The sequence below is a fragment of the Apium graveolens genome, chromosome 5, assembly GCF_009905375.1.
Source record: "Apium graveolens cultivar Ventura chromosome 5, ASM990537v1, whole genome shotgun sequence".
NCBI classification, from domain to species: Eukaryota; Viridiplantae; Streptophyta; class Magnoliopsida; order Apiales; family Apiaceae; genus Apium; species Apium graveolens.
This window is the reverse complement of record NC_133651.1, coordinates 212,338,533-212,410,621: the sequence shown is the minus strand read 5'-3', so window position 1 is coordinate 212,410,621 and position 72,089 is coordinate 212,338,533. Positions and strand designations below refer to the sequence as shown.

Here is a 72,089-nt window from a genome sequence, read left to right as displayed (position 1 = left end):
TCCCTGGTCCTCAGATCCAGGGTTCGCTCTAGTTCCAATCTTTCTTGGCGGCATGATACTGATAAAAAAAAATTATTGGGAAATTCAATGTTAGGTCACAATCATACTCAACATTGTGCCTTGCACAACTCTATAATGGGGAGAATGTATCTCGCAATTCTAATGTTTTATGACAGTTCTAATAAGAAGTGCAGTAATAATAATGATAAAAATAGTGATCTCGTCACTAAGGAACTGAACTGAAAGGAAACAAATATATACATAATGCGAGAAATACATAGTTTGATCTGGTTAAAAGTACAACAGTGCTACAGCCATCTGTCCCAAAAGTGATACACACTAGTCTATCCGTCTAGTCAGAAAAGGGATGCTATATACAAGTCAACTATCCCAGAAAATTGGCTCTTACTAAGGCCTCGACTAACTAGACAACTAGACTATCTCATCATCAGTCCTAAATCACACACCGGAGCGGGTCAGCTCCCATACCCTTTCCATCGCACGACGGAAGATATAGTCGGCCTGCCGCCTGGAGATCCTACCATGCCTGTCCCCCTGGAGCGATCTGAGTCTCGCTCGGGACGTGAGCTCTATCCCCGTCAGCTCCCTCCTCAAGGATCGGGGTATAGCTGCCCTAGTCTCATAAGCTCGGGTACGCCTACCCGCCCTCTCCGCATCCAACTCCCTCCTGGCCTCATCCAACCGGGCCTCAGCAACAGCCATTCGGGTCCTCAGCACATCCTGAGCATAGCCGTGGGCTAACAAAGACTGCCTATGGGCAGGGTCGAGAGGTGGTGAATCCGGAGCCGCTGGGGGTGCCTCCTCGGTCTGCCTAGGCTCGGAAGTATGGGTCTTTGAGCTGTCATCATAGGGGATCCAAGATAGGGGTGGAGGGGTAGGAGCTCTTACCACCGGGAGTGTGGGTAAAGGGGTACCAGTGTATACTACCATAGGTCCGACACGCTCCTCAGCTACTGGGACCTCATCCGGGTCCTCCTCATCTGAAATAGCAATGACCTCTGTCTCTGACTCCTCTGAGGGGTCCTCCTCGTCCTCCTCCATCTCAGGCTCCTCCTGATCCTCGACATCTAGCAATGCCTCATCATGCTCACGCTCGAACATCTCAGGGTCCTCTATCTCATGCGCCTACACATTAAACGAGCTAAGTTATTATCATGATACTTATAAGGGTTCCCGTAAGAGTTTTAACTGTCAGCGCTACTTTAAGTAGTCCGACCATGAACTTGGCAAGAGTTCTTATTATCTTTGTGAGTTTATTATTATATCGTCGCATCATCTCTGAGGTTTATAACGCTTAGCTCTGATACCATTTCTGTAACACCCCCAGATCCGGGGTCAGGGATCCGGGTCGTCACGGTCTTTCTTTCCACAATATCACTTCACTTAATTAACAATAAATAACCTCATGCTGTGACCCCACACTAACACACACCACAACCCGTTATAGTCTCAGAGATGAAATTGAAATAAGTACAAGTCTTTGAATCCACAATTTAAAAGTTATTACAACCCAAAAATGATTACTTGATAAGTTTACAATTAATTGCCATTATCTGTCACAAGTTATAATTATACATAATTGATTCCCAAAAGTAGAAGGTCTGATCTACAAATAGATCTACCTCTGCAGCTATAGCAGCTATGATCTCAACGGGAAGGCGCAGGGCGCTTCCCACGCTCTTGCGCTGGGTCTGCTTGAGTCTGGCCATCTTTCCTAACTGTTGTTGTGTGATGAAGAAATAAAGCAAGAGTGAGCATTACAGCTCGCAAGATAATATATAGTGTAAACAATAACGCAAGCATCTAAATGGATAACTTGCCGAAAACCTTTATCAGGTGAAAGATAATTACTTACTGGATATAAGCAAAAACAAGGGATGAAGTTATCAAATACTTCACTATACTTATATCATTTATAAAGCTACTTGAACTACCACTGTTCAAAGTATTATAGGTTTAAAAAGGTCATCCCATAGATCAGACCACAAGTTAAGACTTGAATAGATTCAATCTTTGAAATATTATTGAATGAAATAAAGTTACGAGATACTTTATTTAGTCCGATATATATATCCACATATATATCTCTTAAACATTTCCTGGAACCTCTGTTATATAAAGTATGAACAGAGTTTGTAACATCCAATGAATTTTGGAAAGGAAAAGAATTTTGGCATAAACCCGATATCTTGCTGATCAGGCAAAGATACCAATAAGTAACCTTTTCTACTAGTAGATGGATGAATCCCCCACCGGTCATCACCCTGGCCACATAAGGACCTTGTGCTGGACCGCCACCCGGCCTCTTACGCGTTGATGGACTGCCACCCAGCCACTTACACTTTGATAGACCGTACCCCGGCCTGTCGCTTATGCCGACTCAATTAGATGGACTTACTTCCCAAACGTTGGGCAAGTAATCAAATTGTTTTCTCAAAACAGCAACCACGTTGCGAATGTAAAATACACCACAGAGCCGGATCCCCCAGGTTTTGAGCGAGTATTTAAATCCCCTTTGAAAGGAAGATCTTAAATATAAAAATGAGTTTTGGGATCCGCCCTAACTTTTAGAAATCATTTTGAAGACTCGAAAACATTTTTAAGAATGTTTGGAGTACTGCTGATTTATTAAAATAAATCTGTTTCGATATATTAGAAATATCTGAATATTATTATTTAAATAATATTCTCATAAAGATAATCCTTATAAAAATAATCGAAGTAGAAGTTTTAAAACTCATACTTGAAATGGATATTAAATAACCAAAGATATACTTATATAAAAGTACTATCTTTATTTGAATAATCGAAAATAAGTTTGATTATCGAAACATTATTCTTTAATAAAATAAAGAATATTATTAAATATAAGCGGAGCCATAATACCTCGAATGAATATTATAAATAATATTCATTAAATAAAATAAACGGAGTCATACATCCTCAAATGAATATCCAATTAATAATCATTAAATAGAATAAACAGAGTCATAAGTCCTCGAATGAATATTCAAATAATATTCATTAAATAAAATAAAGTTATCGAATAAACCTTATTCGATCAATAGTTTTGAAAACTACATCCATATATATATAAATATATAAATATATATATATATATATAATATACTCGGGAACATCGACTCCCGGTTTAGAAATATGTTCACCTTTTGATCCCCTATACTAAGGGTAAACTCAAATACCGCTTATCTCTAGCATAGGTATTATGCAACTGAATCAACAGATATATGTATCAAGATTATGAACCAAGTATGCATATATACCATATCACATGCTACAATATATCGCAAGAATTTGCTAATAACAAATATGCATTTATCACAAGACAATGCATATACATATATACATCAGAACAACAGTATAGCGGGTAGAAAACTTGCCTGAGCGACTGAGGGTTATAAATGGCTTGGGACGAGTCTGGTAACCTATAAACAACATATAAGTTGGAATTAAACCAAAGTCACTTGTAAATCTATACTTTAACCAATTTAGACTCTAACGCTCGCTTTGCGCTTACTGATTCTCTTAAGTCACTCGAGTACCCTCGGCTCCACCATTTTTAATAATTTAACCATTACGAGTTTTAAGGCGATTCTTTCGCGAGTGTCTTACCAACTGCCTAACACACTTTACATAAATGTTTCATACTCCAATTAGCCCTTTTAGGTCTTTAACCTATGTTTCAAAGTAAGGCGAGGGGTAATGATTCGTTCGCGAAATGTCGTTACTTAAAACGGCCGTTTCTCCTAAACCGTACATCGGAATCAAACGAACTACATATCAAAACGAAGCTCGTAACATGAAATATCTAAACATGGCAATGGTCAAAACCTAGCAGGGAGTTCTCGGGTCCTAATGTTATAAAAAAAGCAGTCTAAAGTAAATCGGACATTATGACGGCTATGTTTACGCGATTTCCCAATTTTATACCATTCCAATTCAACCACCAATAAATCCCAATTCATTCATAAAACCAACATCTATCCACACTACATCATAACAGCCCCAATTAACTCAACATTAACAATTTATACTTATTCTTAAACTTGAATTTAAACTATACTTAAGTCCTTTAACCAATCCATAAGATTTCAACATTCAATTCACTACCATTCCAACCCAAACTCTAAACCAACAAGCATCAAGCTACTCGTTTACCATAACAATCAAAATCATCCTAATATACAAAGTAAAGCTAGTGTTTGGAGATGTTATACCTTCCTTGAAGTGATGTGAGTAGCTAGGAAGCCTTAAGAAGCCTTGAGATGTCTTAGGGATGCTTGGATCTTAAAGGAAAAACAAGAAAAATCAAGTTAAAAATCTTGAAATCACTATTCATTATCTTCTTCATTGATTTCTTGGAGAAGATTGTGAATGATTTGGAGGCTTAAACTTATAGGATAGCCATATCTATGCATAAGGAGTACTAGATAATTATCATACCAATTAAGGAAGCTTGGAACTTGAATTTTAAAATTTCTTCTTCTTGAAATGAAGAAAAGCCGAGAGCAAATGTTTGAAGAAGTGAAATGATTTTTGTGTTTCGCTTTGATTTGTTTTGGTTGGTTGTTTTTTATTAGATTTTGGTTAATTACCTTATTAACCTTGGACTTTGTGTGGTTTTAAATCAACTACACCTCCTTCCCCTTATGTCATGCTTATATCACTTTGTGATGTCATCCTCCCTCACTTGCCCTCTTCTTATTGGTTGGATGACCTCATCATCCCTAACCTCCTTGATTAACTTCCTAATTGTTTGCCTAATGACCGCTGATCTGTTATACGGTTCGCTTAACTTTCGTTCTCGTTTCTCGTTTGAGGGATCATACCCGGGATCTTATTACTTGGGTTTCCTTAACCTTTCTCAATACATTATAATCCTTTTATGATCCTCTCTTTATAATCCTTTAATTTAAATCCTTTTTATCCTGTTACCTTATACTCAATTCTTTCCGTATCTAGTGGATTTCCGGGAAAAATCAAAGTGTTCGGAATTGGATTCTGACGATCTTTACATACACTTATATACCATATAGAGTACTAATAAAATCTCAGAATATCAATAACAGAACCCCTACATAGTGTAGCATGAAAAGTTTTCTCATTCAGCAAAAACACTATTCATAAGGGTTACAAAAAGTTCAAAATTTTTGGGGTTATTACATTAAGTTATCAGTACTTAAGGTTCAGGAGATATTTATCAGAAGATAATATCAGGACTTAAAGGAAACGTTCAGATAAGGAAGGCGGCTGATTGAAAGGAAAAGAAGATCAAGACAAACGTAAAAACTGATATGCATGAAGAAGGAATTCTATGAAGAATAGAATACTTGGAAGAAAATATATCTGATTGATATATTTTAGGAAGCAGAATTATATTCCATATCAATTAGTGATTATCTTGTAACTGTGTAGTATATAAACACAGACATAGGGTTTACACTATAAGTGTTATCGTTATCGAGAATATTATTTATTGTAACCCTAGCAGCTCTCGTGATATTTGTTCATCACTGAGAGAGGACAGTTCCATACTGTAACAGAGTTTATTGCTTTGAATAAAGTTTGTTTTCTGTTACTTGTGTTATTAGAATTTGATTTGATTGTGCTATACACTGTATTCACCCCCCTCTACAGTGTGTGTGACCTAACATTCCATCTTCACTTCCTTCTCCTTTTCCAACTTAGCAACTAGTGCAATGGATCCTCCTTTCTTCTTTCCTCTCTCCATCCTTTCATCTTGCTCTATTTCAAGCTCATAGGTTTTCAGGATGCCATACAGTCTCTCCAAAGTAAACTCCTTATAGTCTTGTGAGTTTCTTAATGAGACTGTCATTGGTTTCCATTCCTTTGGAAGAGATCTAAGGAATTTCAGATTGGAATCTTTAGTTTGATAGACCCTTCCGTGCAACTTTAGAGCATTTAGTAGTTTCTGAAACCTACTAAAGATGTCAGTGAGAGGCTCACTTTCTTCATTATGGAAATGCTCATATTGCTGAATCAGGAGCTGCATCTTGTTTTCTCTAACTTGCTCAGTGCCATCACAGATGATCTGTATTATATCTCAAACTTTCTTGGCAGTTTTGCAGTTGATAATGTTGTCAAACATATCTCCATCAACTCCATTAAACAGGATATTCATGGCCTTTTTATCCTTCCTGACTTGTTCAATGTCAGGATCAGACCATTCATGCCTTGGCTTCGGGACTGATGGCTCGTTTCCTGTTGCAGCTCTCATTGGAACATGAGGGCCTCTTTCTATGCAGTCTACATAGGCCTCATCTTGAGAAAGCATATGAAGATGCATCTTTACCTTCTAAAGGTGGTAATTATCTTTATCCAGAAAAGGAATCTTGACTCCAACATCCTTCTTGTTCATCTTGCTGTATTGTTTTGATCTTTAAACTCTTTGTAAGTTAAGAGCTTGCTCCGATACCAATTGTTTGTCCTTTAACAATATGACAGGAATTACAGAAGGGGGTTGAATGGAATTCTTGAAACTTTTTCTTGAAATAAAATGTTCTAACTCAAATATAAATATAAGTGTATTGATTAGCACAATGCGAAATAAAACTTAAGTGAATCAAAACACAAGTAATTAAAAACAAGAGTCTTTAAAAACTTTCTGGTGGATTTGAATGATTCCACCAGAGATATGTATTATATATCGAGAGAACCCTGTGTGCAAAAATGCTCACAGCTGCTTACAAATATTGAACTGCTGAGAATACAGAGAAATGCTAAGAATTCTGCTTACAAATGTTTCTCTTGTTGTTTCTCAGATACTTGTTTCTATTTGCTACTTCTTGGTTTATATATCACCAAGATTACAAAGTAATAAGAGAAGATAATAAAAACAAAAACTATCTAATCTATTACAATGCTACTTCATTACTCTATTCCAGCATCTTTGAATATCTTCATAATAGCATGGAAATGGCAATGCTTCTTTGTTCTCGAAAACCCAGTTGAATAGGCTACCACATTCCATTTGCATCCACTCGACGCATGTGACTGTGTTGTCACTGTCAATTGATATTTGAATTCTTTATCCGTCGGGTTCATGATCATCCGTCGAGATATTGATCATCCATCGGGTTGTCTATTTGATCATCCGTCGACTTTATTGTAGGTTATCCGTCGGGTAGCAAACTGGCACTTGACTTCATTTCACTTATGCAGAATTACAAGACATCATCTATGTACAATTAATCAACCTATTCTGCATATCTAATTAAAGTCAACATGACTTGAATACTACTTACAGAATTTATACAATGGTGAATGCAGAAATGTGCTACAGACTTATTATTACATAAGCTACTCACTCGATGGATAAATAAGTCATTATCCGTCGGGACTATATTGAGTCATCCGTCGGGATTATAATTCTTATCCGTCGAGTGCTGCATTATTTCACTAAGTAAAATCTACTAAGGTGTTTTGTTCATGAAATCATCAAGTACACAACATATGCACAATAACCAAGATTTAATCAAGAGAATACAAAGTGTACCTTTGATGGGAAGATAGGTATCTTCCCATTCACTTACCAAGAACCAGCTAGGAGAGCATCCAAGTACACAGCAAAGGGGACAGTGGTCACAAAGGTTGTTGAATCAGTGGGGAAAAAGGAAACAAGGAGCATGTTAATCAACGACATTATACCAGCTATCATGTAGAAATGGCCAGTAAGTGAAGGACATAAATCAATATACATGCAGCAAGATAATGCAAGAACACACATAATCCAAGATGACCCAGAGTGGAAACAAGTACATAAACAAGGGGACTTCACTTTCTATTTGGTGCAACAACCACCAAATAGCCCAGATTTGAATATTATGGACTTAGGTTTTTTCAGAAGTATTCAATCTTTGATGCACAAAAAAGATGCCAAAAGATGTGGATGACATGTTGAATGCAGTGCATCGGGCCTTTTATGAACTAGATCCAAGGACACTAGCAAATGTATGGCTGCCATATCAATAGGTTATGAATGAAGTGCTCAAGGTAAAAGGCTCAAATGACTACCTAGTGCCTCATGTAAATAAAAAAACTAGCAGCTGAAGGTAGGCTACCAATTCAAGTGACAGCACCAATGTGGGCAGTACATGAACCATGGGATTACATTAGGGGACCTAACAGAGCATCAACTTCAACTATAATCCAAGGAATACAAGGAATTACAATAGTTATAACAACTAAATCACATAGGATACATGGAATTACACAAAGAACACTATAATCCACCACTTAATGACATAATCCACCACTGAATTACACAATCCAGCAGTCAATTACACAAAAACCAATAAGAAATAACCACAATCGGATACACAGTCATAATCAGTGCAAAACAAGCGAATCCACAAGGAATTAAAATTAATAAACAGAATTGAATACATGGTTAAGCACAACAAGTCAATCATGGTAAATATAAGCACCAAAACCAGTAGTTTATGATGAATATACGCACAAAATAACCAAAAAAATGAAAGAATGATTCCTTACAAAGTCGATTAAGACCTAGAGCATGCATCTTCAGACTCGCCCGCCGCCTCCAAGTCGTCGCTCGACGGATTAGGAGCAACAACGGTGGCCACAGTCTTCGCATCTGAAGAAATAGGGGAAGGAGGCGCATCATCTTCATCAAAGGGAACTTCGATCTCACTTGCATGCAACCCCAATTTAGGGGTTTCATCCACCGTTTCCTCTGATTTAGCCACCGATTCCTTAAACAGAGTTCGACCACAACCCATTCGGACCTTTTCCCTACTATAAGTGTGGTTCCCTTCACACCAATCACCTTTATCACAGTGATTGGGATCGGAGCACTCGTACAGGTTGGTGGATTCATCATCGGAATCAGAAAACCCGTAATGACCACTCATTTGTGTGAATAAAAATTAGGGTTTTGGTGGCGGAGAGGAAGGAGAAGGGAGTGATGAAGTGAAAGAGACGGGGAGGAGGAATGATTAGGTAAAAAAATAAAACTTGTGACCCTGGCCCATTAAGCCCAGTAGTGGGTTTTAATATTAGTATAATTTTCGGTTTTTGTGCTAAAAAAAGAAAGTGGGAAAAGTATATTGATTTACCTAAAAAGGAAAGTGGGAAAAGTTTTTAGGGACGGAGGGAGTAACAATTAACCATACAAGGAAATCTAGTTAAACCTTAAGCTATCTTGTTGGCCTGTTTTCGAACATATTTAATACTAACATCTGCCCACCTGCCAACCTGTGGAGCATTGCTTTAAATTAAATATGTAGTCCACTTCTTATTGGGTTTCGGGCCATAAAAGTATAGCGGAAACAAAAATTAAAACCGTAAAAATTGAATAAAACCGAATTCCACCGCATGATTTATGTGAAAACAATATTTAATTCGTAAATGAGATGTTTATTTTACAAAATTTTACGAGCATGATTGTCTAATAGAGGTCATTGTTTAAAACGAACACCACGTATCCTACCAAGCGATCTACGCCGTATATGTATCCACACGAAAATTTGAGCGGAGGAGGTGTGTACAAGTGTGACATCCGGGAAATATCGTGTAATTATTTTTATCAGTAAATAATTATTATGTGAGTATTATGTGATTTTTGATGAATTATCTGATGGTATTTGGATGTTTGTATATGATAAAATGTGAGCATGTTAATTCTAATATGTCCAGAATAAAATATAAATAGTTAAAGTATTTTTCTGGTAATTTTTGGAGTGTTATATGATTTTATAGTGATTTATGAATCTATTAATTATATTCTGAATAATTACAAAAATGTTTTATAAAGCCGGGAATCGTCCAACTTCAACCATTTTACGTTTTTACCACCCGAAACTCTTCCGAAAACTCTTTACTAACCTAATTTGGTAATTCCAGACATTTTTCGTGTTTTGACTTTTTCGATCCGGATTACGGTTTGACTCATGCGCGGCCCGACGCAAAATTTTCGATACAATAATCATTTTGATAAATCAACAAAACCCGTATTCTCAAAAGACGGGATATTATTATATTATTTTTGTATAAAGTGTTTTATTAGAAGCCCAGTTTGGATAATTATCCAATACGGGTATCAAATCGGATCATTTTTGCAGTTACTTAGCGGCTAAGTAACTAATTTATCGATCCAATATGATCCAAAATGAGCCAATATTCCATAAATATAAATAGCCTAATTGTTATTTCATTTTATTCATATAATCATAATCAATTAGTAAAAATATAGAATTTACGGGAAAAAAAACCTAAAAATACCGCGTTCTTGAAAATCAAACGCACAAACGAAGGCGTTATCGAACTCCGATTCAAGCGTGCAATATATCAAATCGAAGCTCTCGAAAAGTACTTTCTGAATCAATCAACCATTTTTGTGCAGAAATTAAGATACACATAGTACGAGGCATTCAAATCCAGACAGAGATAGTAAAATTAAAGCCTGATTACGTATAGTAATGAAACGAGTGGATTTAGAATAGAGGTAAACCTGAAATGGTGATTGACAAGAAAAGTCAAGTAGCCTGTCCATGGAAAGGCAAATACATCAGGACTGAGTGATATGGCAGATAGTTAAATATCAGAGGTTTATCAATTGAGGCAAGTATTCCTAACCTTTCGCCTAAACTACAGTAAATATTTCTTCGTTCCTATTCTAAGTTCAGAATATTTAAATGTTTTTATATTTCGCTGCGATTACTCTTATTTACGCAAGTACCTTTCTGATCTTGTTCCTTGATTATCGATTGATCTCTTGAGCAAGTACCCATTCTTTCGGGTTATTTATGAACCCTGAATCAGGATATTTTGAAATCAAAATGATTTGACATCAATATACTCCACGGAATGGATGGTTACGATGAGGGCCAGTGATGAGCTGGACCTTAAGGGCCAGAGATGGCTGGTCCCTTAATTATTAGGCCATAGTTGCCTGGGTACCCAATATGTTGGTTGGGTCTATGCAGTTGGGTATAGATCCACACTATATCCTGACTAATCAACAAGTTATAATACATTTGTTGGTTTCTAGTGTCCAGTCTAATTTATTGTTGATCGCCATTAACGGCATTCCTTCTTGAATAGTTCATATTTACAAAATCAAACAAAGATTTGATTAAAAGGGATGAAACATTGAAACGTTCACTTTTCTTTTACAGAAAAATGTGATTTATGATTAAAGGCCAATGAGGGCCGACGTTTTGTTCGCTCAACTGTTTTAAATATATAAAGAATTTTTGAAATCATTCAACAATCATTTCTAGGAGTTTCTTTGATCTGATACCTAGAGACTATTTATGATACTTGCTGGGCATTTTAGCTCACTATTGCTTTGTGAACTCTTATTTCTTATCAAATGAGGACAAATGTGAATAACTCTTAATAGACAACAAAAGTGGAGAGACTCCAGCTGAAGAAATTTGGAGGTATCAGAGTGATCAATACCAGGAAATTAGTAATGAGGTAATGAAATTGTATTTAGACATTATAATTTTAGAAGGTTAGATTCTTCTTTCATACCATAACCTGTAAGCGATCCAGAATAATGAGGGGTTGTCTGTATATTTGTCTTAATATACAGGTTTATATTGTTTAAAATTGTGTAGTGACACCCAATCCTGACCCCGGATTTGGGGGTGTCACAGTTGGTATTAGAGCTACAGGTTATTGGTCATTGAAATAAGAATAAGTAGAAGTAAGATTGGATTGACAAGTTGTATAAGATAAGAAAGATCCTAGGTATACTTATTTTGAGTTCGAGTTGAGTGTGCATTAAGAATAGCAGATCCGATATGGATTAGTAAGACATGACATTGTTAAGAGAAGTAAAAGGTGAATATATTAACGCTATAGATATATTGAGTTCCTAGGTCCTATAGTTGTGAGGAATCGACAGCTCGACGGAGATTGGGTAAGTTACCCTGCTTTTCATATGATCTTAAAGGAAGATGCGATTGAATTCTGTGAGAATTTTGGGGAGACAGGAAAGTTCTAGTAAGAGCCAACGTTGCAAGTTTAAAGGCACCACTATGGCGAGGAGCTTTTTAGCACTATTCGGGCTCCGCGTAAGGAACGATATCTACCCTATGGGATATACTGAAGATTAACAAGAAGATACGACCTTATGTACGGACATAGCGTCGAATTGCATCAATCGATGGTAACTACGACATCAAGGACGATGATGAAAATATCAAAGATAGTATCGGATGTCAGCATCGGAATTAGAGTTAAGAATAAAATGGTATGCAACGATAAATGAAGTTTTCGGTGGCTAGTGAAGGCGAACTGGATTCAATAAAAAGCAGAAGAGATATTGGAGTGGATGAACCTTAGGTGGTCGTTCCTCGATTAGGTACCTTGTTGTGGTTGAAGAGAACAACAACCAACTCATATAGTAAGGACAACCAGATGTGCGATTTTCAAAATTCTAAAACAAGTTTCTGGAAAAAGACTTTCTTAACAGAATTTCTAAAAGTTCTTTAAACCAAATAAGTTTTTTTTTTAATTTGGTTGTCGAATTACTACTTTAGTTCTTGTTTTTATAAGTAATAGATTACCCGGAAGAAATTTGATTGAACTTAGTGTTGTTAGTACAGAGGGCCAAGTAGACCTGTAAATACAAAGAAGTTTAAAATTTCTTCAGAAGAAGAGTACAAACCTTGTCGAATAGTATCAATAATCGAATCAACAGGCGGAAACGTTATTTATCCAATTCATGGAATTATTAAAGTTTAAAATAGGTTCTTTGACCCAAAAGAAGCTCGAGGATGATTGAAGAAAATAGAGGAATCTTCCAGATGATTGAAGAAGAATAATATTCCTATCGACAGAGTCGAGGTGCTGCAGAATCAACGGTTACGTTACGCGACATAGAAGAAATTAGAAATTATAATTATAAATTCCAAAAGAACGCGATTATAATTAGAAATTTAGAATAAAGGTAAACCTGAAATGGTGATTGATAAAAAAAGTCAAGTACCCTGTCAATGGAAAGGTAAATTTATCAGGACTGAGTGATATGGCAAATAGTTAAAGATCAGAGGTTTATCAATTGAGGCAAGTATTCCTAACATTTCTCCTAAAATACTGCAAATATTTCTTCGTTCCTATTCTAAGTTTAGAATAGTTAAATGTTTTTATATTTTGTTGCAATTACTCTTGTTTATGCAAGTACCTTTTTGATCTTGTTCCTTGCTTATCGATTGATCTCTTGAGAAAGTACCCATTCTTTCGGGTTATTTGCGAACCCTGAATAAGGATGTTTTGAAATCAAAATGATTTGACATCAAAATACTCCACGGACTGGATGGTTACGATGAGGACCAGTGATGAGCTGGACCCTAAGGGCCAGATATGGCTGTTCCCTCAATTATTAGGCCATAGTTTCCTGGGTACCCCATATGTTGGTTGGGTCTATGCAGTTGGGTATAGATCCGCACTATATCCTGACTGATCAGCAGGTTATAATGCATATGTTGGTTTCTAGTGTCCAGTCTAATTTATTGTTGATCGCCACTAACGGCATTCCTTCTTGAATAGTTCATATTTACAAAATCAAACAAAGATTTGATTAAAAGGGATGAAACATTGAAACATTCACTTTTCTTTTACAGAAAATGTTATTTATGATTAAAGGCCAATGAGGGCTGACGTTTTGTTCGCTCAACTGTTTTAAATATATAAAGATGTTTTGAAATCATTCAACAATCGTTTACAGGAGTTACTTTGATCTGATACCTGGAGACCATTTATGATACTTGCTGGGCATTTTTGGCTCACTCTTACTTTGTGAACTCTTATTTCTTTCAGTATCAAATGAGGACAAAAGTGAATAGCTCTTAATAGATAGCAAAAGTGGAGAGATTCCAGCTGAAGAAATTTGGAGGTGTCAGAGTGATCAATACGAGGAAATTAGTAATGAGGTAATGAAATTGTATTTAGACATTGTAATTTTAGAAGGTTAGATTCTTGTTTTATACCATAACCTATAAGCGATCCTGAATAATGAGGGATTGTCTGTATATTTGTCTTAATATATAGGCTTATATTGTTTAATGTTGTGTAGTGACACCTAATCCTGACCCCGGAGTTGGGGGTGTCACAACAAGCACCGAAAATCTGAACTTGTTCTTCTTCTTCTTCTTATCTCTCTAACTGCTAGGGTTTTATATTTGTATCTAATAAAAATGTATTACACTAATTCAGCCCTGAAATAGATTATATATGAGAGACAAAAGTGAGTTCTAACTCTAATCCATCATTAGAGTTATATTAAATCTGAAATTCCAGTTTATTGTCTAATTAAATATCACTTAATCATCCAACAACTGACTTTCTAATTAAATAATAATAAATTCGAATTTCATTTGATCTCTTAATTAAGTTCAACTTAATTAATAATAAATAATTCAAACTTCATATTTAATTTAAATTTGAATTTAAATTAAATATTTCTCCAAGTTTTCTTTGTGCGACCCTGTAGGTTATTATTACGTTGACAATAATTTAAATATCTCATATTAAAATTATAAATGATGAGCGACATCTAATAATACATCATTAAAAACCCAAGTAATAATAATTAAATCGGTGATCGATTAAATTTTTCGTGAATAATGTACAATGTACTATAATCCCTTTCACCATAATTATAAATTAAACTCGAGACATGTTATGTGTCATCCTCTTCATGATTTAATCTATGTTTTATTAATTAATGAGTAGACTATCATTTTAAATCAACATTTGAGCGCGATGCCACATATTTCATAGTCTAGCTCACACAAGAGGCTAATAATATCACTCCAAAATAGTAGGGTTAAATCATTTTTAGATCATTCATATTTCTCATGCGATTCATAATTTACCCGAAGTCCACTTTTATCATTATCCGGTCAAAGGCAACTTTTAATAAAATCAAAGTATACTAATCAAAGTATATTAATCATCATATAGAAATATAATGATTTTAAGTCTAAGGACCATTACATCATTATCACTGTGAGAATTACTTATGACATAATAGACATGTAAAATCTCACATTTGGTATATCCAGTACCATGAATATTTACATATGCCTGTATTTTCGACTTTAGTATCACTATACCTATGATCAATGAGATGTGATCATCAGTCAGCAAGCACATTAGTCTTAATATATTATTTTTGTCCCATAATAATAATACTCCACTAGGAATATTTAGGAATATCGATACTATTTCATAATCTCATTTCTAATTCACGTACTTAGAGATATAGAATTTATATCATATTCCAAGGAAACTTATTAATCTAATATTTATATCACAGTGAATTAACGATATAATAAATTATAAAAGAATAATCGATATAACATTAACATAATAACCCAAATATCATAAACAAAACATAGTAGTGTTGTTTCTAGGACACAAACAATAATACTTCTAACACATAATCACGACAATCATTTATCACATCAATTGTTAACTTTGAGTCCGACTCCACTATTACATTCTTTTCTACTCGAGACTGTGCCCATGACAACACTTCTTTGACTCCAATACTCTCAACTTCAAGTACTATTCTTGGATTGGAAAGAGATAGAATTCTTACTTCAATAAACTGTCTTGTGTGATTTCTAAGGACCATACCAATAGAAAAAGAGTTTGCTCCTTTAAACACAAGGCATCCACGTTGATTTTGATCGACCCATTATCTAGTGGATCCCATTTCCTTGAGCCATCATTAATCTCGAGCTGCTATTGTAATGTGTTTTCTTTTAGTAAACCTCTCTAGCCTCCCTCTATTCTTTAACATATCGAAAGCTGTTATCCATAGTTATATTAGCTGTCAAAATTTTGTTATTCCAAACTTTGTTGTTCCTCCCAATCCAAATGCCATATAGAACACTGCTTAGTTTGATCACCACTTCTATTTGTGAATCCTCCAACACGTTTAAGAGCCAGTCAGACACTGAATTCACTTCACTCGTGTTTGTTTGATATCTTGCATACTTCCATCAACTCTGAGCAAAATGACAATAAAAGAAAAGGTGCACGGGATGTTCGATGTTGTCATTGCACATATGACAAGTGACTGGGAGTACCACCCCTTTAGTTTTCAGTTTGGTTCTCAGAGACAGATTGTTATGACATAAACGTGTAAAGCATTATGTAACTTAATATTTAACCGAGTGAATATAACTCAATATAAAAAAGAAATAGATAAATAATATTAAATGTGAAGTACATGAATCTAGAAGATGAAGATTGGATAAATATGAAGAATTAAAATGGAATTAAAGCTTCAAGTCCACAACAGGGTCATGGAAAAAAGTTCATTAATGTAATATCTGGGATATATCATGTAATTATTTTTGCTAATAAATAAATATTATGCATGTTCAGTATTTATTCTGTGAATTATGTGTTAAGTGGTAAATGTGTTTAAATGTTTAAATTGATATAATTTGAGTATTTAAATTTTTATATGTCCAAAATAAAATATAAATAATTTTCATATCTTCCTAATTATTTTTATGTTGATTTGTGATTTTATAAGAAATTTATGGATTTAATAAATTCTTTTTCCGAGTATTTATAAATTATTTTATACAATCGGGAACCAGCCGACTTCACCCGTTTTTACATTTTTTTAACCTGAAACTCTTCCGAGAATTCCTTCCTAACCTAATTACAATATTCCGAGCATTTTTTATGTTTTGACTTTTTTAATCCGGCGTACGGTTTGTCCTGTGCGGGTCCCGACATAATATTTTCGATACAAAATTCGTTTCGGTAAATCAATGAAACTCGTATTTTCAATAAACGGGATCTTTTTATTAAACTATTATAATTATCACCTCGTAATACGTGTAACCAGGCGCTGAGACCAAGACCGCAGTACAAATTGTACAGATTTGGATAATTATCCCGAAACCGGTACCGTTTTGGTTCTGTTTTTATAAATATACGTATTATTTTATATCGGGAATGATCCAACGGGATACTATTTACCGTAAATATAAATAGCCCTTATTGTAATTATTTCCATACCGAAAATCATTTGCAAACCAATAAAATCTTTATAAAATAGAGAAAATACTATATTTATATTTCGTTCTTCGTAGTCCAACACAAATTCGGAGGTGTTATCGATATCGGATTTTGGCGTGCATACACTCAAAACAAAGCTATTGATTTGTACTTCAGAATCATCCATCAGAATCACTGCAGAATCAAAGAAGAGGCAAGGCGTAGGAAAGGGAAACAGGTAGTCGAGGAGTAGGAGATTGTGATTGGAAATTTGTGAAGTATAGCAAGTTAGTACCAGGAAAGTATTCTGAACATTCTCGAGATATATTGTGAATAGCTGATAGCTCTGTCTTATATTGCAAGTGCTTTGAAGCACCGAACCCTAAACCTTGATTCCATTTATTGATCTTTGAACCGTAAACCTTATTCTTTCTGAACCATTGATTACTGAATACCCGAATACGAACCACTTATATATGAAACTACTCCGCAAATACATACAAACTAAATACCGAACACCGAACCAAGATTTGCTTATATACTCAAACCATTATACCTTATACATTGAAAGACCAAATCCTTTTAACCTTGAAACTTTGATTCTTTTGTTATCCGATTCTTTCACCAGCTGATATCCATTCTTTGAAATTGCTATTTTGTTTCCTTGTGAAGATTAAAAGCCATCTCATGATTGAAATATCCCAGGTTGATTATGATTATGTTTATTGCTTTACATTGTTTATTATGTTATTATGATAGAATTGGATTGTTTTATAAAATTGTGGACCAGATTCATGGTCAGACCAGATTGGTGGTCAAGTTAGGCCAATGTGTGCCTTGGATCTAATACTTAGAGCAAAACTGTGTGCCTTGCTCGGGGTTAGTGTGTAAAAACCAGTTTTTTTATTAAATATATATGTTTATGTAAGTCTAGTGATTTATTAATACAAGTACTAAAAATGATATTTATAAAAAAAAATGTATATAATTTGAAACGTTTAGTTGTTTTCTTTACTTGGTCAAAACCTGTTACTAATAGATAAGATATGAGTTATACTTTAAAAATACAGATATGAGTTAGTTTTGAAAATAGTGGAGGGTGATACTGATAAGTACGCGTTAACTTAGGAGTTAAGTACGTTACATTTGTAAATAAATAGATGTAATTTAGTTCATTTGTTTCTTGCACAGCTCTCTTCTTTCTCAGGTACTTTTCTTTTCTCTCGATTTTCTTTTGAACGTGTGTGTTTTAGGTTACTCATTGTTGTACTGTATTCATTTATGTAATGGTCAAGTTATTTTTAATACTTAATATATGTGCTTGTTGATTTATATATTTTATTATACATTGATATTTTATTAAATACTTAATGCTCTGTTTAAAAGTAGTGTTTAAAAGTAGTCTTTAATTTTAAAAAGAATGATTTTTGAAAAGAAATATTATGTACATGTGATATTTCTGGTTAACTCCTTTTATATGATTTTGTTAAATTATGTTGTTAACGTGATAAATGTGAAAAATAGTTAATTATGTGTATTATTTTTATAAAAGATTGTTAATATGTAACTGTTTATTTATTTTATGAGATATTATTATTAGTGTTTTTATTATTATGTTAATGACATATGTGATGATTTTATTCTCTTTTATAAGTCTCTGTTTTTGTTAGTTTTATTTTTATAAATTGATCAATCATTTATTCATTTTAGAAATTTTTAATTATATGTACATACATGTTTATTTATTTAATTTTTACTTTTACTTATGTGTGTTTTTAGAAAATGGTATTAATTGACTTGTATAATTTTTAAAAACTCATTTAGTAAATTCTTGTTAGTATAATATTTCATTATATTTAGTTTTTTTTTTATATTAACTTGTTGCCTGGTTTTGTATTGCAACACATTTTATTTTATAATGTTGGTTGATTTTGTATTGCAGCTCTCTGTATATGTTATTTTTATTGCCTGGTTTTTGTTTTAGAGTCCTTATTTTGTGAATATATAATTATATATATATATTATCTTTTGCCTGGTTTGTGTATTCGAGTGTATGAGGATAATTAATTATGTTTTTTTTAATAATAACTACATAGGTTGGATTTCTCTGCGTGAAGTGATAAATTGTTAAAGTGGTTGTCAGTGTCAAGGTAAGTTAACTCTTCACACTCTTATTTTTATTTTGAAATCTGTTAAATATTTTTTGCACTGCTTTTATTTTAACAACTATGGATCAAGTAATTGTTTTAGACATAAGAATTCCCAGTGAGCTCTGACCTATGAAACATTTAGTAATTGCGTATAGTTCCGGAACTAGATTTTGATACCTTACTAGGGCGTGCTTTGCACAGTTTATGATACCTTAGTAAGGGGCGCATTATTGACAGTTGTGAACCTATGATACTGTGTCACCAGGTATTTGTGACCTTAGCAAGATGTGGAATTTATTTATGTTATATGTAAACTTTGGATTTTGAGCAATGATTTTGGCTTTATAAAAACTATGAACTCCTTGGTCCACTAGTGTCAAATTGTTTTCTTGCTGGGATGTTTGGCTCATGACTTACAATTTTTCAGGTGCTAAACTTCTGGGATGGACAAGGAAATGCATTTGGCTTGAGCTAATTTTAATAATATTTTAGTGATAGTGTCTTATCTTAGAGCTGCGTCTCTCTGTATTTGTCTTTATTTCAGCTATATGATACTATTTTTGAGTTGGATTTCAGAATCTTGTTTGCTTATGTGAGACTTGTTTTAAGTATGAATAAAGTTTGATATCTAAGTATAGTTGTTGTATAAAAAGTTGGGGTATTACAGTTGGTATTCAGAGCCTAGGTTAACTTCCTGTAGACTTCCTTTTAGGCGTGACATGTGAGTTGAGAGTTTTAAAATATTAATATTTTGTTGTGGCACTTGTAGATGGCAGATAATGATAATATTTGGGGTTTTGAAGATGAGATATTTGATGAGGATGATCCAGAAGAGGAGTTCATGGAGGATGAAGATGAACAAGAGCAGGAAGTAACGGTCCCTACTACTATGGATGTGGGGGATTCGGCACCAGTTCCTGATTATGATGATTGTGACTCAGTTACTGGACCGGTAGTACCGCGAGGAGGAATTCTTGGGGAGTTGACAGATATGGATAGTGATACTATTGTTTGGCTGGCGGAGCAGATTGATGAGTTGACTATTGAAAGTGGAAATTTGAAGATAGAAAGAGATGTTTTAGCGGAGGAATTGAAGGATGAAAGGAATAAGTCAAGAATTGCACAACAGACCTATAAAAAGAAATTGGATGAGATTGTCCAATTCACTAACTCTTATGATCCAAAAACTTTAGAAAAATGGTGTACTGAAACAGGAGTTAGGGAGATTAATAACTTCATATCGGACATATGACTCCAAATGGAAATCACGAATCGACAAATTGATCGCTTATTTAAGAAAGATTGAGCTTATCATTAGATTGTAATTCATTTCATATATGCATTTGTTTTGATTGCTTGTATTATTTTAAGAGATTATAAATAAAGTTTCGAGCATTGATTTTACTTTATCATAAATATTTTGTATATTGTTATTAATATCGGGATTGAGTTTTAAATGAATTATATAGGAACCATGCCTCGTCAGAATACTAACAACGTGATGACTCAATTGGCTGAAACATTGGTGGGGAACCAGCAAGGTGGACCTAGGAGCTTGATATCCGAATTTAAGAAGTTAAGTCCACCCATTTTTGAAGGATCTACAAATCCTTCAGAAGTGGATAAGTGGCTACAAGAGATGGAGAAGATTTTTGAGTTACTAGGAAGTACGGACGAACAGAAGGTTAATTTGGCAAGCTACCAACTCCAAGGAAGTGCTTACGACTGGTGGCTAATGGAGAAAAGACGCGTTGAAAATAATGAAGAAGAGGCTTCCGGAGCATACACTTAGGAAACTTTTAAGGAGTCATTTAAGGACAAGTATTTTCCCAGGACGGTACGAGCTAAGTTGGAGCACGATTTTATAAGGTTGGAACAAGGAGAAAAGCAAACTGTCTCGGAGTATGAGGCTGAATTCGCCCGTTTGGCTAAGTATGTGCCAACTTTGGTGGCAGACGAGATTAGTAGGGCACGTAGATTTGAGGAAGGATTACGTATTGAGATTAAGAGGCATGTGGCTGCTTTTGAGCTAAACAGCTACAATATGGTGTTGAACAAGGCTTTAGTAGTCGAGAGGGGGCTAGTGGGAGATGAAGGAAAGAAAGACTCTAAGGCTAAGAAGAGATGGGAGCCTACAGGTGGATTTAACGAGAATGATTCCCCGAGAAAGTTCAATAATCGAGGAAATGGTGGAAATTTTTCTCGAAACGCTTCAGGGAACAAGGTGACATGTTCAAGGTGCAGCAAAAATCACTTGGATAAAGACTGTCATTGGAACACAGGAGCTTGTTTTAGTTGTGGAGAGAAGGGACATAAGATTTCTGAATGTCCAAAGCGTGATCCAAATCGTAACAAAGACAATACAAATAAGGCCACTTTGGCATCTCTTATTGGACCAAATTACGGACGAGTGTATCAACATACACCTAAGCAAGATTGAGGTACGCGATCAATTTCTTTCAATGATTATGTGTTACACTTTGATTTATGTTTAGTTAAAATTTGGGGACAAATTTTTTTAAGGAGGGTAGAATGTAAAAACCAGTTTTTTTTATTAAATATATATGTTTATGTAAGTCTAGTGATTTAATAATACAAGTACTAAAAATGATATTTATAAAAAAAATGTATATAATTTGAAACGTTTAGTTGTTTTCTTTACTTGGTCAAAACCAGTTACTAATAGATAAGATATGAGTTAAACTTTAAAAATACAGATATGAGTTAGTTTTGAAAATAGTGGAGGGTGATACTGATAAGTACGCGTTAACTTAAGAGTTAAGTACATTACATTTGTAAATAAATAGATGTAATTTAGTTCATTTGTTTCTTGCACAGCTCTCTTCTTTCTCAAGTACTTTTCTTTTCTCTCGATTTTCTTTTGAACGTGTGTGTTTTAGGTTACTCATTGTTGTACTGTATTCATTTATGTAATGGTCAAGTTATTTTTAATACTTAATATATGTGCTTGTTGATTTATATATTTTATTATACATTGATATTTTGTTAAATACTTAATGCTCTGTTTAAAAGTAGTGTTTAAAAGTAGTCTTTAATTTTAAAAAGAATGATTTGTGAAAAGAAATATTATGTACATGTGATATTTCTGGTTAACTCCTTTTATATGATTTTGTTAAATTATGTTGTTAACGTGATAAATGTGAAAAATAGTTAATTATGTGTATTATTTTTATAAAAGATTGTTAATATGTAACTGTTTATTTATTTTATGAGATATTATAATTAGTGTTTTTATTATTATGTTAATGACATATGTGATGATTTTATTCTCTTTTATAAGTCTCTGTTTTTGTTAGTTTTATTTTTATAAATTGATCAATCATTTATTCATTCTAGAAAATTTTAATTATATGTACATACATGTTTATTTATTTAATTTTTATTTTTACTTATGTGTGTTTTTAGAAAATGGTATTAATTGACTTGTATAATTTTTAAAAAACTCATTTAGTAAATTCTTGTTAGTATAATATTTCATTATATTTAGTTTTTTTTTATATTATCTTGTTGCCTGATTTGTATTGCAACACATGTTATTTTATAATGTTGGTTGATTTTGTATTGCAGCTCTCTGTATATGTTGTTTTTATTGCCTGGTTTTTGTTTTAGAGTCCTTATTTTGTGAATATATAATTTTATATATATATATATATATTATCTTTTGCCTGGTTTGTGTATTCGAGTGTATGAGGATAATTAATTATGTTTGTTTTTAATAATAACTACATAGGTTGGATTTCTCTGCGCGAAGTGATAAATTGTTAAAGTGGTTGTCAGTGTCAAGGTAAGTTAACTCTTCACACTCTTATTTTTATTTTGAAATCTGTTAAATATTTTTTGCACTGCTTTTATTTTAACAACTATGGATCAAGTAATTGTTTTAGACCTAAGAATTCCCAGTGAGCTCTGACCTATGAAACATTTAATAATTGCGTATAGTTCCGGAACTAGATTTTGATACCTTACTAGGGCGTGCTTTGCACAGTTTATGATACCTTAGTAAGGGGCGCATTATTGACAGTTGTGAACCTATGATATTGTGTCACCAGGTATTTGTGACCTTAGCAAGCTGTGGAATTTATTTATGTTATATGTAAACTTTGGATTTTGAGCAATGATTTTGGCTTTATAAAAACTATGAACTCCTTGGTCCACTAGTGTCGAATTGTTTTCTTGCTGGGCTGTTTGGCTCATGACTTACAATTTTTCAGGTGCTAAACTTCTGGGATGGACAAGGAAATGCATTTGGCTTGAGCTTATTGTAATAATATTTTAGTGATAGTGTCTTATCTTAGAGCTGCGTCTCTCTGTATTTGTCTTTATTTCAGCTATATGATACTATTTTTGAGTTGGATTTCGGAATCTTGTTTGCTTATGTGAGACTTTTTTTAAGTATGAATAAAGTTTGATATCTAAGTATAGTTGTTGTATAAAAAGTTGGGGTATTACATAGTGCGTGACTGATCAGCAGCCTAACGTTGGTTTTTAAATTAAAAATTTAATATCCAATTATGAATCATTATCCATTGTTCTCTTGACACCTCCAATCATTTCACTTGATCATTATTTATTCTCAGTATTGTCAATGTGACTTGCTGAGCTAGTTAGCTCATTTGTGCGATTTTGTTTATGTTCTTTTCCAGTTAAGAAGGAACCTGTTGGTAGCGAGGATCCCCAATCCAGTGTGAGAGCTAGGGGTCCAGGTTGATCGAGTTAAGCTAGATGACAGCTTTTAAGATAGTTTAAGTTCGTAAAGTTTGTAATGATGTTTAATACTCAGTTGTAAGTTTGAATAGTTGGGTTTTGGGCATTTGTAATATAAGTGTGTGTGTGTGGCTTGTGTACATACTTTAACCTATTGCGGTCCGTGGTAGTTGGTAAGTAGGGTCACTGCATATTATTATTATCTTTATTATTGTTATAAGCAGGTTATCAATAAGGTGTGTGTGTGTGGACCCCAAACTTCTGACCCGGGTTTGGAGGGCGCCACAGGTTTGGTATCAGAGCTACAGGTTATAAGTCACTGACACAAGCTTAGATTGACGGGATTGGGTAGAGGGTTAGGATTAGAAGTAAGAAATAGAAAGATAGAACGTCGAGAGGTTGAGTGCGACGGTATAACAGGTATTAGTATGATTCGCGTTATGGTTCGAGATTTTTATTTTTGTGATATGATTTCAGATAACAGCGATGGCCGACTCTTTCATTCTGGCACCAGTTGATCACTCAGAGCCCTCAGTTGGAGGACCATCTTCAGATCCGCATCCTGTTTGTTCCACCAATGTTGGCTATTTTACCTCCACCTGTGTTGCAGCCCGTACCACTGCAGGCCATTCCACCCCCAGGAATGAGGCCGCCTATTAGAGGACCCCCACCTGCTGATTCAGGTTTTATTGGTCACTCAGTTACAGGTGTATCTTTTCAGTTCTCTTCATATCCTGTTCTGTATCATCAGTTTGAGGCTTGCCTTATGGAGCAGCGATTCTTACATGGTTAGATTCAGGAGTTATTACATATCATGCGTACCAGAGATATCGGGAAAGGTGAGAGGCGACTTAGAGAGAGGCTCCAGGTGTTTCAGAGAGCAGATGCTGTGAGGAATTCTGAGGCTACCCATGAGGATATCACCCCTGATTTTCTTGTGGAGTGGGCTAAGTGGGTTTTAGAGGAGCTTGAGGAGATTGGAGGTCCAGACTTGCCATGAGCCAGAGACACAGAGATAGAACTTTTGATCTATATATATCAGTACCTTTTCCTTTCCAACATTGTCATTTACATTACTGCACCTGTTTTACATTACTCTACTTATTGCACCAGTTATACCACCTGTGATACCATGTACCCTGTAACCCCCCAAATCCGGGGTCGGGGATCCGGGTTGTCACGAGTTCCATTTCCCTTAATAACACCCAATCTTAATAAATAATCAACTACTCTGTACTGTGACCCCGTAATAAACACACACACCACAAGTTAGAGTCTCAGAGATGAATATCCAAAAATAATCACAAGTCGTTTTATTCCACAATTATATGCCAGTACACCTTAAACGGGTTTCTGAATAAATTTACATTTCTTTGCCATTATTACAATTGATAAAGATACATAAGTCTGGTACATCAAAAGTTGAAAGCCTAGCCTATTGGTAGTTCCTACCTCAGCTACAGCGACATCAACGTCTATAGGAAACTGCAGAACATTTCCTAATCGCTTGCGAATCGGGAGCTTGGTCATGTTCATCTTTTCTATCTGTTGTTGTGTGATGAAAGAAGAAAGCAAGGGTGAGCAGCAAGCCCACCAAAATAATATGTATAATGATTAACAATATATGAGCCTTCTCATAGTACTCATGAAAGTCTTGGTCAAAAGAAATGAACCAAGTTTGACCTCTTAATGCGACGAAGTCGCAAAATATTCAGTATATATACTTATATACTTTTCAAAATCTTTGAAATCCTCTGCCATGTATAATATACATAGAGTTCCAGTTTATAACTGTATAAAAATATCGTTGCAAGGTGATCTCATATATCTAACCTTGTCTCAACGTTTTTCTGAAAATCTTTGACATGCACAAGATAATCATTTACTAGATATAAGTTTAAAAGATGAAGTTACAAGATACTTCAATATACTTATATATTTTCCGAATACTACTTGAACTACCACCTTTCAATGTATAAATAGTTCATCCCATAGATTAAGCTATAAGACAAAACTTGTATAGAATCAATCTTTAAAATATCATCAAAATAAAATGAAGTTATGAGATACTTCATTTGATGCACACATCATTTTGAAAACTTGACCCTGCTAAGTAGCTGAGCTACTTAGCTCATTTGTGCGATTTTGTTTATGTTCTTTTCCAGTTAAGAAGGAACCTGATGGTAGCGAGGATCCCCAATCCAGTGCGAGAGTTAGGGGTCCAGGTTGATCGAGTTAAGCTAGCTGACAGCTTTTGAGATAGTTTAAGTTTGTAAAGTTTGTAATGATGTTTAATACTCAGTTGTAAGTTTGAATAGTTGGGTTTTGGACGTTTATAATATAAGTGTGTGTGTGTGGCTTGTGTACATAATTTAACCTGTTACGGTCCGTGGTAGTTGGTAAGTAGGGTCACTACATATTATTATTATCTTTATTATTGTTATAAGCAGGTTATCGATAAGGTGTGTGTGTGGACCCCAAACTTCTGACCCGGGTTTGGAGGGCGCCACAATTAACATGTTTAAATCTCCGTGGACAATAAAATATTAAAGGACTTCTAGTGGGAAAGAATTATATTGATATAAGTATTGAAGATCAAAGGGTTTCAATGAATGAAGCAATGAATGACCATCAGGCAATATTAACTCAAAGTTGTAAAGAAATTGAGTGAATCCAATTTAGTGTTTGTCACTTGTGAACCAGACTAATGGACTGAGCGTCATCACATCAGAAAAGGATCAACTTAATAATTAAGAAGAAAACAAGTTGATTCAGAATATAATGGATCAAATACTAGAAAAATTTGAGATATATTGAAGATAATTAAGAAAATTGCCAAGTCATGGAAATCTCTCTAGGAGCCACTAGAGGAAAAGTTTCTACGTCATGAAACCTCTCCTCTAGGTACCACCAGAGGAAAAATGGCTAAGGCTAAGGTGAAAGAGTGATTATGCCGTATAGATCCCATATGCATGACCCTAGGCGCCATTCTTCTCAGACTTTAAGTAAGAAAGAATCATGGCGCCACAAGGAACAAAGTATGTACTCTAGGCGCCATCACAGTAACTTCTTATAGGCGCCATATGATTTACATGGATTTTGGCTGTCACTCTAAGCGCCACCAAAACCTTAGATAATTCATTGTCACAAGGAGCACAAATGTTTGTTGTGTCTAAAATGAAGCCACGTCTTTGAAGATTTGTGAAGTCTACATAAAAGGGGCATATAAAATTTACTCTGCTGATTATCTTCTCCAGCAACTAAAAGCAAAGCATTTACGAGAGCTCCATCAAAGCATTAAATTTGAAAAGCTTGTATCTATACTATTATGCTGCTGAATTTATTGTAATTTGCAGAGTGTAGCAACCTCAAGATTTATATTAATAAAATAATATATTCCTCGAATTATTTTGTGCACTTTTGGTTCCGTATTTTTGACAAAGAATTTAAAACGAATCGAAAAAATTATAGGTATCATATTCAACCCCCTTTATATGATCCTTTGGGACTAACAAAACACCATAAGAATATTTGTATCCTGTGGGAAATAGCCATGCGCCAAATCTTGTGTCATCCTTTTAATTGAGGAACATAAACAATTTTACTAAGTTGATCATGCCACATTTTATATCCAGATTTTGCAATATATAAACCATCATTCAATCTGAACAAGACAATCTTATCACCAACTTCATGCTGAGAACATTAGTTGCCAAGATAGCTTTAGCATCATCAATTAGAAACATTTGTTGCACTCTGTCAACATCCCAAGTTTTAGTACAAGGTTGGAAAAGTGTACACACTCGTTCATGTATTCCTTCATATCCATGACAATCATCAGCTTTAAAAGTTATTTTAGTGCGCAACCACGGGTCCTTTGTTGCTACAAAGTCTCTACCATCACCTATAATCCAATGAATACCACTAACCAGAATTTCTTTTGTTTGTCATGTGCCTGTCCAAGTAAAACTCGAACCTCTGCCTTTCGCTGCATGGAGAATACTCGTATCAAGAAAATAACATGCTTTAAGCACACAAGATACTAACATCCAAGGTTTATTTATACATCACCACACATGTTTCCCCATCAAGGCCAAGTTGAATCCATAGAGACTTCTGAAGCCAATGCCTCCTTTAGCTTTGGTCATACACATTAACTCCCAAAAATATCAATTATCCCTTTCCTCCAATTTGCACCCGTTCTCCACCAGTAATTATTAAACATCCTCTCAATTCTTGACAAAACATTTTAGGCAATAAAAAGCAAGACATGCAGTAGGCAGGAATTGATTGAGCTATATTTCTAATCAGAACCGTCTTACCTGCTCTAGAGATTGGCTTTGTACTCCATGATTGAATCTGTTTGCTAATCCTGTCTTGTAGAAACCTAAATACTCGTTTCATTGATCTACCAATGAGGGATGGTAGACCCAAGTAATTATTACTAATAATGTCATTGTGTACTTCTAGAATATCTGAGAGTGCAAGCTGTTTATTCCTCCTGAAGTTCGAGCTAAAGAAAATCCATGATTTCTGAAAATTGATAGCTTGACCTGGCTTGACAGGATAATCGTTCAAGATGGATTTAACAGTAGCTACCTCTTTGCATATTGCTTTAAAAAAATAGAAAATTGTCATCAGCGAACAAGATATGAGACACCTCAGGTGCTGTTACACTGACTTTACACCCACTGATCCTACCCCTTGCTAGAGCATCATCCAGTGCATTCGATGGTCCTTTATACACAAAAAAAGAAATAAGTATGATGGAAGGGGGTCTCTTTTAGGAGCAATTGATGATATCAAGCAGAAACTATCAGAAGTTCACATAAGAACTTATACTAACGGATGATGATGACATCAACGGATGATGATATCGACGGATAATGATATCAATGGATGATGATGTCAACAAATGATGTAATCAGTATTTGTCACATCAGTTGATCTTTGGTAAGGAAAAGAAAACAGGAACTCAAGGCGGTGAAGGACTTTATCTCAGAAGCATTGTATAAGTTTCCCTGTTGTTAATAGAATATGATTCCTTATACATTGTGTAGCTATGCTTTATATAAAGCACATACTAGGTTCATGTTATATGCATCGTGATATTGTTATATCTTTCGCATAACCTAGTAGCTCTCCAGGATATTTGTTCATCCTTTTGAGAGAGTACGTTTGTAATCAGTTTTTATCTGTTAATATAAAAACTGTTGATTCTGTTGAAGCTTTGTCGAATTTAGTATATTAACTGTATTCACCCCCCTCTATAGTTGATTAAGGGAATAACAATTGGTATCAGAGCTTGCTGTTAACGTACAAACAATTTAAGATCTGAAAATCAATCAACAATATCGGACAAAGAAGAAGAAACATAGAATCTGAAGCCACCACCCCCAGCCACATCATAGATAAGCAGCAACATGAGTAGGTATGAAGCAATCAAGGTGCCTATCCTGAAGATACATGAATATCCAATCTAGAAAGTCAGGATGGCCATGTGCTTGGAAGCCACGGATCCTAAATATCTAAATGGGATCTATGATGGTCCTCATAGACCAATGAAGATAGTTGTTTCGCTTGCAGGAGAACCAGAAAAGATGATAGACAAAGACATGAATGACTATTCTCCTGAAGATATCTCGTCTATCATGAAGGATGCTAAGGTCAGACACATCCTGCACAGTAGTCTTGAAAGTGTTGTGTCCAATCGAGTTATTGGATGTAAGATAACAAAAGAGATATGAGATTCTTTAGAAATAAAGTGTCAAGGTACAACCGCTATCAAGAAGAACATGAGGACAATACTTACTCAAGAATATGAGCTCTTTGACTCAAGGGACAATGAGTCCTTAACTGAGATCTATGACAGATTTCATAAGTTGCTGAATGACTTATCCCTTGTCAACAAAGAATATGATTTGGAGGACTTAAAATTGAAGTTCCTACTTGATCTCCCTGAAAAGTGGGACTTTAAAGTCACATCAATAAGGGATAACTATCAACTTGATAACACACCTCTAGATGAGATATATGGAGTTCTGAAAACTCATGAACTAGAGATGGAGCAAAGAAGTAAGAGGAAAGGATCTAAATCTAGACCAGTTGCACTCAAGGTTGAAGAGAAGCCAAAGGAGAAAGATAGGAGGAAAAGCTACTCCAAAGGGAAATCCATGATTGCAAAGTCAGATGCTGAATCATCAAATTTCGATGATGACTCAAATACTGATACTAAATCAGATACTGAAAGTGATCATAACAATAATAAAGACATGGATCAAATGGCTGCCCTACTAGTTAAAAGCTTCAAGAAGATGGTCTACAAGAATTTCAAGAAAGGGATAAGATTTTCCAGAAAAGGTTCCAGTTCCTCAAACTCTGATAAGAGGAAAAACAGAAGAAATACTAATGGGAAGGAATCTAGATCTGGAAAACTTGACAAGTCAAAAGAGAGATGTTTCAATTATGATGGAATTGGACACTTTGCAGCTGACTACAAAAAACCCAGAGCTGAGAAGAAACAAGCTTTGATCTCAAGGAAGAGAAACTGGGATGATTCATCAGATTCAAATGATGAATTCAATTATGCTCTCATGGCAAAAGATGATGCTCAGGCTGACAATGCTGAATTAAAGGTACCTCAGACTACTCTTGCTTTTGATACTAATGGTATTTATGAATTAAGATTATTTCTTAAGTCTCTGCATGTTAGTTATAAGGATCAAACCTTAGAAAATAATAGAATCAAGAAAGAAAACTCTGTATTAAAGAAAAGGAATGATCACCTTAGAAAATGAGTTGCTTTCCATGCTAGAAATTAAAAAAGAAAGAGACAATATTGTTTATGTTAAAGAAAAATTGTTAGAAATAATATGCTTATCTAGAGAAGGAGCTAGAAAAAGAAAGAGAAGTCATTAAACTTTGGAATAACTCAGGAAAGCCATCTCAGGAGATTTTAGAGAATGGCTGTTGGGGATCAGGATTAGGATATTCAGCTATATCTAATTCTGATAAGAAAAGTGGAAAAGAAACTGAGAGAACATAACCAATAAAAACTGATAGCAAGGTCAAACTGAACAAGGTTCAAATAAAGACCGTTAAGTTTAATCCTAGTGCTAATACTGTTAAGTCAATCCATGAGAAAGGTACAACCTCAGCACCCAGATCAAACTTAATTACTGATACAAGTGAACAAGTTCACACAAAATCAGTAAATATTGGTTCAATGACTCAGAAACAGCTTAAGCAAAAGCTGAAGGATCTTCACATGAAAGACAAGAGGAAAAGGTCTAGGAAAAATAGGAATGGAAAGATAGGTGTTAATAAGAATGGAAATTATGTAACCCCTCCTAATGCACCTAGAAAGACATGTTCAAACTGTGGTAGCACAAATCATCTTGCTAATTCTTGCAAGAAGAATAAAAAGATAAATGTTGTTCCTTCCAAATCAGAGTTTAGGAATAGAACAGTTAGATATAAACCACAAAGACCTTGTTTTCATTGTGGTAGTGTTTGGCATTCTATTTATACATGTAAAGAGTATCACAGTTTGTATTATGATTATTATAAACTAAAATCCTCTTTAATTAAAGCAAAATATGTTTCTGCATGTATAAATACTGATAGTAAGGATGTTAACATAAACTCTGATAAAAAGTCTTCTATTGCATATGTTAACAAACTTAAAAAGGCCAAAAGATCCAACCAAGTCTAGGTCCTTAAAAACACTAACATATTCAAATTATTGATTGTAGGGTGACATAAGGAATGCTCTAGTCTTGGAAAGTGGATGCTCAGGACATATGACTAGTTATAAATCCCTGCTATCAAAATTTGAGGAGAAGGCTGGCCCAAACATTTCTTATGGGGATGGAAACTTAGGAAAAATCTTGGGATATGGCAAAATCAAAATTGGAAATGTCATCATTGAAAATGTAGCTCTAGTTGCAAGAATCAAGAATAATCTGATTAGTGTGAGTCAAATCTGTGACAGAGGTTACCATGTTAACTTCTATGAGGAGCATTGTGAATTGTCAGTAAGTCTGATGGAAAGATTGCATTGAATGGTATAAGACATGGTAGTTTATATGAAGCCAGGGTCTCCACAAGTATTGATAATTCAGAAGTTTGTCTATTGAGTAGAGAATTTGTGGAAGACAGCTGGAACTGACATAAAATACTTTCTCACCTCAACTTCAACAATATCAATGAACTTGTGAGGAAAGATCTTGTGAGAGGATTTCCCAATGCAGTTTTTACTCCTGATGGCTTATGCAACTCATGGTAGAAAGCTAAGGAAAGGAAAAATTCTTTCAATAGTAAAACTGAATCCTCCATTCTTGAACCATATGATCTACTTCATATTGATCTATTTGGTCCAGTGAATGTTATGTCAATTGCCAAGAAGAGGTATGCACTCGTAATTGTTGATGAATATACAAGATACATATGGGTGTATTTTCTGCACACCAAAGATGAATCTCCATCCATTCTTCTTGATAATGTGAGGGAGCTGGAAAAAGGGTCAACATACAAAGTCAAGATCATCAAAAGTGATAATGGAACTTAATTCAAGAATAGCTCTATGGAATAGTTCTGTAAACTCAAGGGGATAAAACAAGAGTTTTCTGGTCCTGGAACTCCACAACAAAATGGAGTTGTTGAAAGAAAGAATAGAACTCTGATAGAAGCTGTAAGAACCATGCCAGAGGAAGCAAGATTGCCTACCTACTTCTGGGCTGAGGCTGTACAAACTGCTTGTTTTACACAAAATGCAACATTGATCAACAAGCATGGAAAAACACCATTTGAGATGGTGAAGGGAAAGAATCCAAATTTGAAGTTCTTTCATATTTTTGGTTGTAAGTGTTTTGTTCTCAAAACTCATCCGAAGCAGCTGACCAAGTTTGATCTGAAAGCCGATGAAGGAATTTTTGTGGGTTATCCGTTGACTACAAAAGCCTTCAAAGTTTACAATATGAGAACAAGAATAGTCATGGAATCTATACATGTATCTTTTGATGACAAGAAGATAACAGGTCTAGATGATGCAGATGATCATGACAAATATGAGATTTGAAAATGAAGTACCTTATGCTGAACTTTTAAGTACTAACTCTGATATAGTAACAACTGATATCACTCAAAGCTTTGAGGTTCCACAAAACAGTGGAAATACTTCTAACACTGAAGCATATGTTGAGGGGGAGCAACATGAATCAAATCCAAAGACTACTACATGTGATCCAACTCAAGGAACATCAGTAGAAAGATCATCAGACTCATCTTCCTCAAACTCTGATGAGTCAAATACTGATAACAATGGGAATACTAATTCAGGGGGAGTATCAGGAAACAATAGTGGCACTAATCAAAGAAATAACAGAGAGTTCATGGATCAAGGGGGAGGTTCGTCTTCAAGGAGTCAACTTCCATCTGCAAGAAAATGGTCTAAGTCATATACACCTGACTTAATCATTGGAAACCCTGATAGTGGTGTAAGAACAAGAAAAGCCACTCAGAATGAATGTCTCTACCATTCTTTTCTATCTCAAACTGAACCTAAAAAGGTTCAAGAAGCTCTGCAAGATTCTATATGGGTCATAACAATACAATAGAAGCTCAATGAATTTGAAAGGAACAAAGTCTGGACTTTTGTGCCAAGACCAAAGAACAGATCTGTAGTTGGCACAAAGTGGGTGTTCAGAAACAAAACTAACAGTGAGGGCTTTATTACAAGGAATATAGCAAAACTTGTTGCAAATGGTTACTCACAACAAGAAGGCATTGATTATGATGAGACATTTGCTCCAGTTACAAGGCTTGAGGCAATTAGAATCTTTCTTGCATGTGTTGCTCACAAGAAGTTTAAGGTGTTCCAAATAAATGTGAAGAATGCATTCTTAAATGGAGAACTCGAAGAGGAAGTTACGTTGAACAACCTCCAGGGTTCATTGATCCAAAGTATCCAGACCATTTCTATTTACTGGATAAAGCACTCTATGGACTAAAGCAAGCTCCAAGGGCCTGGTATGAAACACTTGCTCTATTTTTGTTAGAGAGTGGTTTCACAAGAGGTACAATTGACAAAACTCTCTTTTATAAATACCATGGTAAGGACTTTTTATTAGTACAAATATATGTTGATGATATCATTTTTGGATCTACTAATGATAAACTCTGTGAGAGATTTGCAAAGCTGATGTAGTCCAGATATTAAATGAGTATAATGGGAGAACTGAGTTACTTTCTAGGGTTACAAGTTAAACAAACTGATGAAGGAATCTTCATAAATCAATCCAAATACACCAGGAATCTACTCAAAAGATTTGGAATGCACGACTGCTCAACTACATCAACTCCCATGGCCACTATAACCAAGTTAGATTTAAATACTGGTTCTTCAGTAGATATAACTAACTACAGGGGTATGATTGGCTCACTCCTATATCTGACTGCTAGTGGACCTGATATCATGTATGCTACCTATCTCTGTGCAAGGTTCCAAGCTGATCCTAGAGAACCTCATATGTTAACCTCATCTATTAGCCGTGAAAGGAATTTTTAAGTATCTCAAAGGCACCATGAATCTGGGATTAATGTATCATAGAGATTCAAACTTTAAGCTAATTGGATATTCAGATGTTGATTTTACAGGATGCAAAATTAACAGGAAAAGCACATCTAGAAGCTGCCAATTTTTTGGTGGCAGATTGGTTTCTTGGTATAACAAGAAATAAAAGTCAATTTTCACATCAACTGTAGAAGCAGAATACATTGCTGCAGAAAGCTGTTGTGCTCAGATTTCATGGATGAAAAATCAACTGTTGGATTATGGGTTAGACTATTCTTCTATTCCTATATATTGTGATAATCAAAGTGCTATTTCAATGGCGGGAAATCCAGTGCAGCATTCAATGACAAAACACATCAGCATCAGGTACCATTTCATAAGGGAACATGTGGAAGATGGTATGGAATTGGTCTTTGTTCCAATAGATCAGCAAGTAGCAAATATATTTACCAAGCTTCTCTGTGAAGCTACTTTCACGATATTGGTGAATGAATTGGGAATGATATTAGGACAATTCTCAAACTCTGATAATTAAGACTGTTGATATTTTTGAAGCATAGTATCTTATTATTTGTCAGTACTTGCATGTTAGATACTGATTATTATGCTAAATGTTGATGCCATAATAATATGCAAATTGTGCTAAATGATCTTATGTGAAAATTGCATGTTGAACTATTGATTATGCATACATGCTCTGTTATTAGTTAAACTTACTTTGACTAATAGGTTCTGTCAGTAGTTGATAAATTCTGGTATTGGTCCACCCAATTTTGAGTAATAAATCCTGATAGTTGTGATTACATACTGATAATGGTCAAACTTTGATTGACTATTTTTATGAAGATATTGCTTAAGTCAGTATTGTAATTACAGGTTTAAAGTTAGCCACAGATGGGTAATTTTTCATGGTTATAGATGTTTACACATTGAGTAAGAATTTGAAACATGTTCGTTTATTTCATAACTTTATTATCAAGAACTGTGCATGTAGTAACACACATTTATATGATTACTTTTACAGTCAATCGTATAATGCCACGTGTCCCATTAAACTGAATATGACTAAATTAGTGGAGATAAGTGTTGTATAAAATCAATTTTTGATTTTAGATAATTCTTTACTTATCGTCTTTATTCTCTCTCTACTACTTTACCATTCTCAAAACCGTAAACTCTGAAACCCTAAATACTGTTCATAAATATTTCTTGAAAAATTAACCATGACTTTACCTGCTGCTTCTAAGTCATTTGATTATGATGGGGCAAAGTTTGTGACTAATAACTATTCAGCTATCCTGACCAACGACAATATGAAAGTTGATTTTCACAGCGATTGGGTTTGCTCTCAAAGCTCCACCCACAATCTCTGGTGACCAGGTGCTTTCTTTCTAGAGGACTGGAGTATTTGATGATGGAGGAGCTAATGAATCTCCAAGCCTTGTATTTGAATTTGACAATACAACAAGGATTGTAACTCCTGAAACTGTAAGGGATGTATTATAGTTGCCTACTCATACCTCCTACACAAGACTGATAAGTGATATTGAGATGAGGAGATTCTTTACTGAGATTAGCTATGACAAGGATTTAAAGAATCCTGGTCAATTAAAAATGAATAGGCTAAGGAAGGAATAAAATTTCTTCTTTGATTACATCACAAAGGCATTCAACAACAAATCTTCAAATTTTGATGCCTTGCCCATTATGACACAACAAATAGGGTACTCTTTAATTCATGGTTCACATTATGATTATGGTAGAGTAGTTATGTCTTTTATTGGTGATAGGATAAATGCTGATAGAAATATAGTATATTATGCTAGATTCTGTCAGTTGATTTTTAATGCTTGTTTTCCTGATACCCCTATCCCCTCTAATTAAATAGTGTCAGTGTTTAAGTTGACAAAAATGGCTTTCTCTGACTTAATTTAACAAGATGAAAAGCGGTTGAATTTAGCTCCTTTGAGGTTACCACTAGTTGCAAGAAACTTGCTTTTAGAAAGGCTTCCTGAGACTTATGGTTTGCTTAACAGCCAGAGTGCTAAGCTACAGGAAATCACCATTAGAAACCCTCATGTAGCTCACCCCAGCACAACAACTCAAACACAAATCCAAACACAAACTCAACCACCAGAACAATATCAAAAAGAAGCCACCTCGAGTGTCTCTCAAAAGACACTTGTTATAAAAAGAAAGAAAGAATTGGATAAAAGAGCTACAAATCCTGTTGTAACTAAGCCAAAAGATGAAGCATCTCAAGTTCTTCATTCTTCAAAACCTTCAGAAATTATAAAGAGGAAACTTGTACTTGCTGGATTAGAATCAGATTCAGATGAGGACAATGCTATCTTATCTTTCATATTTCCAAACCTTTCATATGATTCTTCTCCAAGACCAATTGTTCCATCAACTGCGAAAGACACAACTGCTGATATTGGTGCAAATCTCAGACCAAAGAAAAGAAGATTGGTCAACTCCTGATATTGTTTAAGAAGATTGGTTATCATGAGGATCATGGCCATACCACAGAAAACTGTTTCTCTCTCAAGATGTTCATAGAAGACCAGATCAAGAAGGGAAACATAAACCAGTATCTTCAAAGGAGGCTGAATGACAAAGACAGGGTCCCGGGAAGCGGTAAAAATGTGGTGAATGTTGTCTTTGGAGGCACAGCTTCTCCGCCTCGGAGCCCGGACCCAGAGAATGACGTGATGGTGATCCAAACTCTAGAAGATGAGCCAATCTGCTTCTCTTACTCAGATTATGTGGGACTCGATCCAGAGCATAATTTGGCATTGGTGGTAACCCTGGATGTCACAAATAATGAGGTAAAAAGAATTTTAGTTGACAACGGTTCTTCTGCTAATACTGTATTCGAGCACACACTTAACAGGATGGAGCTCGGGCACCTCCGAATGGACCCCTGTCTTGAAGATCCCCTATATGGATTTGGAAATACAATGATTCCAATCTGGGGTGTCATTTATCTGCCTATTATCTTTGGAACTGCGCCCCAACAGGTCTCCCATATTGTCGAGGAGAAATAGAGTACATCAAATCCAAATTCTGACATCCAGTCTACTGCTAAAGCGCTTGTAGAACTGTCTGAAACTCCGGTCATGCAATATCACAAGAGAGCTAGGGAAGTCTCTCATGAGCAAGTATAGGCTAGTGTCAAGAGGCTGGAAGGGAAAGGACTTTTTCCTGGATCAAGCACACAAGAACCTGTATCTCAAAGGGGTAAAACAGCTACATCTCCTGATCCAATCCCACAAGAACCTGTACCTCAAAGTGGTGCAGCAGATATTAAATAACAAGAGTCTCTAGATGAAATTGTTCAAGAGTCTATTGTTGCAATTATGGAGAAGAGTACACAAGAACATGGTTGTCAAAGTCATTCAGCAACTCCTGATTCTCCAGCTACACAAGAACCATTGCATCAAAGTTACAATGCAAGCCTTACTTTTGCGGTAATAACTCTTATCATAGATGCTGAAGGCAGAATTTATCCGTCTCAACTGTTTACTGATATTTTATCAGTACCACAACTAAATGTTCGCATGGAATCTGCATCTTCAGATTCACAAGGTATAAATATTGTTATTACTTTAAAGCATTTATTTTAAATACTGATTCAATCTTTTCAGCATTTATTTTTCATGATATAAATCCTATTAGTATGATTATTTCTAGACCTTATTTAAGGACTACCTCTAGTTGTATGACCACATATCACCCTTCTTTATCCACCTCTTATTTTTGTAGGACAATCTTTATGAGCCTTTTTCTGTGAGATGTGTGAAAAGATTGAGAGAAAAACATAATTAAAGAGAGGCAGGATCCTTCCTGGCAAAAGGAGAGGTAGATGAGAGATAGAATTTAATAATCCTTGTGAGGAAGCTCTGACTATTAAAAGTTATGAGATGTGTGGTGTGAGGAGTAGTGAGACTACTTTAAAATAATAATAGAGATTAAGTTTTAACTGCTATATGTTTGTAGGTGGTCAGAGTATTAAAGAAATAGATGTTGAACAATAATCTATTGAATCTCAAGAAAACTCTGATGTACCAAGGGCTATTGATTTCCCTGCAAGTCTAAGTACTGATACTTGCAGTCCATACATTCTACTATTTCACCACATGAGACTCCATGTTTTTGTTGAAAAATAGTACATTTACTCTACTTTACCATCACCTGAGAAAATCTATGTTGTTGCTGAAGATGTAGTAGCACAACAGTCCATTCATAAAGTTTCATCCATTTCAGAATCACCACAGCATGTTACAGGAACTGAGGTTTTGGAAGTTAATCTCGAAGCTCCAACTCATTTATCTACAATACTTGAAGATGTGGAGTTAACTGCTGAAGGTGTGGAATCTTCTGAAGCAACTGGATCATATATTGCACCAATTTCTAATTCTATTCTACATGCTGAAGCTGGTGATGAAGTTCAGCAATTAGTGCAAAATCCAGTTGCTATTGAAGAATCTAATGATGATGAAGAAGCTAATGTTTCTGATGCTATTATAGATCCAGAGGATGATCTTTTGTTCTCTGAAGATATGCCTATGTATGTGAGACAACAAAAAATTAAAGAGTTAGATGCTAAGAAAAAACAGAATTAATTTGGTAATCTCTGGAATGCTCATTGGAAAGATGATATATATCTTATTTCCAGAACACAAGCTATTGCACATCTGGAAACAGCAGAACATAAGATTATAAATCCTGAAATGCTCAATCATCTGAAAGCATCAACTTTAGTTGTCAGATCCTTACACACAGCTAATGAAGCAACTAATGCACGAATCAATCAAATTAAAGAATCATTGATTGCTTCAAAGCTGACTACTCATCACGAAATTCAGAAACAAATTGCACCAATAGTTGCCAGACAAACTGCAATTAAATCCAGTCAAGCTAGATTGGAAGTTAAACAAGTTCAAACATCTGATCAACTTAATAAATCTAGATTGGATTCATCTTCTTAATGGCTGATGTGAATTCTTTCAGTGTAACTTCCTCTGTCATCTTGTTATTCTATTCTGCAGTCATTGTCCTCGGGCATGTACTATCACTAATGATTCCACCACTTTCCGATTCCCCAAAAACCTTCAATATATATTCATTCACTATGTTGCACATCCCTTTAGAATTTTTTACCCTAACACCATCCTTAAATTCTAAAAAATTTACGTGGTTTGCTTTTTTTTCATGCAGAAGAACTTGCATGAAAAAACCGTGTGTTCTCATCTCCTTCTTGTAGCCAGAAAAGCTTCTCAAATTGTTTCCAATACAGTTCCTCCTGCAATAATAAGTCATTCAGCTTCATCTTTTCATCTAAAAATTTCTGCACCTCAATATCATCTATTTTGTCTTTCAACTCATCAACAACCTCCTTCTATTTCTTTAATTTCTCTTTAAATTTGTTATAAGAAGTTTGACCCTATTTTTCCATGGAAGTTGACACAGACTGTAGCTTTGGAATCATGTGCGTAATAGGTAAATTCCCCAAACACCTTGTTATTTCCTCAACAAAGGTAGGCTCTTTAAGCCATATATGTTTAAAGCTAAATCTAAAAGCTTTTTTAGATTTAGAAACATCAAAGAAAACCAACTACAATGGCTCGTGATCTGATACCGGAGATGGGAGAAGTTTTAATTTACAGAGCGAAAACTTTAACTACCAAGCCTGAGTACCAAAACCTCTGTCTAACCTTTCTTGAAACCAATATTTGGTTTCTCGACTTTTTTCCCATGTATACAACCTACCATGAAGTTCCAACTCATTCAGTTCAACAATATTCTATCACTCTCCCAAAGCCATCCAATAACGACCGGGGAAGATTCGAAACATGAGCAAAAACTCGGATTAAGCTCCAAGCATCCCTCCTCCGATAACGTTCAGGGTAGCCATGGTAGCAAGTGAACCGCCAAGTTTCAATACTATTCTCTTTAAATATAAGCTCAATGTAATTTTTTGAATACCCTATGATGTTGCAATCTACCAAACTCTTCAAGAAAATAGCTAAACCTCCACTTCTTCCCACTTGATCAACTAAAAAAAATTGTAAAACCCAACTTTACTCATAACACTTCGATTTTATTGCCTACTGAAATTGTTTCACTTAAAAAAGAACATCGGGTTTACGATCTCAAATAAGATCATTTAAAGCTCTAACTATACGAGGGTTCCCAAGTCCTCGACAGTTCCAACTTATGCAATTTATTGGCCTTGGCTCGCTTGCCTAGCTAGATGAGGCAAATAGGTGTTTGAGGCCTCTATGCAATTTGATTCAAAATGCATAAGTCCAAGTGAACTGTGTTAACTTGTTTTCCAAGATCCATATTATTTCTTGGCCCAATCTCTTCCTTTTCTTTTCCTCTAATTCAAGCCCATCTTGCTCGTCATTCTCCGGCCCATTACTAACGTTTGAACTTATGTTTCCCTCCTTTGACTTATCAAAATCCCCCCTGATTTGAATATCCCATAATTCTAGCATTATATAGTTTGACTCCTCCCTTTTTACGTAAATTGTTACAGGCATTCTGCAAATTAGGGGTTTGGTATCCTAATTTTTATCCCCCGATTTTCTCGCCCCAACTTCCATCTCTCTCATCACGGAGCCACTTGCTTCTCTCCTGGTTTGATCCTCTTCTCACCGGAGTACACAGTTAACTCCCCCATTCTCTTACCATGGATGATATGTCTCCCCTCGGCTTCTTTTTACAAAAAACTCTCAGTATGCAAGATTAGTCCACATAGAAAGCAGAAATCCCCAAGCTTCTCATACTTAAAATTGTCAATAAAGTCCATCTTTTTCTTCCCGCTGATCTTCTCTTTTCGCTTTAACCGCAGCCTCACATCTACTTTGATCTAAATACGCATGTACTATATTCAAATGCTTGTATTGTTACTTGGATCATATGACACATATCTACCAAAGAAGTTTCCAAGTTATTTTTCCACTGTTTCCGCCATGAAACTACTGGGATATCGTAAATCTGTATCTATAAGTTGATATCATCTAGTTGAGCATTCAGTGGATCTTCTCCTGGTTGAATATAATTTGATACTAACATTGTTCCATCAAAGGACCATGGCCCATTATTCACCATCCACTTCATGTCATCCATATGATAAAATCAGAATAAGAATATACCTAGTTTCAATACCTTTATGCTAATACCCATTGCTGGTCTCCATAGATCTTCCATTTTTGTTTTCATTGCTCGCATATTAATGTTTTTCTCAGTCAAGAATTTTTCTACCAAGCATAGTTCAAACCTGTTACTTTCCTCCACAAACTTCTCTTCAAGGATCAATTCCTCATTCTCTTCATTCGTAATATTTAGCTCTGTCATGTGCGGTCGAGAATCTCCATACTCGAAGACAAGCACTCTCACAAAATCTCACAACTTTGTAAAGTTTAAAAGATAGGAGAAAAAAGCTCACACTCTCCATATGAGAGGGAAAAAAAGCTTCATCTGTTAATGTTTTAAAATATATATGATATATTAAGTAAGAAATTGAATAAAAATTAGGAAGTAACTTGGCTCTATAACATTTCTTAATTTATGCATGTAATGGTTCTTATCAATTTATTTATACTTGAATTGTAGTTTTTGATTTTATGTCTTTGATGTGTTCGATTACATGTCTAAATTAAGAATCCTTGAATTAGTTCAGTAAACTTCATATAATTTTATGATATGCAGATATGAACATGGATAGATATATCATTGGAACAAAAAAAATCGAATTGATGAACAAAAAAATCAAAATGAAGGACAAAATAATGAAATAAGAGAGACAAATCCAAGCAATGAAATTAAGTCAAGTAAAAAAATGGCAAAAAAGGTAAAAAATGATTGTATTTACTGATTTATCCCGATTAGGGCTACATTAATATCAATAATATTATAGAACCCAACCCTACTCTTTATGTTCCAGCATGGGTCCGATATGGTCGGGTTGATTAAGTTGAGTAAGAAAAAAATAATGTCAAAATCATATATAGCAAACTAAAATCGACTCTAAAATAAAAAAAACTTAATATGAGAAATTAAATTTAAAATATTACTGTCATCCAAAATATTACAGTCAATCATCAAAAGTCTTAACTGAAGCATGCCACAAAATAGTTTAACAACAATTTTTTTTTCTTTGAATAAAAATATAAAACTAATAATGGACAATCTAACTAATTACCCATCAGTAATATTGATAGCGTTGTTGGTCCTTACCTTCTCATTTGATACAAATTTGTCCTATTTTGCCCGTATTTATTTATTTATTATTTATTAATAAAAATCCGATCAAGCATGTAATAAATGTGCTATAAAATATGATTTAAGAAAAGTATGGGATGAGTTTTTCACCTTCTTCAACTTCAAGAAACTTGTAAGAAAAAGCTTATTACAAATAAGTATTGGATTTAATCCCTCCATGACTACATTTATCAATGTTTCCATCATTTTCAGACACAAAGTTGTACGAAATGGATCCAATCTTCGTCCAATCGTACTGAATGCAAATTCTGAAACAACGGTAGATACTGGAATAACATCCATATCTTTAAAAATCATAAATAAAGTCGTAAACTTTCTATAATTGTCTTTCCATCAAAGTAGTATGTTGAATTTATCGGTCATGGAGTCCAGAGGTTCTTTAGAAAATTATATGTCAATGTATTTATTTTTCTCTAATTTTCTCATTTTCCGTTGCTGTATATAATTTTTAAGCAATCTTCTCCTTTGTGTTTTCTTGCCTACTTTCTTCATTGGTAAAGGACATTTACAGTCCTGTTACTTGTTAACATTTACAAGATTTATAATTATATTCACAATCTAAAGTCCTAGCAAGTGTTAGGTGTGGGCAGTGTTGAAGGTTATTAAGAAAGAAAGCATGACTGATATCATTGTAAGAGAAATTGAAAAAAATACTTTTGTAATATTCACCACTGATCTAATTTGAGATTATTTCCCAGACACTAAATTTTGACATGAGGTCAAACCAAAACAAATCTCAAAATCGAAAGATATGGTTTAAGCATATTTTTAATTGACCAAATTGTCATGTATCTTTTTATTTCACATTAATTAGATTATGATAGCGCACAAAACATTAAAAACATGGATCAATAGAGGTTTTCAATGAGTAAAGACATTGTGAATTGTAATATTTGGTTGTGAAACTAAAGAAAGTAAGAATACAGATCCATGTAAGATCTATGCAATACTAGTTTGTAAATACAAAAACATCGCATATAAGAAACAAATAATCATGTTTAAACTAAGTTTTTATTATTTTTATTGGACTAACTGACTAGACCAACCTTAAAAATTATAATATTACTAGTACTACATATACAAAGATTATAATCTACTAAGTGGTTCTAACAAGATGGTATATTTAAGATAACGATAGTCTCAGTATAAAAACAACAATAGATAATTTAACCAACAGTCTAAATTTACTATGTCTTGTCAAATTTATTTAACATAATAATTTCAAAACTTGATAGCTAAGTGCGATTAACCCTTGAGGTCAAGTAACATGAGTTGAGTAAATAGCAATAGAATGAGAGAAATTATATTACCAAACACCAGATTAAACAAAAAAGTCACAGATGACTATACTTTCAGTTGGGTAATATACTAACACTACGCGTAATAATGAGGCAGTTATATATATCACAATTAACAAGAACGGGCAATAAACCAAATAAAGAAATAAAAACACAAAGGCAGACAAGAAAATATATCAGTAACTGCATCGACAAATATAGGATAGAATACTTAGCTCTAACAGAAGCTTTAACAAATCTGAAAGAACTATGAATAGCTGAGACGCCTAGCCTTCAAGAAGTCTAGACTGTTACTGAAGAGATTATTGCCCCGCTTACGCTGTGTTGGGTTGCAACAATATCACTTTCAGGATACAACAACACAAAGAAATTCGTCCACAAATACGTAAAGCTCAACAGTGACCTGACCTCAGTTCGCCCAGAAAACCTACGCTATTATCAATATATTATAGAGCAGAGAAAAATAGAGATAACAGCCAGGGTTTCATAATCACGTGATTGACGTATATATATTCTAAACATTTTGTTCAATATTTAATACAACATAAAAAGTAACTAAATATATTACATTAATTAAAATAAATATCCTGACTTAAATTATATTTAATGAAATATTTCCAGAATCAGAAACGTAACAGTTAGTATCAGAATTCATCGAATCCTGATACAACCATCCCATCAGTATTTACCAGCCACAGCAAATCCCGACCAGCGTCAGGATTTATCATCCATAGCAAATCCTGATCCAGGGGCGTCAGGATCAATCTCAGAAAATCAACAGATAATACACATTGAATTTCAACGGATACTGAGTTCTTTCAATGAATACTCAGTTCTGTGCATCAACAAATATTACTTAACAAATCCTTACTATTATACAGATTCAATATTTATAATAAAACAATATAATAAGTCAGTAAATATTTGAATTAAATAGGCAGTAAAATTCCTCACCCAGGTCACCTCGCATATGCGAGACGCCGAGAAATTCGCCCAAATCGCCCTTCGACCCGACTCGAGTCGAATCGTGTCGTGGCGTGGCAAAGGGAGGTGAGGCGGTGGCGGCGCGTATGTGTGCGCGTGCACGAGGCACACAATAACACTATGCATAGCCACATGCCTTAGTAGTTGGTATACTACTGTTACACATGGTACTATATAAAACACTACACCCCTTTTTACTTAATTAATGTGGGACAAAGCCCACAAACCCATTTCAAAATACTAACTTCACCTCAGTTTCTATATGGATTACACTAAGAAAATGACTTAGGGGTCATTTGTTAAATCTGAATTATTTTTTCTGGATGGTTAATAATTCTGGATGAATCGATTTTTAAACTATTAATAAATATATAGAAAGAGCCCATAGTTAAATCTGAATCACATAGTCATATTTTAAATAATACAGAGTATCAAAACTAATATATTTTATAGTATTAATTTATTTAATTATTATAGCATCCAAAATATGATTTAAGAAATATTGTTGTAAAATGTCATGCATAATAATATTAAACACTCTCTCTATTCCCTTATACAAAAAGATATACATGGTTGGTTTAAAACATTGCATGAAAGTATAGGCTTCTGGGCATGCTCCCCTCGTTCAGCTAGAATTTTGTGCTGGAGTCGTCCAGTTGATTTTAGGATTCGTCCAGAAGTTAATCTTGTAAACAAACATTCTGGATTCTTCATTTTCTCTCATCCAGTTCCGTATGGTGCCATTCACTTATTATCAAACGAGGCCTTAGATCCAAACATGAAAGTTGAAGTTCTCATTACAAGGAACAACCTCGAACAATTAGTTTTAGGAAATTACATCAAGAACATTTCTAAAACATGCCTCAAACTTTCCATTTTCTAACAATCCCCCATAAGTCCATACATAAGTGCATATCAGATTTTATCATGACTTATTTTTTAGAGTTGGTACCCTTCCGGGTATGAACCCTCCTAAATCCCCGACTTTGAAGGCTACTGGATATAGATGGGATGTTTCACCTTGAATCTTTATCCATTTGGTGTAACCACACTCCATAGACGATGACAAGTCAAAAGGCTATGGTGTAGATCTATGGCTTTGAGACGTTATGGTCGTGTCTCAATCCTGTTCGTTGAATGCTTCAAGAAATAACCCTTTCCTCTAATTGTGACCTCATAATTGCATTCGCTTAGCTGGGCATCTCCAAAGATGTACTGCCAATATCTCATCTTACGACTTGACCCCATTCAGAGTTTATAAATCCTGACACAGTATTTGGTCCATCAGGATTTACCAAATCCTGATCCAAAACTGTTTTAATCAGAGTTTATTAAAACTCTTGCTAACTAGCAGTTCAAGTACCTCTTCAGGTTTATAGGGGATAGACTCAGATACATAAGTATCTAAAAGTATATGGTAGAGGTACTACCAATTCATCCTTATAACTTGTTATTACCATATTGAATACACTTCGAGGGATCTCCTCTCAGGTGTATTGGGTTCTCGCTGTTGATGAATTATGAGGGGTTACTAGTCCCATCCCCAACCTCGACTTAAGGACTACAACATGCTCAAGCCCCTTAGTCAATGGATCATCTATATTATCTTGAGTTCTTATGAACTCTATATCAATAATCCTATTAGACACAAGACCCCTTATAGACTTCAGTCTAACTTGGATGTGTCTCATAGTCTTAGTATTATACTTCACACTTCTGATCTTGTCGATAGGTTTACGGCTATCACAATGAACAGAAATGGCAGGAAGCGGCTTACTTACTACAAGTAGCATATACATAAGCCCATGTAGCCATTTATCCTCCGCCCCCGTGGCATCAAGTGCACACAACTCAACCTCAAAAGTAGACCGAGTAATCAAAGTATGTCTAGAAGACTTCTAGGACACTGCTTCATCCGCAAGGGTAAACACATATCTAGTCACTCCATTGGAAATAGATTTCTTAGCTATCCAACTTGCATCACTGTACCCCTCGAGTAACCCCGAAAATCTGTGGTAATGCAAGCTAAGAGAAATAGTTCCCTTGAGATATCTAAGAACTCTATCCAGTGCCTCCCAATGAGTCTTGTTTGGATAGCTTGTATATCTAGCTAACTTAGACACAAAATATGAAATATCTAGTCTAGTGACATTAGAAAAATATTGCAAACTCCCAATGATCTGAGAATACCTTAACTGAGACACAAGAACTCCTGAACTATTCTTGACTATGGCAACTTTTGAATCATATGGTGTGCTAGCAATTCTATATTTGAATAACCGTACTTCTTAAGTATAGATTTCTCTATATAGTGAGACTATGACAATGTTATTCCATCAGCTGACTAAGTCAACTTGATCCCAAGAATCACACTAGCCTAACCCATATCCTTCTTTTCAAAGTGCCTCTTCAAAAACTCTTTATCTCATTAATAATCTTAATATTGGTTCCAAACAACAAAATATCATCTATATACAACCACACAATCACACAATCATTACCTATAACCTTATAGAAGACACACTTGTCACTTTCATTAACTAAAAACTCGAAGTCTAAAACAGTTTCATAAAACTTTTTATGCTAGTCTATAGGTGCTTGTTTAAGGCCATATAAGGACTTGACTAGTCTACACACTTTGATTTCATTACCAGAAGCAACAAATCCCTCAAGCCGATCCATATCAATTTCTTCTTCAAGGTCACCATGAAAAAAAGTTGTCTTTACATCCATTTGATGGATGATAAGACCGTGTACGGAAGCTAATGCAATAAGCATTTTGATTGTTGTCATTCAGGAAACATGAGAGTATGTATCAAAATAGTCAATGCCTTTCCTTTGGCTAAAGCCCTTAGCAACTAGCCTAGCCTTGTACTTATCTATTGAGCCATCAGGGTTTAATTTCCTCTTGAAAATCCATTTACATCCAATAGTAGAACACCCAGGAGGGAGATCAACTAACTCCCATGTTCCGCTGGAAATAATTGAGTCAATTTCACTCTTCACTATGCATTTCCAATGCCATGACTCCGAAGAATCTATGGCTTGATGAAAAGTTAAAGGCTCATCATCAATATTGTAAGTGATAAAATCACTTCCAAAGTGCTTGACTACCTTTGCACGCTTACTACTTCTAGGTTCCTCTACTTTATTAGGAGTAGAACTACTACCAGGATCCGCCCTGCATTATCATCTTTTCCACATGATCAGGAATAGAACTCGATGTGTGAGTGGGATCATCCTCAGAATTACCCAAAGCTATACCAGTCTTCATAGGGAACACTTCCTCAAAGAAAGTTGCATCACGAAACTCAACTATCATATTCACCACAATCCCATCTATGTCAAATTTTAAAACTAAAAATCTCATCGTGGTTGTGGTTTCAAGATAGCCCAGAAAGATACAATCAACAGTTTTCGGACCTAGTTTCTTTCTCTTGTGTTCAGGGACAAGCACCTTAGCAAGGCAAACCCACACACGAAGATAACTCAAACTTGTCTTATGATTTCTCCATAATTTATAAGGTGTCTTGTCCATATATTTCAGAGGGACTCTATTCAGAATATGGCAAGCCGTATTCAGATCCTCTCCCCATATGTACTTAGGAAGCCTAAAATTAATCAGCATACTGTTAATCATGTCTTTAAATGTTCTGTTCTTTTGCTATGTCACCACATTAGATTCAGATGTGTATGGTGGAGTAACCTCATGAAATATACTATTGCTTGCACAAAATTCATTAAATAAGGTACTCGTATACTCACCACTTCTATCAGACTTCAAAGTTTAAGTACTTTGCCAGTTTGTGTTTCAGCTTCATTTTATACATAATGAATTTATCTAGTGTTACATCCTTATGTTTAAGAAAATAAACATAACAATATCCACTATAATCATCTATAAAAGTAATGAAATATCTACAGTGATCCTTAGTCAACACACCACCAAATTCACAAATGTCTGAGTGTACTAAATCTAACAAGTCTGAATCCCTAACGACATTATGAAAAAGGCTTACTTGTTAGTTTAGCAGTTACACACACTTGACACTTAGATTTCTTATCAATGGCATGCTTTGGAATCAACTCTAAATTCATCATATTCTTTAGAGCACCATAATTAAATGACCAAGTAAGTGTCACAAATCAGATGATTCAACACAATTAACAGAAGATGCAACACTATCATTAATAAAATCACCCAAAATGAGTTCCACATTTATTAAAAATAAACCATCAGACAAGTAACCCTTGCCAAAAAAATGTACATGTATGAGTAATAACTACTTTATTACAATTCAAGGAAAGTTCAAAGCCGTTCTTAACTAAACAACTTCCACTTATTATATTTCTATGAATAGAGGGAACATGATGTACTCCAGTGAGAGATAGAATCCGCCCAGAAGCAAACTTCAGGTCCACGTTTCCTCTTCCAAGCACTTGTGCAACACTCGCATTCCCCATCGTCACTGTCACTCCATGACTCTGTTGATAAGATACAAATAAACTAATATTAGCACAAGTATGCACATTAGCTCCGGTATCAATCAACCACTCATATAACATATAAGTGGAAAGTAGTACAGGGTTATAAGTAACATACCCGTCATCGGTTCCAGAGGAAATAACCTCACCAATGACCATGTTAGCTACAGGCCCACTCGTGGTTCCAAGTCTAAGTATAGTATTTGTTTGAGCTACCACTCCAGCTTTCTTAGCTTTCTTACTAAGACAATCCTTTCTCCAATGACCAACCTGTCCACAAGACCAACATGGTTTGTTTGCCTTTGGTTTTTTAGCCTTTTTCTTGTCAGGTTTAGTATGAGCCTTCTTAGTGACTACCTTTCTTTTCTGTTCTACAGTCACTACATTCACCTTCGAGTTCCCATGTTCAGCAGGCATCACATGTCCTTCTTTGGAATTGTGTTGCTCATGCACAAAGATGTCCAACATCAAGTTAATCCATGTCATCTCTCCTTTCTGTCTTTTCAGGGAGAGAGCAAACTCTTCCCAAGACTTAGGGAGCTTTTCAATCACATATATAACTCGAAACTTCTCAGGGAAGACCAATTCCGGACTCACCCAAAGCATGAACCAACATCTCAAACTCATGAACTTGCTCAGTCATGTATTTTTCACCCACCAGTTTAAACTCAAGGAACCTAGCCATAGAATACTTCTCAAGTCCTTGAGAATCAGTATTATAAGTTTGGTCCAGCTTATCCCATAAGACCTTAGCAGTATAGGCATCTAATGAATGAACATTGAAGAAGGTGTTCGCCAAGGCTGCCAAAATGGCTGCCCTAGCCACCCCATCATTCTCAGCCCATAAAGCATAAGCCTTAACAGATTCAGCTTTCTCTTGATCCAACACAGGAGGATAATACAGTACCATTGGCCATAGAGCCTTAACCGTTAACCAGAGCTTCATCTTTTTCTGCCAACGAGAAAAAGATGCTCCACCACTGAATTTATCAGGCATACCAGAAAAATCAATTGGCTAGGGAAAATGATACGTGGTCCAATCAATGGATGCAGTACCTCCAGAACCAGAATTAGAACTAGTGTCAACAGTTTTAGGAACATCACAATGTTTCGTTAACCATCTTGCTAATTACATAATATAACAAATAATCTCTTCAAGATTTTTGGGTAATACACTAACACTACGCACAACAAGGAGGCAGTTATATATATACCACAATTAACAAGAATGGGTAATAAACAAATAACGAAACAAAAACATGAAGGCAAAAAAGAAAATATATCAGCAACTGAATTGACAAAGATAGGATAGAATACTTAGCTATAACAGAAGCTTTAATAAATCTGAAAAACTATGAACAGCTGAGGCGTCTAGCCTTCGAGAAGTCTAGACTGTTCTTGAAGAGATTATTTCCCCACTTACACTGTGTTGGATTGCAGCAATATCACTTCTAGGATACAACAACACAGAGCAATTCATCCACGGATACGTAAAGCTCAACAGCGACCTGGCCTCAGTTCTCCCAAAAAGCCTATGTTATTTTTTAGGAATATGTTGTAGACTTGATGATAATTCACCAAAATACCTTAGTAAGTTTAATTAAGTGATTTTGTAACTATCAATGGATAACCATACTTGTTCATCCGTTGAAAGAGTAGCTTATATTTCAATAAGTTTTTGTAGCACATTTCTATATACTGTAATAACTTAGAAGTTTAGAAGTTGTAGAAAATTCTAAGTCTTGTTGACTACTAGAAATATATGCAAAATAGGTTGGCTAATTGTAAATATTAGATGCCTTCTAATTTTACATAAGTGAAATAGTATCAACTGCTAAGAAAATACTTTCAACGGATAAGCTATAAAGCTTTGACGGATGACTCAAGACACTTTCAACGGATGTTCCATTAGAGACTCAACGGATAATTCATGTGGAGTATCGATGTATAACATTGAAGTCTAGATGGATAACCAATTCAAATAGCAGTTAAAAGTGACTTGACAGTCACATGGGTTGATTGTATACAAAATGAATGTGGCAGCCTATTTACAGGTTTGAGAGAATAAATGAGCATTTCCATTTCCATGCATACTTGAAGAAAGACAAAGATGCTGGATAGAGAGATAAAGGAACACGTGAATAGACTTAGATATTTTTTTGAATTTTTCATGTATAACTTGGTAATATATAAACCAATTGTAGCAAGTAGAATAAAAACAACGGTTGAACTGAGAAATAGAAACAGCTACATCTCTTAGGAATTTCTCTATTCTTCTTTTGTAAAAACACTTGTAAGCAGCTATTTGCATTCTTGCATCACAGAGTTCTCATTCATATATATATATATATCTGGTGGAAAGATCAATCCACCAAAAATTTTTTAAACCATTGTGCTTACTTACTTTGTGTCTTGAAAACTTTAATCTTTTATTCTACACATTTGCTTATTCAAACACATAAATATTTTGCAAAGATATTTTATTATTTCAAAAAGGAACCAGAATTACAATCAACCCCCCTTCTATAATTCTATTATTAGATTGTTAGGGCATAACAATTGGTATTAGAGCAAGCTCTTGACACACTAAGAGTTTAAAGATCAAAACAAACTAATAATATGAGTAGAAAGGATGGTGGAGTGAAGATCCCTTTTCTGGACAAAGACAACTATCACCATTGGAAGGTGAAAATGCACCTACATCTTCTCTCTCAAGATAAAAGGTATGTTGATTGCATTGAGAAAGGTCCTCATATTCCTTGCAGAGCTACAACAGACGTTGAAGAAGCTGTTGGCAATGAGCAAGGCATTTGATAGGGATAAATAAATTATGTTTGTATAATTAAATACTGCATTAATTGTACAAACTGTGGGCTGCTAGGCCCAATAAAAAGATATATGATACTCAGACCAGAAAGGTTAAGCCTGATGGACCAGATCCGGCCTGATGGAATAAAAAAGGCCCAAAAGCCCTGATTATTAATTAAATTCGTAATTAATTAATAAGGGACAAATCAGATGTTGAAAAGAGTCCCGATAAGGATATAAATCCTTGGAGATTAGCCTCAAGGGGACCTAAAAGGATAAGGAATCAGTTTCCTACTACCTAGGACTCCAAAGTCCATTCTAATTATGAGACTTGCCCACCAAGTCTCCTATACCAAGTCCAATTCAAGGACTCCCAACATCTATATAAGGGGTCTCACCCCCACCAATCAGAACTACGTTTTTTGGCTTGATTCTCTAATTCACAGAGATACGTAGGCATCTCGTAAAGGCATATTGAGTCATGAAACACGAGAGCAGCCATTAAAGGCCTTGATCTCCCGAATCTTAGTATTAAATACAGCAAGTAATAACCTTGGTTTTTTATCCATAACATTTGGCGCCGTCTGTGGGAATCACAACAACAACCATGGCGAGAACACGGAGAACAATTGGAGCTCTAGAGGAAGGAACACCATTAGAGACAACCCAGGTGATTTCATCAACCGTGGAGGTTCCTCCCCATTCAACTTATGCATCTACTCAGGAGGAAGCCCAGACAGGGGCAACTCAACCCCAGCTACAAGGGACAACTCCCCCGATTCAAGGTACGAATCCTCAAGTTCAACAAATACATATACCTGTGAATTCTCGACCCGTCGGGTATGAATATTCAACTATTGTTACTACTAACCCCCCTTATGGGATGCCCCTTCACCCTGAGGTTGGAGGAAGCGGATATGCTGGGCGAAGCGAAGCACGAGGGCGGTCGCCCCCTATATACGAGGTTTGGATCCTATCCCTGAGGATCGGGAATTTTCTGGTCCATACACTGAGAGAGACTCCGAATCTTCGGATGATGAAGTGGCCCCGAGAAGGAGGCGTCCTGGAAAAGAGCCAATGGCCGATGGAAGGCAACGCCCCCAAAGCACCCCAGGGGCGAATCCCCAAGAAGTGCAGGAAAAGATCAGGGCTCATGAGGCTGAAATCCAAAGGCTGAGGCGTGATTTGGAGGCTCACCAAGCCACCAGACCCCACATGCCTCCTAGGGGGAGAGATCCTCCTCCTATCATAGACCTGGATGGTCCGATAAGAAGAAGGGCTGCTGTCCCAAGAACTGATCCAAGCAATCTCCTTCCCCTTGGAGATCCTGATGATCCAACTCCACCCTTCACAGAAGAGATAATGAATGCCCATATCTCAAGGAAATTCAAGATGCCCACTATCAAAGCCTATGATGGCACGGGAGACCCCGCTAATCATGTTAGGACATTCTCTAATGCACTGCTGCTGCAACCCGTGAATGATGCTATAAAATGTCGAGCCTTCCCTCAAACCCTGTCGGGTATGGCTCAAAGATGGTACAGTCGCCTACCCCCAAATTCTATTGGATCATTCAGAGAATTAAGTCAGGCTTTTATTAAGCAATTCATCAGTGGAAGAGTCCATGAGAAAAGTTCAGCATCTCTTATGAGTCTTGTGCAGGGAGCTAAGGAATCCTTAAGAGATTACCTGAATCGTTTTACAAAGGAGGCTTTAAAAGTCCCAGACCTTGATGATAAGGTAGCCATGATAGCACTGCAACAAGGAACTAGGGATGAGTTTTTCAAGATGTCTTTGGCCAAACGACCCCCTGAGAGCATGTTGCAGCTCCAAGAGAGGGCAGGAAAATATATCAAGGTTGAAGAAAGTATGAGGAAGACCGTAGTAAGTAATGAGCCCACTGGAGGCAAGAAACGAAAAACTGATTTGGAGTATATCGCTAAGGACAAATATCCTAGAACCGAACAAAACCCTGATTCAACCCCCAAGAAGGGAGGACCTGGGCAAAAGTTCACTGAATACGCTAAGCTGAATGCTCCCAGAAGTCAGATTTTGATGGAGATTGAGAAAGACAGAGATATTCGCTGGCCTAAGCCCTTGAAGGCTGATCCCGCCAAGCTAGATAAGGGCAAGTATTGCAGGTTTCACAAAGATGTTGGCCATGACACCGATGAGTGTAGGCAATTGAAAGATGAAATTGAGTTTTTGATTCGAAAAGGAAGATTGAACAAGTATACTGGAGATGGAGGGGACAAAAATAATAATGGAAGGAAGAACTTTGAAGATCGTAGGAGGGACCAAGACGATCAGGGGTGAAACCCCCAGCCTAGAGGACCAGTTATAAACACCATTTATGGAGGGCCGGGACCTCGAGGGCCTGTGATAAACACGATCTTTGGAGGTCCAACTGCTGCTGGATTGTCCAAAAATTCCAGAAAGGCATATACTAGAGAGGTTATGCATATTGTTGGAGAAGCCCCGAAGAGGGCCAGGACAGAAGTAACATTGGCTTTTGATGATTCCGACCTAGAGGGTGTGAAGTTTCCCCATGACGACCCGCTGGTCATAACACCAATAATAGGAAATAGCCCGGTTAAGAGGGTCCTTGTGGATAATGGTGCTTCTGTGGATATCTTGCTCCACAACACCTTTCTAAGGATGGGGTATAACGACTCCTAGTTAACACCAACCGACATGCCGATATATGGATTTGCTGGAGTAGAATGTCCTGTGGAAGGGATAATCAAATTGCCAACCACCATAGGTACGGAGCCAAGGCAAGCAACGCAGATGCTGGATTTCGTGGTGGTAAAGGCTAGTTCAACTTATAATGCTATCATGGGGAGAACAGGGATACATGCCTTCAAGGCAGTCCCCTCTTCCTACCATTCAGTCATGAAGTTTCCCACCCGAAACGGGATTGGAGAAGAGAGAGGAGATCAAAAAATGGCTAGAAGCTGTTATGTGGCCTCTTTGAGGGCAGATGGAGTCGGGGGGCAGGTTCTTCCTATTGAAGATATGGATGTTCGAGAAAATGATGAGAATAGAGGAAGGCCAGCAGAAGAATTGGTTTCGGTTCCTTTAGACCCCGAGAATCCTGAGAGGACGACTTTCGTTGGAGCCACATTAGAGGAGCCCCTTAGAGGGAAGTTAATGAAATTTTTGCAAGAAAATAGTGATGTGTTTGCATGGTCAGCAGCTGATATGCCAGGCATAGACCCGGAGTTAATTACTCACAAGCTAAACATAGATCCAAGCCGGAAGACAGTGAAACAAAAGAAAAGAAATTTTGCCCCGGAAAGACAAGAGGCTATAAAGCAGGAAGTGGAAAAGCTCTTAGAGGCTGGTTTCATTGAGGAGATTCAATTTCCGGAGTGGTTAGCAAACCCTGTAATGGTAAAGAAGGCTAATGGAAAGTGGAGGATGTGTATAGACTTCACCGATCTGAATGATGTATGCCCCAAAGACTGTTTTCCGCTGCCTAGAATTGATACTTTGATTGATGCCACCGCTGGACATGAGATGCTGAGTTTCATGGATGGGTTTAGCGGATACAACCAGATCAAAATGCATAAGGATGACATTCCAAAGGTATCATTTATCACTGACTTTGGTGTTTATTGTTATCTTGTTATGGCGTTTGGTCTCAAGAATGCAGGAGCCACCTATCAAAGGTTGGTAAATAGAATTTTTAAGGATCTTATTGGTAAGACTATGGAAGTCTATGTTGATGACATGTTAGTCAAGAGTCTAGTAAAGACTGATCATATAGCCCATTTAAGGGAAGCTTTTGAGGTTCTGAGGTACCACAAGATGATGTTGAATCCGACGAAGTGTGCTTTCGGAGTAGGATCTGGAAAATTCTTGGGATTGATGGTCTCGAAGAGGGGAATTGAGGCAAACCCCGATAAAATAAAGGCAATCCTGGACATGGAACCCCCCAAAACTGTCAAGGATGTTCAGAAGCTCACAGGAAGGGTTGCTGCGTTAGGACGATTCATCTCCAAGTCAGGAGACAAATGCTTGTCATTTTTCAAGTCACTAAAGAACATCAAAGACTTTGTATGGAGTGAGGAAAATCAGAAGGCATTTGAAGAGTTAAAGAAGTATATGGGCCAGGCCCCGTTGTTGGCCAAGCCAGTTCTGAATGAAGTTTTATTCTTGTACTTGGCTGTTTCAGAGAGCGCCTTGAGCGCCGTGTTGGTTAAGGAGGAACTGAAAGTCCAGAAACCCGTATACTATGTCAGCAAAATTTTGCATGGTGCTGAGTTGAATTATTCAGCCATTGAGAAATTCGCTTTAGCCTTGGTAATGGCTTCAAGAAAGCTGCGTCCTTATTTTTAAGCTCACCAAATTGAAGTGCTAACAAATCAGCCACTGAGAAATATCATTCACAGTCCCAAGGCAAGTGGGAGACTGATTAAGTGGGCAATAGAGTTGGGAGAGTTCGATCTCAAGTATAAGCCACGTACGGCCATAAAAGCCCAGGCACTAGCTGACTTCGTGGTGGAATGTACCATACCCAACCAAGAAGTCGGGGGCAGGAAGATACCATACCTCAAGACAAGGGAGTCGACAATGGGGACAAGGATAAAGAATATTGGGTTCTCTATTTTGATGGAGCATCAAAAACAAATTCCAGTGGAGCAGGGTTGGTTTTGCAAAGCCCTGATGGATTCTTAATTGAGTATGCTATGAAGCTAGACTTCCCAACCACAAACAATGAGGCAGAGTATGAAGCCCTGATTGCTGGCCTTGGTCTAGCTGGGACACTTAGAGTCAAAAACTTAAAGGTCCGTGGAGACTCGAAGCTGATCATATCCCAGGTAAAGGGAGAATTTGAGGCAAGGGATGATACGATGGCTAAGTATGTTCGCCTAGTATGGGCTGTGATGACCCAATTTGATGAATGCCATGTTGAACACATTCCAAGGGAAGAAAATGCTAAAGCAGATGCGCTATCAAAGTTTGCTTCATCTGAGATTGAAGAAAGTTCAGGAAGTGTGTACTTCCGTGTTTTGAAGACACGAAGCATAGATGTTAAGCTTGTGGCTCCCATAGGCTTGGGGACGTCATGGATTGATCCCATCAAGGCTCACATTCAGACCGGTTGGTTGCCAAGCGATGCAATTGAGGCACGGAAGTTAACTGTTCGAGCACTAAGGTACTCTTTGATAGATGGGATTCTATATAAAAGATCTTTCGTGGTTCCTTACTTGAGGTGTCTCAGGCCCGATGAGGCACGCTTAGCTCTTGAGGAAGTGCATGGTGGTATTTGTGGGCAACACTTGGGGGGCAGGGCCTTGGCTCATAAGATAACCCGTTTAGGCTTCTATTGGCCAGAAATGATGGCTGATGCCAAAGAATATGTAAAGAAGTGTGATCGCTGTCAGAAGCATGCACCAGTCGCCAGACAACCCCCCGAGATGCTGACCTCTATCAACTCACCTATTCCCTTTGCTATGTGGGGGATGGATATTCTAGGGCCTTTTCCTATGGCCACAACATAAAGGAAGTTTCTGATTGTAGCCATTGATTATTTCACCAAGTGGATCGAAGCCAAACCTTTGGCCAAAATCACAACTAAGCAGGTTGCACAATTCCTGTGGGAAAACATTATGTGCCGATATGGAATTCCCCGTATCCTCGTCACTGACAATGGAACACAATTCAACAACGAGGAATTCAAGAAGTATTGCGAAGAAAATGAAATTGAGTTACGGTTCACCTCTGTGGCTCACCCGCAAGCCAATGGGCAAGCGGAGGTAGCAAATCGGATAATCCTGGATGGACTAAAGAAGAGGATCGAAAAGTCAAGAAATAATTGGGTGGATGAGATACTTCCCATATTATGGGCCTATAGGACTACCTGTAGAGTCACGACAGATGCAACTCCTTTCATGTTGGCATAGGGGCAGAAGCAGTAGTTCCCTTGGAGATATCACATTCCTCTCCAAGGATTCAGGCTTTTGATGAAAAAGAAAATGAAGAAGGGCAGAAGTTAGCCCTGGATTTAATCGATGAAGTGCGAGATAAAGCACATGCGAAGATAGTAGAATATCAGAAAAAAGCTTCATTCTACTACAACTTAAGGGTTAAAGAAAGGTTTTTTAAACAAGGCAATCTAGTCTTGAGAAAAATAGAGGCTTCTGGTGTCGGACAGAAAGGAAAGCTCGCCCCAAATTGGGAAGGGCCGTACAGAGTCAAGAGCGTTCAGGGTAGAGGAACCTACAAGCTGTAAACTATGGATGGTTTTGAAGTCCCGAGGACCTGGCATGCACAAAACCTGAAGGTTTACTACGTGTAAGATAGGCTAAGTACGATTCTCACTTGTCATTGTGACAAATAGGTTTAAAAGCACCTGGAAGCTTTGCTTGCGTAGAATTTTATATTCCAGTAGAATTTACAATGTCTAGTTATTATTGATTAGGGTCGAACCCATGCTGTGTAAGGTTTTGAAAAACCAGACTTCATATTAAAGAGCTTGAAATTATTTCAATCCAAGGATGTTTAAGGTTCAAATGCATATTAAGATTGTAAAGTTAAAACGGAAAAAGGCTAAGAAAAGCAACGTATAAAACATAACCCCGAAGGGTAACAAGTGCTGATATAAATAAAGTTCAAAAAGAAGATATACAAAAAGCTAGGCCTTGGAAGGCTGAGATTCCTCAGAACCACTATCCGAAGTCTCTTCGGAAGTTTCAGTCATTTCTTCGGACGTCTCGGTCGTCCCCTCCGAAGTCCTTGTAGAAGTTCCCTCAGCAGGAGATGATGGCTGTTGAGGCGCTGCTTTGGGAGATTCTTCCACCCTGGCCTTCTTAGCGACAGGCTCGAATTCCTCCTCGGAGGAATCTTCCTCCTCTCCATCCTTGATCATGCCAGCAAGCTTTTCAGTAACACCTCCAAGCTCTGGAACCCGCACTGGGCAAGGAAAGGGCGACTGCTCAAGGACCTCGGGAAACTCATCCTGGATGGCCTCCACAGCAGCGTCCCAGCCTTCCTTATAGCTAACAGGATGAAGAAGGGCGTCATGCTCCACCATCAAGTCTTTGAATTCTTGAGTGTCCATCCAGCCATCAAAGGCTTTTTCCTTCTGCGCCTTCAAGATGACATTTTCAGCCCGGGCCGTCTCCAGGTCAGAAGTGGAAGAGGCCAATTGAGCTTCAAGGGCCTCAATTTTTTGATTGGCCTCCTCCAACTTCTTGTTGGCATCTTCCAGGCCAACCTTCCAAGCCTTGGCTTGGTGAATTGCCCCTTGAAAATGGGCGTTAGCCTGCAAGAGAAAACAGCAAAGGTTTAGAAAAGAAAGAAAAGAGAATTGTAAAAAGCATAAGTAAAGTACGTACCGTCGCCAGAGCTTGGGCTCCAAACAGCTCATTCCCCTCCAAGTCCTGTTGAAGGACAAAATCTTGATAATCCACCGGGGACATGGAATGCTTAGACCATTCCTTGGATAGGGCCGTGCTGCCCACAATTGAGTCCTTGCCCCGGATCCCCCAAGCAGGTTGAAAATAGGCACCTGGCCTCTGCTTGGTGCGCAGAACTTGGCTGGGGCCTTCCTCATCTGGCTCCGTCGCCTGAAGAAGGAACTCCGGGAAGCGGTCACCCAGTCGAGGGTCCTTAAAGATCTTCCCGGCCCTCTTCATCCTGGTTGTCTCCAGGTCCTTCGGCTTGGTAGCCTCCTCAATCTTCTCAGCCACTGCAACAAACAAAGTCAGTTGAAAATCAATGAAATAAAAGTGCAGGAAATAAAGGAGATAAGAAAGGGAACTTACTTTTCTTATTAACGGGCGAAAGGCCGCGTTCTACCAAGACGGTCTCCCGGATAAGGTCCCAACAATGGGAAGTGCCGTTGTCTTGCGTAAGGAGGTTGAAACCTCTAGCCTCCTCCTCAGACAAAGTTATGTCATTCGGGCTCCCGTCTACGGCCAGCCCAAAGGATGATCGAAACAGGGAGCCCCAATCTCCACCTTCCCAAATAACAAACAAAAAATCTTTCTTCCACCCCAAGTTGTTATCAGGGATGGACTTCCCATTCACGATATGGGGGATAGTGGGGCGCTGGTTGATAGAAACCCAACCCGGACTTTTATCAGGGCTGTTTTTAAACTGAAAAATCTTCCTGAAGACAGCAACAGATGTGGGGACGTTGTGCTTGGCGCATTGCGATAGATAGCACAGAATCAACCTCCAGGAATTAGGGGGAAGTTGGCAAGGGCTGATGCCCACATCAGCCAGTAGCAAAGGAATGAATGGATGAAAAGGGAGTCTAATACCTGCCCTCAAAGTATCCCTATAGATGCATAGCGCGTCCTTCTTCCACTGACAGGCCCTGTCGGCTGGACCCGCAAGAACCAGCTTAAAAGGCTCCTTAATTTTGAAGCAGCTGCTCAACTTTTCCAGCTCCTTGGGATCCCGTAAAGCACTGATATGATCGTGTGCGTCCAGATGCGCATCAGACGGATACTCGTCCCCTCGAGTGTTGATCATGTCGATTAAGGAAGTATACCTCGATCGAATAGGAAAATCATTGGACTTTCTAGCCACGTTCATCTTGGCCAAACGAGTCATTCTTTTGTCAGCCATCTGAAAAAAGTACGAGGCACGTAAATAGGCTATCTTAAAATGGCACACAATGGAAAAATAGAAACAAAAAGCAAAGGGAAGAATCTTACCTAAAGAAGCACTCCTGAAAAAGGCTTTGAGCTCCGACTTGCTGTTATTGCTCTGAGAATCTTAGCAGGAGGATAAAGAAGAAAACTAAGAAATGAGAAAGTGAGGAGTAATAGCCTTTCCTCATTCCTTTATATAGGAGGAAAAAGAAGTTGAAGGGACGAAAAGCCCATTAAGAACAAAGGCCCATAAGAAGAGGCCCAGAAAAAAGAACATTCCAGAATATACCTAGGAATTCTAGGGCATTCTAAACAGGGTGTGTTAAGCCCAACAATATTTGATAAAGCCCAATGAGAAGGCCCAGTAATATTTGACAAAGCCCAATAAAGAGGCCCAACAATAAGATTTGAAAAGGCCCAATAAAAGAGGCCCAATGAGATTTGAAAAGCCCAATAATAGAAGCTCAGTAAAATTTTATAGGGCCCAACAAAAAGGCCAGGCCCAAATCCAATTAGGATTTGGAAAATACAATACCCTAAATTAAAGCTAAATAAAGAAGGCTAGTGAAAGACCAGGAACCAGGTCGAAATCCAGGTCGTGAATCCTGCCCGAAATCTTTCGAGCAGACACCCGAAAATAACGGGTAAAAAAGACCAGAATCCAGGTCGAATTCCAGGTCGTGAATCCTGCCCGAAATCTTTCGAGCAGACACCCGAAAATAACGGGTAAAAAAGACCAGAATCCAGGTCGAATTCCAGGTCATGAATCCTGCCCGAAATCTTTCGAGTAGACACCCGAAAATAGCTGGAATAACGGGACTGAATTGAGGTCGAAGCTTCGACCAGGAATGAGGTCGAATAAACCAAGCATCTTTCAAAAAAAAAAAGAAGATTAAAAACTCAGGTCGAAGTTCGACTAGGATCCTGGTCGAATTCCAGGTCGTGGATCCTAGTCGAAATCCTTCGACCAGGAAACAAGAAAATCAAGGAATTTTCGAACAGGATTCAGGTCGAAATCCTAGTCGATAGGCATGACAAGAAGCTAAAAAAAAAAGGGTGGAATTTTCGACCTCGATCCAGGTCGAATTTTCGACTAGGATCCTGGTCGAATTCCAGGTCCTAGATCCAGGTCGAAAATTCGACGAGGATCCTGGTCGAATTCCAGGTCGTGGATCCTAGTCGAATTCCTTCGACCAGGATGACAAGGCTGGCCCCTATTTTCGACTAGGATCCAGGTCGAAATTTCGACTAGGATCCTGGTCGAAAAAAGGGCTGGAAATTTGAAGAATCCAGAAAATAGGGAAAATTCCAGAAAATAAGGAAAAAATCCCAGAAAATCCCAGAAAATTAGGGAAAAATCCCAGAAAATTAGGGAAAATTCCAGAAAATAAGGAAAAAATCGCAGAAAATCCCAGAAAATTAGGGAAAAATCCAGAAAATAAGGGAAAAATCCCGGAAATAAGGGAAAAATTCCTGGAAATTAAGATAATTCCTGAATAAAAGGAAAAATTCATTGTAAATGTGTAGGTCGCTCCACACTTTACGAAAAAACGAAACCCTGTAAGGGAACAAATAGACTTAACTTCTGCGAAACCTAATCAATGTTTCCCAAAAGTTGGGGGGCAAATGATAGGGATAAATAAATTATGTTTGTATAATTAAATACTGCATTAATTGTACAAACTGTGGGCTGCTAGGCCCAATAAAAAGATATATGATACTCAGACCAGAAAGGTTAAGCCTGATGGACCAGATCCGGCCTGATGGAATAAAAAAGGCCCAAAAGCCCTAATTATTAATTAAATTCGTAATTAATTAATAAGGGACAAATCAGATGTTGAAAAGAGTCCCGATAAGGATATAAATCCTTGGAGATTAGCCTCAAGGGGACCTAAAAGGATAAGGAATCAGTTTTCTACTACCTAGGACTCCAAAGTCCATTCTAATTATGAGACTTGCCCACCAAGTCTCCTATACCAAGTCCAATTCAAGGACTCCCAACATCTATATAAGGGGTCTCACCCCCACCAATCAGAACTACGTTTTTTGGCTTGATTCTCTAATTCACAGAGATATGTAGGCATCTCGTAAAGGCAGATTGAGTCACGAAACACGAGAGCAGCCATTAAAGGCCTTGAGCTCCCGAATCTTAGTATTAAATACAGCAAGTAATAACCTTGGTTTTTTATCCATAACAGCATTCCAAATCCACAATCAGAATGGACAAATGAAGATATTGAGCAAGTGCACAAAGATAAAAAGGCTATGAACAGTATGTTCAATGGTCTTGATGGTGATATGTTTGACAATGTTATCAACTACAAATCTGCTTTGGACATTTGGGATACAATTCAAATCATATATGATGGAACTGAACAAGTGAGGGAAAATAAGATGCAACTTCTAATACAACAGTATGAGCACTTTCATTGTGAAGAAAGTGAGTCTCTAAGTGACATTTTCAGTAGGTTTCAAAAACTACTAAATGCACTGAAGCTGCATGGAAGAATCTACCAAACAAAAGATTCGAACCTGAAATTCCTTAGGTCTCTGCCAAAAGACTGGAAGCCTATGACAGTCTCTCTTAGAAACTCTCAAGATTATAAAGAGTTCACTTTGGAGAGATTGTATGGCATCTTAAAAACCTATGAGCTCGAGATGGAGTAGGATGAGAAATTAGAGAAAGGGAGTAAAAAAGGAGGATCTATTGCCTTGGTAAGAGAGAGGGAAAGAGATAAAGGTTGAAGTTGTGGAATCTGCACCAAACCCAAGAGTTTGTGAAGGCAAGGACAAAGGGTTAATGGCTGAGAATGCAAAATTTTCTGATCAAGATGAAATGGATGATATAGATGAACATCTGGCCTTCCGATCAAGAAGATTTTCCAAGCTCAAATTCAAAAGAAATTTTGAAGCAACCAAGCCAAATAGAAATATGGTGGATAAATCTAAATTCAAATGTTTCAAATGTGGCTTGGGTGGTCATTTTGCCAATGAATGCAGAAATCATGATTCTGAGAAAAAGAAGTTTGATCATGTGGACTATAAAAAGAAGTACTTTAAACTGCTGAAACAAAAGGAAAGGACTTTCCTGGCTCAAGAAAATGACTGGGCAGCTGATGGGGTAGATGAAGATGAAGAACAAAGCTTTGTCAATCTAGCCCTAATGGCCAAATCATATGAAGCAGAGGTTAGTTCTTCAAGCAATCAATAATCACTACTAATCTAATACACCTTTCTAAAGATGAGTGTAATGATGCTATAAATGACATGTCAACAGAATTATATCACTTGCGTGTTACACTTAAATCACTCACTAAAGAAAATACAAGAATTAAAGATAATAATCTATTTTTAAGTGAGAAAAATACTGTGTTAAAAACTCAATTTGTTGAGTTTGAGAAACTAAAGATAGAGTGCAAGATTATAAAATATGAATTTACTAAATCTTTGAAGAAAGAGAAAATTTTAAGAAAGCAGCTTGAACGAGAGCAAGAGGTAATCAAGGCTTGGAAGTCATCAAGAAATGTAAGTGCCCAAATTGCTAAGATTTAAGGAATAGAATTATTTTATGAAGAAGCCTGGAAAAAGAACGGGGATAAGCTAGATCACGTGTTGATAGAAGGATTATCAACGGATGTGGAATTAACGGATGATAAAGTTTATCCGTCGAAGCTAAAAAGGATAATTGCTTGAAAAACAAGGATGCTCATCCATTGACAGAACATAAGCCAATTAGAAAAGCCAAGCTAGCTAAACTACATGAGAAATATGGATAAGTTTCCAAGAACTTTGTTATAGGAAAATCAAGTCAAGTCAAATTGAAAAAGAGAGTAAATGTGGGGCATCTGTCAATGAAGCAATTAAATGACAGATTAGAGAAAATTGAGGTCAAAGCAGATTCTAAAAGGGAAAATAATAGGAATGGGAAAGTGGGAAAGTGGGAATTAACAAACATAACAACTAGACACCTGATAAATATGCACCTAGAAAAATTTGTGTTAAGTGTGGTAGTGTTAATCATTTATCTATTAATTGCAAATATGTTATGCCTGCACCCATGTCTGCACCTCCCTCATTTCCCAACATGCCCACATTGCCAATGAATGTCATGCCTGCACAAAATTTAAATGCACAATTTTTAATATGCCATTTGCACAAAATTCTTACTATGTTGCATTCAATGTGCCTCAAATGCCATTTAGCATGCCTTATTGGAATAACATGTATGCATATACTATGCCATTTCATGTTAACCAACTTGTGTTTGATAATTCTGCAATTATTAATGGTTTTTAAAGCCCTACACTAATGACCAAGGTTGAATCTAAATCACTTAAATCAAGTGAGGAAAAGCCCAAGAAACCTTAAAAAAGCTAACAAGGCCGGACCCAATGTAACGCCCCCAAATCCGGGGTCAGAGGATTTGGTCGTCACTATAAAACCTCAATCCAAATTAATCTGTTTAATCAATAAACAAATGCCAGCGGAAGATATTTATCATAAATGACCCCAAACTAATCCAAGATCTTTTAAGGTTACAGTTCTAGAAACAAGAATCCCAAATTCTAAAATAATTTTTCACTTTCTCTTTAAAACTCTTTTCAACAATTTCCAAACTCAAAGCTAAACCCCCTAGTATAACTTCGAAATGAAGTATACTAGGCCCAAAAATAACACAATTATAATATAATATAAGATAAACAACTTTATGCAATAAAACTTACACTAATTCGCAAACCCTGGACCAACCACCTTCCAAGAGCTTCTTCTTTGCTTCTTCGAATTACGCAGTTGAACAGCGCAAGCTAATCCTCACTGGAGGTTAAATTTGAAAACAAGAAAGTATGAGCGAAAGAAATGCTCAGCAAGATCATTATGACATATATAGAGTTGTTTTAATATAAAACCGACATTTGCATTAGAGCAGAACATTTAAAAATCATAATTGCTAAATCATAAAATTTTAGTTGAGGAATCCCATAATTGATTCCTTAATTGTATTCAAAACCATTTTGATATTTTTGAGCGAAATACTTCAGCAATACTTTGAATCTTGATGAGAATAAAATTCGTAAAACAGTGTTTACAGAAATATCGTAAAATATAATAACAAGAAACAATGATTATGGATTGAATCATAAACTTTACTCAAAACCGAACTCTTCAAATTAATACTTATTTTGCTGTCATATCAAACTAGATATCAATACGAACTTTGATGCTCACAACACCCATATTGAAGTCAACATCAATCATCTATACTAATACCACCTTTAATATTTAACAATAACGTAAGTATCAGCATAAATCAGAAACTGAATCAAAACCGCATTTCACCATTATTCGAAAACAGAAATAGTTGATAAATCATTTATTCTATGATTATCAAAACAATAAAGAAATTTAGATATCTATTTAGATTGGATCCAATTATATTTCATGCTGTTTCCGTTGATCAGTCGCGAAACAACGCCGGTATCCCGCAGCCATACCGTAAGTATAGGTACTACCCGTATCCCGAAGACAAACGGTACCTATAGGGCGCCAGAAAAGGCATAACTAGCCTTGAAAGATATTACAGCTGGACCGATATCTCGATCATCTACGCTGTAACCAATAACCAATAACCAGTAACCATTCCAATCTTAAAAATCTTTTTATTGAAAAAGGAGCCAAATCCTTCGACATCCTAAATAATTTTTTTATTCCCCCATTCACTTGGGCAGAAATACTCGTAACAAAATCATCTTTCTCAAAATCCAAAACATTTATAAATTCGATAATTGGATAAGTAAAATCACTTGACTATTATGAACATAGAATAGCAGAGGGTACTTGCATAAATAGAATCATTTAATTCAGCGATATGTAAAATATTTATCTATTTTGAACTGAGAATAGGGAAAGCAATACATGCATAAGAAGATTTAAAATAAATATCACTTGAACAATAAGTGATGATAGGGATACTTGCCTTTGGAGTTTTTAGCAGTTAGTCACACTCGTATAGACGCATTTATCTCAGCCTGGCATCTGAAGGCATCAACGTCTTTTACTTCACTAAATCTCTGATCTGCCTTTCATGCAGTGCTGCAACCCAATATTCCACACTATTCAACTCTAGTCTTCATCCATTCCATCTGATCCTGATCAACTCGGATGATCCGCATCTATAATTAAAAGATACACTTTAATCGTCTAAATGATAATAACTCGATGAACTGCGCGTCAAAATCCTATCGTCTACCCATACGATAACCCGTACATAAAAAAAATAGTCAGCACAGGACTCTTGACCCACGTACACATGTAATTCACATAGCACATAAGCACATAACTCACGTATCACATAATTTATAAAATATATGACTCGGTTCGTCAAAAGGTTCGACTTGGTACGTTTAAAACTGAAATCGGATCAAAATACGTCTTTTAGATAAATAAGCGACTCAGAATAATTCGTAAAACAAGTGACCTTTCGAAACAAAAGGATTTGGGTCTCGAAAGTATTTTTATTGAAAGCGGAATATTTTTCTGAGTCTATACGCGTTCGTTTCGTATTAAACGGACGAACGGTTTATTTATTACAAATAAAATAAGAATTAAATGAGAATAAATCAATTAATAATAATTTTTAAATACCAAAATATGATTTTTAAAAGCTTAAAAACAATTTTTAGGATTTATTTGAATTAATTATAAATAATTGTATTTATTTAACTATTTATAAATACAATTAATTGATTAACTGAATTAACCAATTAATTAAACCTATAAATAATTAATTAAAATAAATTATAAATAATTAAAACAAATATGGATTCTTGAAAATAGTAAAAGAAATAATTTTTGGAATTTAAAACAATTAAGAATATATTTTTACAATAATAAATGATAAGCAAATGATTTTTGAAATTAAAAGAAATCATTTGGAAAATTTAAACTGAATTTTGAATTAAAATAAAAGAAAATTTAGTAGAAACAATTTCTACAATTTATTCTGAAACAGAAAATATCAGAGGGCGGCAAGGTCGGGGAAGACGACCGGATTTCTGCCGGACCTCGGCCGGAATCTGGGTTTCATCCCAGAAACCGGTGAGCTCCGCCGGAATCCAATTCGTCGCCGGTGAGCCAATAACAGGCCAAAACCCCACCCTTCAACTAATTTCTTTACGCCAAATCGTTTCCCACCCTGCCCAGAACTCAGAAACGCAGCTCGCCACTACAAACCGTTACCAACAATCAAACTCCGATCAAAACTTAAACCAAGAACACAATATTCCGACCAAAATCGAATTCGTCCATTCCTTAACCAAATTCAACAAATAATATCTCAAAACAACGCTGAGAATCATACAAACACCTTCATATATCCAAAATCAACAACAAATACACGAATCATTCGGAGAATTAAATTTTAAAATCGGCTAAATTGAAGAACTCGGCTATATCATTTCGGGAATCGAACAACTGAAGTAAACACATAAATCTTCTCTAATAAACATTCTAAAACTATCTGTAAACTCAGAATCATTCAAAATCAAAACCGAAATTCAAGAACAAGAACCAAAAATTTGATTTTTATAAAAACTTCACCTCAGATCATGATTCTCGTATGAATAGAAAGAGCTTTTCAAGAGCTTTAATTTGATACCAAGAACAACAAAAACGGATTCCTAAATCCTTCAAAATCAGAGGTTGAAGATGAAGAACAAAATCATACCCCCAAACTTTTGTTCTTGAATTTTCTATTTTCTGAAAATTTTTGGTAAAAATAATTAATAAAAAGAAATTGCAGCTATTTATATTTTTACAGATAATTAATACTCTAAAATAAATTAAGGGTGTTTTTATCCCCATATTTAAAATAATTAAGCCCCAAAATAATAATTACGGGGAATAATTTTAAAAGAGATAAAATATAAAATTTGTATAAAAAAAATTCCCAAAAATTGAGAATAATTCAAAAATGCAGAAATGCTGGGTATTTGAAATACGTATAATTTTATAAAATTAAAAACACAGATTTTGTGGGGTTTGACGTCCCGGTGGGGTCCTAGTCCATTTATTTTCGAAAAACAAAAACGATACTTATATTAACAGAAAGACCTGAAAACACATATAATACATTCAACACACATACAACGAGATAAAACGAATAAAGCAATTAAACACACGTCCAAATTACAGATCGATTCATATAAATACATTTTAAAACACGTAACGAGTATCCTATTGGATCATATCGGATCCGAAAATAGATATCTTAGCCGCTAAGTAACTACAAAAATGATACAATTTAATATCAGATTTGGATAATTATCAAAACTGGGCTTCTTATAAAACACTTTATACGAAGATAATGTAATAATATCCCGTCTCTCGGGAATACGGGTTTTATTAATCTATCGAAATAATTATCGTATCAAAAATATTGTGCCGGGCCGCGCATAGGTCAAACCGTAATCCGGATTGAAAAAGTTAAAACACGAAAAATGTCCGAAATTACCAGATTAGGTTAGGAAGGAGTTTTCAGAAAAGTTTCGGGTTGTAAAAATGCAAAAACGATTGAAGTTGGAAGATTCCCGGATTTATAAAATAATTTTGGTAATTACTCAGAAAATAATTAATAATTCATAAATCATTATAAAATTATATAACAATTCAAAAATTACCAGGAAAATATCACAATTATCTATATGTTATTATGGACATATAAAAATTAAATTACTCAAATAATAACACATATAAACACCCAAACATCAATTCCAATTATCAGATAATTCACCAAAATTCACATAAAGTCACATAAACAATGCCAAATAATAATAATAATAATATTTGAAAATATGGGATATTACAATCTACCCCCCTTATAAGGATTCCATCCTCGGAATCAGCAGAAGAAAGCACTATGGGATCTTCTAGCCAACTTTCTATTTCCAAATAACCTCAATTTTTCATAATCTCAAATAAATTTTGTATTCCTTGTATAATAAAACTTTTACAGGAGCTTCACTGTGTACCATTGTTCCATCCACATCCTTTGCCCAATTCTTCAATAGAATCACTTTAGACCGATTGCGAGAAAGAAGAATAGAGAGAAAGATTGAGAGAAAGAAAACGAATGAGAGTTAGAGATAGAAATAAAGAAACAGATTGACTTCGGTATATGCCACTGATATTATAACCGCATTGCAGTCCATTGTTGTCGTTGGTAATTCCATCACATCGCCTTACTTTGACTCGACCAGGATAACTCAGCTTAACTTGATTGGCATACTTTCGAATATTTGAGATGATAAAATCATGGAATTTCAAAAAGAAAAGAATTTGATACCATAACGGGACCAAGATTTGAATTTGATAAAAAGTATTGTTGAAATAAAAGAATAACTGAGAGATCAATATGATCAAATGAACTTGGTGTTGCGTGCCCAATTTAAGACACTACTAAAGGTTGTTAACCTTAATGTACTCACAACACACACAAGTGATGGCGTCCCATCCAACTCCTATCACACAGACATGTATACCTTATATCCCCTATAGTTAGGGTTGTTCATCTCAGTCAGAATAAAAGAATATCAAAAGAATCTAAAATCAAATGAATAAAACTGGAAAGATTTCAAGGCTGATATTTCTGAAGGAAATGAAATCTAAAGAATAAAATTCTGACACAAAATGAATAAACTGGTGTTAGGGATTATGCCTTCTAACTGATATATCTTTGTGAGAGAAGTCAAAAGAATTTATAGAAAAAAAAGGTATTGTCAAAGTCTTAATATTTATCTCTAATTTGAACTCTCCAGTTGACTCGCCATCGGATTCTAGACGCTTCTTCATGCTCCAAGAATATTGATAATCTTCATCGTCGCCGAATCGTAGTAGCCTCAGAAGATTCCACAATAGACGTTTGTAGCTTCCCGGAGATCCATCCAGCTGAACACAACGATCTCGAACGAATACACATATCTTAACTTACTCATTGGTACTATGTCCAATAGTCCAACATGAACTCGATATGAGCTCAAACATCCTCACATAGCTATACACACCCCTACACACTCTCGTTTCTAGTTTACTATAACCTCAGCTCTGATACCAACCTGTAACGCCCCCAAATCCGGGGTCAGAGGATTTGGTCGTCACTATAAAACCTAAATCCAAATTAATCTGTTTAATCAATAAACAAATGCCAGCGGAAGATATTTATCATAAATGACCCCAAACTAATCCAAGATCTTTTAAGGTTACAGTTCTAGAAACAAGAATCCCAAATTCCAAAATAATTTTTCACTTTCTCTTTAAAACGCTTTTCAACAATTTCCAAACTCAAAGCTAAACCCCCTAGTATAACTTCGAAATAAAGTATACTAGGCCCAAAAATAACACAATTATAATATAATATAAGATAAATAACTTTATACATTAAAACTTACACTAGTTGGCAAACCCTGGACCAACCACCTTCCAAGAGCTTCTTCTTTGCTTCTTCGAATTACGCAGTTAAACAGCGCAAGCTAATCCTCACTGGAGGTTAAATTTGAAAACAGGCAAGTATGAGCGAAAGAAATGCTCAGCAAGATCATTATGACATATAAAGAGTCTTTTTGATATAAAACCGACATCTGCATTAGAGCAGAACATTTAAAAATCATAATTGTTGAATCATAAAATTTTAGTTAAGGAATCCCATAATTAATTCCTTAATTGTATTCAAAACCATTTTAATATTTTTGAGCGAAATGCTTCAGCAATACATTGAATCTTGACGAGAATAAAACTCGTAAAACAGTGTTTACGGAAATATCGTAAACAATAATAACAAGAAACAATGATTATGGATTGAATCATAAACTTTACTCAAAACCGAACTCTTCAAATTAATACTTATTTTGTTGTCATATCAAATTATATATCAATACGAACTTTGATGCTCACAACACCCATATTGAAGTCAACATCAATCATCTATACTAATACCACCTTTGATATTTAACAACGTAAGTATCAGCATAAATCAGAAACTGAATCAAAACCGCATTTCACCATTATTCCAAAATAGAAACAGTTGATAAATCATTTATTCTATGAT

The 72,089-nt window shown here is 36.0% G+C and overlaps 2 protein-coding genes across 2 annotated transcripts; both read left to right on the top strand.

Moving 5' to 3' along the window:
• The first annotated feature begins 20,685 nt into the window (after window positions 1-20,685).
• On the top strand, window positions 20,686-21,651 carry LOC141660655 (uncharacterized). The gene is made up of 2 exons (XM_074467642.1): window positions 20,686-20,939; window positions 21,045-21,651. Exons 1-2 carry the CDS (start codon window positions 20,686-20,688, stop codon window positions 21,649-21,651), a joined length of 861 nt encoding a protein of 286 aa, XP_074323743.1.
• A 14,081-nt stretch (window positions 21,652-35,732) lies between these two features.
• Window positions 35,733-37,559, top strand: LOC141660654 (uncharacterized). Its single transcript, XM_074467641.1, has 2 exons — window positions 35,733-35,849; window positions 36,963-37,559. The coding sequence occupies exons 1-2, from the start codon at window positions 35,733-35,735 to the stop codon at window positions 37,557-37,559; spliced, it is 714 nt and encodes a 237-aa protein (XP_074323742.1).
• The last annotated feature ends 34,530 nt before the right edge of the window (window positions 37,560-72,089 follow it).

Coding starts and splice junctions, on each gene's coding strand:
- LOC141660655 (XM_074467642.1), top strand. CDS start 20,686: ATGCCTCGTCAGAATACTAACAACGTGATGACTCAATTGGCTGAAACA. Junction 20,940..21,044: donor CAAGGAAGTGCTTACGACTG/GTGGCTAATGGA, acceptor GTATTTTCCCAG/GACGGTACGAGCTAAGTTGG.
- LOC141660654 (XM_074467641.1), top strand. CDS start 35,733: ATGACTTTACCTGCTGCTTCTAAGTCATTTGATTATGATGGGGCAAAG. Junction 35,850..36,962: donor TTGATTTTCACAGCGATTGG/GTTTGCTCTCAA, acceptor TGCAAATCTCAG/ACCAAAGAAAAGAAGATTGG.